The sequence below is a fragment of the Globicephala melas genome, chromosome 1, assembly GCF_963455315.2.
Source record: "Globicephala melas chromosome 1, mGloMel1.2, whole genome shotgun sequence".
NCBI lineage: Eukaryota > Metazoa > Chordata > Mammalia > Artiodactyla > Delphinidae > Globicephala > Globicephala melas.
Window position 1 is genome coordinate 65,948,696 of NC_083314.1, and position 72,089 is coordinate 66,020,784.

Consider the following 72,089-nt stretch of genomic DNA (forward strand, 5'->3'; position numbering starts at 1 on the left):
CCCGTCCCCTAATCCTAACCCGTACACAAACACTAACCTGCGCCCTCAAACGCACACTCCCCCTAAAGCATTGTCGTACCCTCACCTGTACCCTAAACCTTCCCAGTCCCCTAACCCTAACCCTAGCCAGAACCCTAACCCTAACCCTTCCCAGGAGCCTGACCCTCACCCATTCCCTAATCCTAACCCATACGCTAACACTAACACACGCCCTCACATGCACGCTCCCCCTAAATCGTTGTCGTACCCTCACCTGGATCCTAAACCGTCCCCGTCCCTTAACCCTAACCCTAGCCCGAACCCTAAACCTAACACTTCGCCGAAGCCTGACACTCACCCGTCCCCTAATCCTAACCCGTACGCTAACACTAACCCGCGCCCTCACACTCACGCTCACCCTAAAGCGTTGTCATACCCTTATCTGTTCCTAAACCGTCCCCTTCCCCTAACCCTAACCATAGCCCGAACTCTAAACCTAACCCTTCCCCGGAGCCTGACCCTCACCCGTCCCCTAATCCTAACCCGTACACAAACACTAACCTGCGCCCTCAAACGAACGCTCCCCCTAAAGCATTGACGTACCCTCACCTGTACCCTAAACCTTCCCAGTCCCCTAACCCTAACCCTAGCCAGAACCCTAACCCTAACCCTTCCCAGGAGCCTGAACCTCACCCGTTCCCTAATCCTAACCCGGACGCTAACACTAACCCGCGCCCTGACACGCACGCTCCCCCTAAAGCGTTGTCGTACCATCACCTGGACCCTAAACCGTCCCCGTCCCCTATCTCTAACCCTAGCCTTAACGCTAACCCTAACCCTTCTCCGAAGCCTGACCCTCATCCGTCCCCTAATGCTAACCCGTACGCTAACACTAACACACGCTTTCACACGCTCGCTCCCCCTAAAGCGTTGTCGTACCCTCACCTGGACCGTAAACCGTCCCCGTCCCCTAACACTAACCCTAGCCCGAACCCTAAATCTAACCCTTCCCCGGAGCCTGACCCTCACCCGTCCCCTAATCCTAACCCGGACGCTAACACTAACCCGCGCCCTCACACGCACGCTCCCCCTATAGCGTTGTCGTACCATCACCTGGACCCTAAACCGTCCCCGTCCCCTAACCCTAACCCTAGACTTAAAGCTAACCCTAACCCTTCTCCGAAGCCTGACCCTCAACCGTCCCCTTATCCTAACCCGTACCCTAACACTAACCCACGCTTACACACGTTCGCTCCCCCTAAAGCGATATCGTACCCTCACCTGGACCCTAAACCGTCCCCGTCCCCTAACACTAACCCTAGCCCGAACCCTAAACCTAACCCTTCCCCGAAGCCTGACCCTCATCCGTCCCCTAATCCTAACCCGTACGCTAACACTAACCCGCGCCCTCACACGCATGCTCACCCTAAGCGTTGTCGTACCCTCACCTGGACCCCAAACCGTCCCTGTCCCCTAACCCTAACCCTAGCCCGAAACCTAACCCTAACCATTCTCCGAAGCCTGACTCTCAACCGTCCCCTAATCCTAACACGGACGCTAACACTAACTCACGCCCTCACACGCACGCTCCCCCTAAAGCGTTGTCGTACTCTCACCTGGACCCTAAACCGTCCCCGTCCCCTAAACCAAACCCTAGCCCTAACCCTAACCCTAACACTTCTCCGAAGCCTGACTCTCAACCGTCCCCTAATCCTAACACGGACGCTAACACTAACTCACGCCCTCACACGCACGCTCCCCCTAAAGCGTTGTCGTACCCTCACCTGGACCCTAAACCGTCCCCGTACCCTAACCCTCACCCTAGCCCGAACCCTAACCCTAAACTTCCTTGAAGCCTGACCCTCACCCGTCACCTAATCCTAAACCGTACGCAAACACTAACACGCGCCCTCACACGACCGCTCCCCCTAAAGCGTTTTCGTACCCTGACCTGGACCCTAAACCTTCCCAGTCCCCTAACACTAACCATAGCCCGAACCCTAACCCTAACACCTCCCCGAAGCCTGACACTCACCCGTCCCCTAATCCTAACACGTACGCTAACACTAACACGTGTCCTCACACGCACGCTCCTCCTAAAGTGTTGTCGTACCCTCACATGGACCCTAAACCATCCCCGTCCTCTAACCCTAACCCTAACCCGAACCCGAACACTAACACTTCGCCGAAGCCTGACTCTCATACGTCCCTTAATCCTAAAACGTACGCTAACACTAACCCGCGCCGTCACACTCACGCTCCCCCTAAAGCGTTGTCGTACCCTCACCCGGACCCTAAACCGTCCCCGTCCCCTAACCCTAACCCTAGCCCGAACCCTAACCGTAAACCTTCCCCGAAGCCTGACACTCACCCTTCCCCTAATCCTAACCCGTACGCTAACACTAACCCGCACCCTCAGACGCATGCTGAACCTAAGAGGTTGTCGTAACCTCACCTGGACCCTAAACCGTCCCCGTCCCCTAACCCTAACCCTAGCCCGAAACTTAACCCTAACCCTACCCGAAGCCTGACCCTCATATGTCCCCTAATCCTAACCCGTATGCTAACACTAACCCGCGCTCTCAGACGCATGATCAACCTAAAGCATTGTCGTACCCTCACCTGGATCCTAAACCGTCCCCGTCCCCTAACCCTAAACCTAACCCGAACCCTAAACCTAACCCTTCCCCGGAGCCTGACCCTCATCCGTCCCCTAATCCTAACCCGTACGCTAACACTAACCCGCGTCCTCTCACGCATGCTCACCCTAGGCGTTGTCGTACCCTCACCTGGACCCAAAGCCCTCCCTGTCCCCTAACCCTAACCCTAGCCCGAACCGTAACCCTATCACTTCCCCGAAGCCTGACCCTCACCCGTCCCCTAATCCTAACCTGTACGCTAACAGTAACCCACGCTCTAAGACGCATGCTCAACCTAAAGCGTTTTCGTAACCTCAGCTGTACCCTAAACCTTCCCAGTCCCCTAACCCTAACCCTAGCCCAAACCCTAAGCCTTACCCTTCCCCGGAGCCTGACCCTCACCCGTTCCCTAATCCTAACTCGTACGCTAACACTAACACGCGCCCTCACATGCACGCTCCCCCTAAAACGTTGTCGTACCCTCGCCTGGATCCTAAACCGTCCCCGTGCCCTAACCCTAACTCTAGCCCAAACCCTAACCCTAACACTTCGCCGAAACCTGACCCTCACATGTCCCCTAATCCTAACCCGTACGCTAACACTAACCCGCGCCCTCACACTCACGCTCCCCCTATAGCGTTGTCGTACCATCACCTGGACCCTAAACCGTCCCCGTCCCCTAACCCTAACCCTAGCCTTAAAGCTAACCCTAACCCTTCTCCGAAGCCTGACCCTCACCCGTCTCCTAATCCTAACCCGTACGCTAATACTAACCCGCGCCCTCACACGCACGCTCCCCCTAAAGCGTTGTCGTACTCTCACCTGGAACTTAAACCGACCCCGTCTCCTAACCCTAACCTTAGCCCGAACCCTAACCCTAACCCTTCCCCGAAGCCTGACCCTCACCCATCCCCTAATCCTAACACGGACGCTAACACTAAACCCCGCCCTCACACGCACGCTCCCACTAAAGCGTTGTCGTACCCTCACCTGGACCATAAACCGTCCCCGTCCCCTAACCCTAACCCTTTCCCGAACCCTAACTCTAACCCATCCCCGAATCCTGACCCTCACCCGTCCCCGAATCCTAACCCGTACGATAACACTAATACGCGCCCTCAAACGCACGCTCCCCCTAAAGCGTTGTCGTACCCTCACCTGGATCCTAAACCGTCCCCGTCCCCTAACCCTAACCCTAGCCCGAACCCTAACCCTAACGCTTCCCCGAAGCCTGACCCTCTCCCGTCCCCTAATCCTAACCCGTACGCTAACACTAACCCGCGCCCTCACACGCACGCTCCCCCTAAAGCGTTGTCGTACCCTCACCTGGACCCTAAACCGTCCCCGTCCCCTAACCCTCACCCTAGCCCGAACCCTAACCCTAACCTTCCTTGAAGCCTGACCCTCACCCGTCACCTAATCCTAACACGTACGCAAACACGAACATGCGCCCTCACACGACCGCTCCCCCTAAAGCGTTGTCGTACCCTGACCTGGACCCTAAACCATCCCAGTCCCCTAACATTAACCCTAGCCCGAACCCTAACCCTAACACCTCCCCGAAGCCTGACACTCACCCGTCCCCTAATCCTAAACCATACGCTAACACTAAGCCGTACCCTCAGACGCACGCTCCCCCTAAAGTGTTGTCGTACCCTCACATGGACCCTAAACCTTCCCCGTCCTCTAACCCTAACCCTAGCCCGAACCCTAACACTAACACTTCGCCGAAGCCTGACCCTCACCCGTCCTCTAATCCTAAACCGTACGCTAACACTAACACGCTACCTAACACGCACGCTCCCCCTAAAGCGTTGTCGTACCCTCAACTGGACCCTAAACCATCCCTGTCCCATAACCCTAATCCTAGACCGAACCGAACCCTAACCCTTCCCCGAGGCCTGACCATCACCCGTCCCCTAATCCTAACCCGTGCTAAAACACTAACCCGTGCCCTCACACGCACGCTCACCCTAAAGCGTTGTCGTACCCTGACCTGGACCCTAAACAGTCCCAGTCCCCTAAACCTAATCTTAGCCCGAACCGTAAATGTAACCCTCCCCCGTAGCCTGACTGTCACCCGAACCTTAATCCTAACCCGTACGCTAACACTAACCCGCGTCCTCACACCCACGCTCCCCCTAAAGCATTGTCGCACCCTTAACTGGACCCTAAACCATCCCGTCCCCTATCCCTAACCCTAGCCCGAACCCTAACCCTAACACTTCCCCAAGGCCTGACCCTCACCCGTCCCCTATTCCTAACCCGTACGCTAACACTAACACCCGCCCTCACACGCACGCTCCCCCTAAAGCATTGTCGTACCCTCACCTGGACCCTATACCGTCCCCGTCCCCTAACCCTAGCCCGAACCCTAACCCTAACCCTTCCCCGAAGCCTGACCCTCACCCGTCCCCTAATCCAAACCCGTACAGTAACACTAACTCGCGCCCTCAGACGCATGCTCAACCTAAAGCGTTGTCGTACCCTCACCTGCACCCTAAAGCGTCCCCGTCCCCTAACCCTAACCCTAGCATGAACCCTAACCCTAACCCTTCCACGAAGCCTGACACTCACCCGTCCCCTAATCCTAACCCATACGCTAACAATAACCTGCGCCCTCACACGCACGCTCCCCCTAAAGCGTTGTCGTAACCTGACCTGGACCCTAAACCGTCCCCGTCCCCTAACCCTAACACTAGCCCGAACCCTAACACTAACCCTTCCCCGAGGCCTCACCCTCACCCGTCCCCTAATCCTAACACGTACGCTAACACTAACTCGCGCCCTCACAATCACGCTCACCCTAAAGCGTTGTCGTACCCTCACCTGGACCCTAAACCGTCCCTTTCCCCTAACCCTAACCCTAGCCCGAACCCTAACCCTAACCCTTCCCCGAAGCCTGACCCTCACCAGTCACCTAAACCTAACCCGTACGCAAACAGTAAACCGCGCCCTCACACGCCCGCTCCCCCTAAACCGTTGTCGTACCCTGACCTGGACCCTAAACCGTCCCAGTCCCCTAACCCTAACCCTATCCCGAAACCTAAACCTAACCCTTCCACGAAGCCTGATCCTCACCCGTCCCCTAATCCTAACCCGTACGCTAACACTAACCCGCGCCCTCAGATGCATGCTCAACCTAAAGCATTGTCGTACCCTCACCTGGACCCTAAACCATCCCCGTCCCCTAACCCTAGCCCGAACCCTAACGCTAACCCTTCCCTGAAACCTCACCCTCACCCATCCCCTAATCCTAACCCGTACGCTAACACTAACCCGCGCCCTCACACGCACACTCCCCCTAAAGTGCTGTCATACCCTCACCTGCACCCTAAACCGTCCCCGTCCCGTAAACCTAACCCTAGCCCGAACCGTAACTCTAACACTTCCGCGAAGCCTGACCTTCACCCGTCCCCTAATCCTAATCCGTACGCTAACACTAACCTGCGCCCTAACTCGCAAGCTAACCCTAATGCGTTGTCGTACCCTCAACTGGACCCTAAACCGTCGCCGTCCCGTATCCCAAACCCTAGCCCGAACCCTAACTCTAACACTTCCCCGAAGCCTGACTCTCACCGTCCCCTAATCCTAAACCGTACCCTAACACTAACCCACGCCCTCACACTCACGCTCACCCTAAAATGTTGTTGCACCCTCTCCTGGACCCCAAACCGTCCCCGTCCCCTAACCCTAACCCTAGCCCGAACCCTAACCCTATCCCTTCCCCGATGCCTGACTCTCACACGTCCCCTAGTCCTAAACCGTAGGTTAACACTAACCGGCGCCCTCACACGCACGATACCCCTAAAGCGTTGTAGTACTCTCACCTGGACCCTAAACCGTCCCTGTCCCCTAACCCTAACCCTAGCCTGAAACCTAACCCTTACACTTCCCCGAAACATGGCCCTCACTCGTCCCCTAATCCTAACCCGTACGCTAACACTAACCCGCGCCCTCACACGCACGTTCCCCCTAAAGCGTTGTCGTATCCTCAGCTGGACCCTAAACCTTCCCCATCCCCTACACCTAACCCTAGCCGGAAACGTAACCCTAACCATTTGCCTAAGCCTGACCCTCACCCGTCCCCTAATCCTAACCCTTACGCTAACACTAACCCACGCCCTCACACGCACGTTCCCCCTAAAGCGTTGTCGTACCCTCACCTGGACCCTAAACCGTCCCCATCCCCTAACCCTAACCCTAGCCCGAACCCTAACCCTTACCCTTCGCCGAAGGCTGACACTCACCTGTTACCTAATCCTAACACGTACGCTAACACTAACCCGCGCCCTCACATGCACGCTCCCCCTAAAGCGTTGTTGTACCCTCACCTGGACCCTAAACCGTCCCCGTCCCCTAACCCTAACCGTAGCCCGAACCCTAAACCTAACACTTCGCTGAAGCCTGACCCTCACCCGTCCCCTAATCCCTACCCGTACGCTAACACTAACCGGCACCCTCACACGCACGCTCCCCCTAAAGCGTTGTCGTACCCTCACCTGGACCCTAAACCGACCCCGTCCCCTAACCCTAACCCTAGCCCGAACCCTAACCCTAACCCTTCCCTGAAGCCTGACACTCACCCGTCCCTTAATCCTAACCTGTACCCTAACACTAACCCGCGCACTCACACGCACGCTCACCCTAAAGCATTGTCGTACCCTGACCTGGACCCTAAACCGTCCCCGTCCCCTAACCCTAACCCTAGCCCGAACCCTAACCTTAACCCTTCGCCTAAGCCTGACCCTCACTCGTCCCCTAATCCTAAGCCGTACGCTAACACTAACCCGCGCCCTCACACTCACGCTCCCCCTAAAGCCTTGTCGTACTTTCACCTGGACCCTAAACCGTCCCCGTCCCCTAACCCTATCCCTAGCCCGAACCCTAACCCTAAGCCTTCCCCGAAGCCTGACCCACACCCGTCCCCTAATCCTAACCCGTACGCTAACACTAACCCACGCCCTCACACGCACACACCCCCTAAAGCGTTGTCGTACCCTCACCTGGACGCTAAACCGTCCCCGTCCCCTAACCCTAACCCTAGCCCGAACCCTAACCCTAACCCTTCCCCGAAGCCTGACCCTCACCCGTCCCCTAATCCTAACCCGTACGCTAACACTAACCCACGCACTCAGACGCACGCTCCCCCTAAAGGATTGTCGTACCCTCAACTGGACACTAAACCATCCCCGTCCCCTAACCCTAACGCTAGCCTGAACCCTAACACTAACCCTTCCCCGAGGCCTGACCATCACCCGTCCCCTAATCCTAACCCGTACGTTACCACTAACCCACGCCTTCACACGCCCGCTCCCCCTAAAGCGTTGTCGTACCCTGACCTAAACCCTAAACCGTCCCAGTCCCCTAACCCTAACCCTATCCCGAACCCTAACCGTAACCCTTCCCCGAAGCCTGAACCGCACCCGTCCCCTAATCCTAACTCGTACGCAAACAGTAACCTGCGCCCTCACACGCCCGCTCCCCCTAAAGCGTTGTCGTACCCTGACCTGGACCCTAAACCGTCCCAGTCCCCTAACCCTAACCCCATCCCGAACCCTACCCGTAACACTTCTCCGAAGCCTGACCCTCACCCGTCCCCTAATCCTAAACCGTACGCTAACACTAACACGCTACCTAACACGCACGCTCCCCCTAAAGTGTTGTCGTACCCTCACATGGACCCTAAACCGTCCCAGTACTCTAACCCTAACCCTAGCCCGAACCTTAACACTAACACTTCGCCGAGGCCTGACCATCACCCGTCCCCTAATCCTAACCCGTGCTCAAACACTAACCAGTGCCCACACGCACGCTCACCCTAAAGCGTTGTCGTACCCTGACCTGGACCCTAAACAGTCCCAGTCCCCTAACCCTAATCTTAGCCCAAACCGTAAATGTAACCCTCCCCCGTAGCCTGACTGTCACCCGAACCTTAATCCTGACCCGTACGCTAACACTAACCCGCGCCCTCACACCCACGCTCCCCCTAAAGCGTTGTCGCACCCTCAACTGGACCCTAAACCATCCCCGTCCCCTATCCCTAACCCTACCCCGAACCCTAAACCTAACCCTTCCCCGAAGCCTGACCCTCATCCGTCCCCTAATCCTAACCCGTACGCTAACACTAACCTGCGCCCTCACACGCACGCTCACCCTAAGCGTTGTCGTACCCTCACCTGGACCCAAAACGTCCCCGTCCCCTAACCCTAACCCTAGCCCGAACCCTAACCCTAACCCTTCCCCGAAGCCTGACCCTCACCCGTCCCCTAATCCTAACCCGTACGCTAACACTAACCCGCGCCCTCACACGCATGCTCACCCTAAGCGTTGTCGTACCCTCACCTGGATCCTAAACCGTCCCCGTGCCCTAACCCTAACTCTAGCCCGAACCCTATCCCTAACACTTTGCCGAAGCCTGACCCTCACCCGTCCCCTAATCCTAACCCGTACGCTAACACTAACCAGCGCCCTCACACTCACGCTCACCCTAAAGCGTTGTCGTACCCTTACCTGTTCCTAAACCGTCCACTTCCCCTAACCCTAACCCTAGCCCGTACCCTAACCCTAACCCTTCCCCGAAGCCTGACCCTCACCCGTCCCCTAATCCTAACCCGGACGCTAACACTAACCCGCGCCCTCACACGCACGCTCCCCCTATAGCGTTGTCGTACCATCACCTGGACCCTAAACCGTCCCTGTCCCCTAACCCTAACCGTAGCCTTAAAGCTAACCCTAACCCTTCTCCGAAGCCTGACCCTCACCCGTCCCCTTATCCTAACCCGTACCCTAACACTAAACCACGCTTTCACACGCTCTCTCCCCCTAAAGCATTGTCGTACCCTCACCTGGACGCTAAACCGTCCCCGTCCCCTAACCCTAACCCTAGCCCGAACCCTAACTCTAACCCTTCCCCGAAGCCTGACCCTCACGCGTCCCCGAATCTTAACCGGTACGCTAACACGAACCCACACCCTCACACTGACGCTCACCCTAAAGTGTTGTCGTACCCTCACCTGGACCCAAAACTGTCCCCGTCCCCTAACACTAACCCTCGCCCGAACCCTAACCCTAACCCTTCCCCGAAGCCTGACCCTCACCCATCCCCTAATCCTAAACCGTATGCTAACACTAACCCGAGCCCTCACACGCACGCTCCCCCTAAATCGTTGTCGTACCCTCACCTGGACCCTAAACCGTCCCCATCCCTTAACCCTAACCCTAGCCCGAACCCTAACCCTAACACTTCTCCGAAGCCTGACCCACACCCGTCCCCTAATCCTAACCTGTACGCTAACACTAACCCGCGCCCTCACTCGCACGCTCCCCCTAAAGCGTTGTCGTACCCTCACCTGGACCCTAAACCGTCCCCATCCCCTAACCCTAACCCTTTCCCGAACCCTAACTCTAAACCATCCCCAAAGCCTGACCCTCACCCGGCCCCTAATCCTACCCCGTACGCTAACACTAATACGCGCCCTCAAACGCACGCTCCCCCTAAAGCTTTGTCGTACCCTCACCTGGATCCTAAACCGTCCCCGTCCCCTAACCCTAACCCTAGCCCGAACCCTAACCCTAACGCTTCCCCGAAACCTGACCCTCTCCCGTCCCCTAATCCTAAACCGTACGCTAACACTAACCCATGCCCTCACACGCACGCTCCCCCTAAAGCGTTGTCGTACCATCACCTGGACCCTAAACCGTCCCCGTCCCCTAAACCTAACCCTAGCCCGAACCTTAACCCTAACCCTTCCCCGAAGCCTGACCCTCTCCCGTCCCCTAATCCTAACCCGTACGCTAACAGTAACCCGCGCCCTCACACGCACGTCCCCCTAAAGCGTTGTCGCACCCTGACCTGGATCCTAAACCATCCCAGTCCCCTAACACTAACCCTAGCCCAAACCCTAACCCTAACTCCTCCCTGAAGCCTGACACTCACCCGTCCCCTAATCCTAACCCGTACGCTAACACTAACCCGTGCCCTCACACTCACGCTCACCCTAAAGCGTTGTCGTACCCTTATCTGTTCCTAAACCGTCCCCTTCCCCTAACCCTAACCATAGCCCGAACCCTAAACCTAACACTTCCCCGGAGCCTGACCCTCACCCGTCCCCTAATCCTAACCCGTATGCTAACACTAACCCGCGCCCTCACACGCACGCTCACCCTAAGCGTTGTCGTACCCTCACCTGGACCCAAAACCGTTCCCGTCCCCTAACCCTAACCCTAGCCCGAACCCTAACCCTAACCCTTCCCCGAAGCCTGACCGTCACCTCTCCCCTAATCTTAACCTGTACGCTAACACGAACCCGCGCCCTCACACTCACGCTCACCCTAAAGAGTTGTCGTAACCTCACCTGGACCCAAAACTATCCCCGTCCCCTAACACTAACCCTAGCCCGAACCCTAAACCTAACACTTCCCTGAAGCCTGACCCTCACCCGTCCCCTAATCCTAAACCGTACGCTAACACTAACCCGCGCCCTCACTCGTACGCTCCCCCGAGAACGTTGTCGTACCCTCACCTGGACCCTAAACCGTCCCCATCTCCTAACCCTAACCCTAGACCTAACCTTAACCCTAATCCTTCCCCGAAGCCTGACCCTCACCCGTCCCCTAATGCTAACCCGTACGCTAATACTAACCCACGCCCTCACACGCATGCTCCCCATAAAGCATTGTCGTACCCTCACCTGGATCTTAAACCGTCCCCATACCCTAACCCTAACCCTAGACCGAACCCTAACCCTAACGCTTCCCCGAAGCCTGACCCTCTCCCGTCCCCTAATCCTAAACCGTACGCTAACACTAACCCGCGCCCTCACACGCACGCTCCCCCTAAAGCGTTGTCGTACCCTCACCTGGACCCTAAACCGTCCCCGTCCCCTAAACCTAACCCTAGCCCGAACCCTAACCCTAACCCTTCCCCGAAGCCTGACCCTCTCCCGTCCCCTAATCCTAACCCGTACGCTAACACTAACCCGGGCCCTCACACGCACGCTCCCCCTAAAGCGTGGTCGTACCCTCACTGGACCCTAAACCGTCCCCGTCCCCTAACCCTAACCCTAGCCCGAACCCTAACCCTAACCCTTCCCCGAAGCCTGACCCTCTCCCGTCCCCTAATCCTAACCTGTACACTAACACTAACCCGCGCCCTCACTCGTACGCTCCCCCAAGAGCGTTGTCGTACCCTCACCTGGAACCTAAACCGTCCCCATCCCCTAACCCTAAACCTACACCTAACCTTAACCCTAACCCTTCCCCGAAGCCTGACCCTCACCCGCCCCCTAATCCTAACCCGTACGCTAACACTAACCCGGGCCCTCACATGCATGCTCAACATAAAGCGTTGTCGTACCCTCACCTGGACCCTAAACCGTCCCCGTCCCCTAACCCTCACCCTAGCCCGAACCCTAACCCTAAACTTCCTTGAAGCCTGACCCTCTCCCGTCACCTAATCCTAACCCGTACGCAAACACTAACCCGCGCCCTCACACGACGGCTCCCCCTAAAGCGTTGTCGTACCCTGACCTGGACCCTAAACCATCCCAGACTCCTAACACTAACCCTAGCCCGAACCCTAACCCTAACACCTCCCCGAAGCCTGACACTCACCCGTCCCCTAATCCTAACACGTACGCTAACACTAACACGTGCCCTCACACGCACGCTCCTCCTAAAGTGTTGTCGTACCCTCACCTGGACCCTAAACCGTTCCCGTCCCCTAACACTAACCCTAGACCGAACCCTAACCCTAACCCTTCCCCGAAGGCTGACCCTCACCCGTCCCCTAATCCTAAACCGTACGCTAACACTAGCCCGCGCCCACACACGCACACTCACCCTAAAGCGTTGTCGTACCCTCACCTGGACCCTAAACCGTCCCCGTCCCCTAACCCTAAACCTAGCCCGAACCCTAACCCTAACGCTTCCCCGAAACCTGACCCTCTCCCGTCCCCTAATCCTAAACCGTACGCTAACACTAACCCGCGCCCTCACACGCACGCTCCCCCTAAAGCGTTGTCGTACCCTCACCTGGACCCTAAACCGTCCCCGTCCCCTAAACCTAATCATAGCCCGAACTCTAACCCTAAACCTTCCTTGAAGCCTGACCCTCACCCGTAACCTAATCCTAACCCGTACGCAAACACTAACCCGCACCCTCACACGACCGCTCCCCCAAAAGCGTTGTCGTACCCGGACCTGGATCCTAAACCATCCCAGTCCCCTAACACTAACCCTAGCCCGAACCCTAACCCTAACCCTTCTCAGAAGCCTGACCCTCACCCGTCCCCTAATCCTAACACGTACGCTAACACTAACACGTGCCCTCACACGCACGCTCCTCCTAAAGTGTTGTCGTACCCTCACATGGACCCTAAACCATCCCCGTCCTCTAACCCTAACCCTAGCCCGAACCCTAACACTAACACTTGGCCGAAGCCTGACCCTCATTCGTCCCGTAATCCTAACCCATATGCTAACACTAACCCACGCCCTCACACTCACGCTCACCCTAAAGTGTTGTCGTACACTCATCTAGACCCTAAACCGTCCCCGTCCCCTAACCCTAACCCCAGCCCGAACCCTAACCCTCACCCTTCCCCGAAGCCTGACACTCACCCGTCCCCTAATCCTAAACCGTACACTAACACTAACCCGCGCCCTCACACGCCCGCTACTCCTAAAGCGTTGTCGTACCCTCACCTGGACCCTAAACCGTCCTCGTCCCCTAACCCTAACCCTAGCCCGAACCCTAACCCTAACCCTTACCCGAATCCTGACCCTCACCCGTCCCCTAATCCTAAGCCGTACGCTAACACTAACCCACGCCCTCACACTCACGCTGACCCTAGAGCGTTTTCGTACCCTCACCTGGACCCTAAACCGTCCATTTCCCCTAACCCTAACCCTAGCCCGAACCCAAACCCTAAACCTTCCCCGAAGCCTGACACTCATCCGTCCCCTAATCCTAACCCGTACGCTAACACTAACCCGCACCCTCACACACAGGCTCCCCCTAAAGAGTTGACGTACCATCACCTGGACCCTAAACCGTCCCCGTCCCCTAAACCTAACCCTAGCCTTAACGCTAACCTTAACCCTTCTCCGAAGCCTGACCCTCACCCGTCCCCTAATCCTAACCCGTACGCTAACACTAACCCGCACCCTCACACGCACGCTAACTGTAAAGCGTTGTCGTACCCTCACGTGGACCCTAAACCGTCCCTGACCCCTAACCCTAACCCTAGCCCGAACCGTAACACTAATCCTTTCTCGAAGCCAGACCCTCACGCGTCCCCTAATCCTAACCCGTACGCTAACACTAATCCGCGCCCTCACACGGACGCTCACCCTAAAGCGTTGTCGTACCCTCACCTGGACCCTAAACAGTCCCCGTCCCCTAAACCTAACTCTTTTCCAAACCCTAAGCCTAATCCTTCCCCGAAGCCTGACCCTCACCCGTCCCCTAATCCTACACCGTACGCTAACTCTAAACAGCGCCCTCACATGCACGCTCCCCCTAAAGCGTTGTCGTACACTCGCCTGGACCCTAAACCGTCCCCGTCCCCTAACCCTAACCCTAGCCTGGACCCAAACCCTAACACTTCCCCGAAGCCTGACACTCACCCATCCCCTAATCCTAACCCGTACACTAACACTAACCCGTGCCCTCATGCGCACGCTCCCCCAAGAGCGTTGTCGTACCCTCACGTGGACCCTAAACCGTCCCCTAACCCTAACACTAACCCTAGCACGAACCCTAACCCTAACCCTTCCCCGAAGCCTGACCCACATCCGTTACCTAATCTTAACCCGTACGCAAACACTAACCCACGCCCTCACACGCACGCTCCCCCTAAAGCATTGTCGTACCCTCACCTGGACCCTATACCGTCCCCGTCCCCTAACCCTAGCCCAAATACTAACTCTAACCTTTCCCCGAAGCCTGACACTCAGCTCTCCCCTAATCCTAACACGTACGCCAACACTAACCCGTGCCCTCACACGCATGCTCCCCCTAAAGCGTTGTCGTACCTTCACTTGGACCCTAAACCGTCCCCATCCCCTAACCCTAACCCTAGCCCGAACCCTAACCCTAACCCTTCCCCGATGCCTGACACTCACCCATCCCCTAATCCTAACCCGTACACTAACACTAACCCGTGCCCTCATGCGCACGCTCCCCCAAGAGCGTTGTCGTACCCTCACGTGGACCCTAAACCGTCCCCTAACCCTAACACTAACCCTAGCACGAACCCTAACCCTAACCCTTCCCCGAAGCCTGACCCTCACCCGTCCCCTAATCCTAACCCGTACGCTAACACTAACACACGCCCTCACATGGACGCTCCCCCTAAAGCGTTGTCGTACCCTCAACTGGACCCTAAACCATCCCTGTCCCCTAACCCTAACCCTAGCCCGAACCCTAAACCTAACCCTTTCCCAAGGCCTGACCATCACACGTCCCCTAATCCTAACCCGTACGCTAACACTAACCTGCGCCCTCACACGCACGCTCACCCTAAAGCGTTGTCGTACCCTCACCTGGACCCTATACCGTCCCCGTCCCCTAACCCTAGCCCGAACCCTAACCCTAAATCTTCCCAGAAGCCTGACCCTCACCCGTCCCCTAATCCAAACCCGTACGGTAACACTAACCCATGCCCTCAGAGGCATGCTCAACCTAAAGCGTTGTCGTACTCTCACCTGCACCCTAAACTGTCCCCGTCCCCTAACCTTAATCCTAGCCCGAACCCTAACCCTAACCCTTCCCCTAAGCCTGACCCACACCCGTCCCGTAATCCTAACCCGTACGCTAACACTAAGCCACGCCCTCATACACACGCTCCCCCTTAAGCGTTGTCGTACCCTCACTTGGTCCCTAAACCTTCCCCGTTCCCTAAACCTAACGCTAGGCTGAAACCTAACCCTAACCCTTCCCCGAAGCCTGACCCTCACCCGTCCCCTAATCCTAACCCATACGCTAACACTAACCCACGCCCTCAGACGCACGCTCCCCCTAAAGCGTTGTCGTACCCTCACCTGGACCCTAAACCGTCCCCGTCCCCTAACCCTAACCCTAGACCTAACCCTAACCCTACCACTTCCCCGAAGCCTGAACCTCACCCGTCCCCTAATCCTAACCCGTACGCTAACACTAACCTGCGACCTCACACGCACGCGCCCCCTAAAGCGTTGTCGTACCCTGACCTGGACCCTAAACCGTCCCAGTCCCCTAACCCTAACCCTAGCCCGAAACCTAACCCTAACCCTTCCCCGAAGCCTGATCCTCACACGTCCCCTAATCCTAACCCGTACACTAACACTAACCCGCGCCCTCAGATGCATGCTCCCCCTCAAGCGTTGTCGTACCCTCACCTGAACCCTAAACCGTCCCCGTCCCCTAACCCTAACCCTAACCCTAACCCTAACCCTTCCCCGAAGCCTGACCCACACCCGTTACCTAATCTTAACCCGTACGCAAACACTAACCCGCGCACTCACATGCCCGCTCCCCCTAAAGCACTGTCGTACCCTGACCTGGACCCTAAACCGTCCCAGTCCCCTAACCCTAACCCTATCCCGAACCCTAACCGTAACACTTCCCCGAAGCCTGAACCTCACCCGTCCCCTAATCCTAACCAGTACGCTAACACTAACCCTCGCCCTCACACTCACGCTCACCCTAAAGTGTTGTCGTACCCTCATCTAGACCCTAAACCGTCCCCGTCCCCTAACCCTAACCCTAGCCCGAACCCTAACCCTAACCCCTCCCCGAAGCCTGACCCTCACCGTCCCCTAATCCTAACCCGAACGCTAACACTAACCCGCGCCTGCACACGCACATTCCCCCTAAAGACTTGTCGTACCCTCACGTGGACCCTAAACCGTCCCCGTCCCCTAACCCTAACCCTAGCCCAAACCCTAAACCTAACCCTTCCCCGAAGCCTGACCCTCACCCGTCCCCTAATCCTAACACGTACGCTAACATTGACCCGCGCCCTCACACGCACGCTCCCCGTAAAGCGTTGTCGTACCCTCACCTGGACCCTAAACCGTCCCCGTCCCCTAACCCTAACCCTAGCCCGAACCCTAACCCTAACCCTTCCCCGAAGCCTGACCCTCACCCGTACCCTAATCCTAAACCATACGCTAACAATAACCCACGCCCTCACACGCACGCTCCCCCTAAAGCGTTGTCGTACCCTCACCTGGACACTAAACCATCCCTGTCCCCTAAACCTAACGCTAGGCCGAAACCTAACCCTAACCCTTCCCCGAAGCCTGACCCTCACCCGTCCCCTAATCCTAACATGTACGCTAACACTAACCGGCGCCCTCACAAGCACGCTCCCCCTAAAGCGTCGTACCCTCAACTGGACCCTAAACCGTCCCCGTCCCCTAACACTAAACCTAGCCCGAACCCTAAACCTAACCCTTCCCGGGAGCCTGACCCTCACCAGTCCCCTAATCCTAACCCGTACACAAACACTAACCTGCGCCCTCAAACGCACACTCCCCCTAAAGCATTGTCGTACCCTCACCTGTACCCTAAAGCATCCCAGTCCCCTAACCCTAACCCTAGCCAGAACCCTAACCCTAACCCTTCCCCGGAGCCTGACCCTCACCAGTCCCCTAATCCTAACCTGTACGCTAACTCTAACCTGCGCCCTCACTCGTACGCTCCCCCAAGAGCGTTGTCGTACCCTCACCTGGAACCTAAACCGTCCCCATCCCCTAACCCTAACCCTAGACCTAACCTTAACCCTAACCCTTCCCCGAAGCCTGACCCTCACCCGTCCCCTAATCCTAACCCATACGCTAATACTAACCCACGCCCTCACACGCACGCTCCCCCTAAAGCGTTGTCGTACCCTCACCTGGACCTTAAACCGACCCCGTCCCTTAACCCTCACCTTAGCCCGAACCCGAACCCTAACCCTTCCCCGAAGCCTGACCCTCACCCATCCCCTAATCCTAACATGGACGCTAACACTAAACACCGCCCTCACACGCAGGCTCCCACTAAAGGTTTGTCGTACCCTCACCTGGACCCTAAACCGTCCCCGTCCCCTAAAACTAACGCTTTCCCGAACCCTAAATCTAACCCATCCCCGAAGCCTGACCCTCACCTGTCCCCTAATCCTAACCCGTACGCTAACACTAATACGCGCCCTCAAACGCACGCTCCCCCTAAAGCGTTGTCGTACCCTCACCTGGACCCTAAACCGTCCCCGACCCCAAAACCTAACCCTAGCGCGAACCCTAACCCTAACCCTTCCCCGAAGCCTGACCCTCACCCATCACCTAATCCTAACCCGTACGCAAACACTAAATCACGGCCTCACACGCCCGCTCCCCCTAAAGCGTTGTCGTACCCTGACTTGGACCCTAAACCGTCCCAGTCCCCTAACCCTAACCCTAGCGCGAACCCTAACCCTAACCCTTCCCCGAAGCCTGACACTCTCCCGTCCCCGAATCCTAACCCGTACGCTAACACTAACCCGCGCCCTCACACGCACGCTCCCCCTAAAGCGTTGTCGTACCCTCACCTGTACCCTAAACCGTCCCCGTCCCCTAACCCTCACCCTAGCCCGAACCCTAACCCTAAACTTCCTTGAAGCCTGACCCTCACCCGTCACCTAATCCTAAACCGTACGCAAACACTAACGCGTGCCCTCACACGACCGCTCCCCCTAAAGCGTTTTCGTACCCTGACCTGGACCCTAAACCATCCCAGTCCCCTAACACTAACCATAGCTCGAACCGTAACCCTAACACCTCCCCGAAGCCTGACACTCACCCGTCCCCTAATCCTAACACGTACGCTAACACTAACACGTGCCCTCACACGCACGCTGCTCCTAAAGTGTTGTCGTACCCTCACATGGACCCTAAACCATCCCCGTCCTCTAACCCTAACCCTAGCCCGAACCCTAACACTAACACTTCGCCGAAGCCTGACCCTCATATGTCCCTTAATCCTAACACGTACGCTAACACTAACCCGCGCCCTCACACTCACGCTCCCCCTAAAGCGTTGTCGTACCCTCACCTGGACCCTAAACCTTCCCCGTCCCCTAACCCTAACCCTAGCCCGAACCCTAACCCTAACCCTTCCCCGAAGCCTGACCCTCACCCGTCCCCTAATCCTAACACGTACGCTAACACTAACCCGCGCCCTCACAATCTCGCTCACCCTAAAGCGTTGTCGTACCCTCACCTGGACCCTAAACCGTCCCTTTCCCCTAAGCCTAACCCTAGCCCGAAACCTAACCCTAACCCTTCCCCGAAGCCTGACCCTCACCCGTCCCCTAATCCTAACCCGTACGCTAACACTAACCCGCGCCCTCAGACGCATGCTCAACCTAAAGCATTGTCGTACCCTAACCTGGACCCTAAACCGTCCCCGTCCCCTAACCCTAAACGTAGCCCGAACCCTAAACCTAACCCTTCCCCGGAGCCTGACCCTCACCAGTCCCCTAATCCTAACCCGTACACAAACACTAACCTGCGCCCTCAAACGCACACTCCCCCTAAAGCATTGTCGTACCCTCATCTGTACCCTAAAGCATCCCAGTCCCCTAACCCTAACCCTAGCCAGAACCCTAACCCTAACCCTTCCCAGGAGCCTGACCCTCACACGTTACCTAATCCTAACCCGTACGCTAACACTAACACACGCCCTCACGCGCACGCTCCCCCTAAATCGTTGTCGTACCCTCACCTGGATCCTAAACCGTCCCCGTCCCTTAACCCTAACCCTAGCCCGAACCCTAACCCTAACACTTCACCGAAGCCTGACCGTCACCCGTCCCCTAATCCTAACCCGTATGCTAACACTAACCCCCCCCTCACACTCACGCTCACCCTAAAGCGTTGTCGTACCCTTATCTGTTCCTAAACCGTCCCCTTCCCCTAACCCTAACCATAGCCCGAACCCTAAACCTAACACTTCCCCGGATCCTGACCCTCACCCGTGCCCTAATCCTAACCCGTACACAAACACTAACCTGCGCCCTCAAATGAACGCTCCCCCTAAAGCATTGTCGTACCCTCACCTGTACCCTAAACCTTCCCAGTCCCCTAACACTAACCCTAGCCCTAACCCTAACCCTAACACTTCCGCAAAGCCTGACCCTCTCCCGTCCCCTAATCCTAAACCGTACACTAACACTAACCCGTGCCCTCACACGCACACTCCCCCTAAAGCGTTGTCGTACCCTCACCTGGACCCTAAACCGTCCCCGTCCCCTAACCCTAACCCTAGCCCGAACCCTAACCCTAACCCTTCCCCGAAGCCTGACCCTCACCCGTCCCCTAATCCTAACCCATACGCTAACACTAACCCGCGCCCTCAGACGCACGCTCACCCTAAAGCGTTGTCGTACACTCACCTTGACCCTAAATCGTCCCCGTCACCTAACCCTAACCCTAGCCCGAACCGTAACCCTAACACTTCCCCGAAGCCTGACCCTCACCCGTCCCCTAATCCTAACCCGTACGCTAACACTAACCCGCGCCCTCAGACGCATGCTCAACCTAAAGCGTTGTCGTACCCTCACCTTGACCCTAAACCATCCCCGTCCCCTACCCTTCACCCTACCCGAAACATAACCCTAAACTTCCTTGAAGCCTGACCCTCACCCGTCACCTAATCCTGACCAGTACGCAAACACTAACGCGCGCCCTCACACGACCGCTCCCCCTATAGTGTTGTCGTACCCTGACCTGGACCCTAAACCATCCCATTCCCCTAACACTACCATAGCCCGAACCCCAACCCTAACACCTCCCCGAAGCCTGACACTCACCCGTCCCCTAATCCTAACACGTACGCTAACACTAACACGTGCCCTCACACGCACGATCCTCCTAAAGTGTTGTCGTACCCTCACATGGACCCTAAACCATCCCCGTCCTCTAACCCTAACCCTAGCCTGAACCCTAACCCTAACCCTTCCCCGAAGCCTGACCCTCACCCGTCCCCTAATCATAACACGTACGCTAACACTAACCCGCGCCCTCACAATCTCGCTCACCCTAAAGCGTTGTCGTACCCTCACCTGGACCCTAAACCGTCCCTTTCCCCTAACCCTACCCCTAGCCCGAAACCTAACCCTAACCCTTCCCCGAAGCCTGACCCTCACACGTCCCCTAATCCTAACCCGTACGCTAACACTAACCCGCGCCCTCAGACGCATGCTCAACCTAAAGCATTGTCGTACCCTCACCTTGACCCTAAACCGTCCCCGTCCCCTAACCCTAAACCTACCCCGAACCCTAACCCTAACCCTTCCCCGAAGCCTGACCTCACCCGTCCCCTAATCCTAACCCGGACGCAAACACTAACCTGCGCCCTCAAACGCGCGCTCCCCCTAAAGCGTTGTCGTACACGCAGCTGTACCCTAAACCTTCCCAGTTCCCTAACCCTAACCCTAGCCCGAACCCTAACCCTTACGCTTCCCCGGAGCCTGACCCTCACCCGTTCCCTAATCCTAACTCGTACGCTAACACTAACACGCGCCCTCACATGAACGCTCCCCCTAAAACGTTGTCGTACCCTCATCTGAATCCTAAACCGTCCCCGTGCCCTAACCCTAACTCTAGCCCGAACCCTAACCCTAACACTTCGCCGAAGCCTGACCCTCACCCGTCCCCTAATCCTAAGCCGTACGCTAACACTAACCCGCGCCCTCACACTCACGCTCACCCTAAAGCGTTGTCGTACCCTTACCTGTTCCTAAACCGTCCCCTTCCCCTAACCCTAACCATAGCCCGAACCCTAACCCTAACCCTTCCCTGAAGCCTGACCCTCATCCGTCCCCTAATCCTAACCCAAACGCTAACACTAACCCGCGCCCTCACACACACGCTCCCCCTATAGCGTTGTCGTACCATCACCTGGACCCTAAACCGTCCCCGTCCCCTAACCCTAACCCTAGCCTTAAAGCTAACCCTAACCCTTCTCCGAAGCCTGACCCTCACCCGTTCCCTAATCCTAACTCGTACGCTAACACTAACACGCGTCCTCACATGCACGCTCCCCCTAAAAATTTGTCGTAGCCTCACCTGGATCCTAAACTGTCCCCGTGCCCTAACCCTAACTCTAGCCCGAACCCTAACCCTAACACTTCGCCGAAGCCTGACCCTCAGCCGTCCCCTAATCCTAACCTGTACGCTAACACTAACCTGCGCACTCACACGCACGCTCACCCTAAGTGTTGTCGTACCCTCACCTGGACCCAAAACCGTCCCCGTCCCCTAACCCTAACCCTAACCCGAACCCTAACCCTAACCCTTCCCCGAAGCCTGACCCTCACCCGTCCCCTAATCTTGACCGGTACACTAAAACGAACCCGCGCCCTCACACTCACGCTCACCCTAAAGAGTTGTCGTACACTCACCTGGACCCAAAACTGTCCCCGTCCCCTAACACTAACCCTAGCCCGAACCCTAACCCTAAAACTTCCCCGAAGCCTGACCCTCACCCGTCCCCTAATCCTAAACCGTACGCTAACACTAACCCACGCCCTCACACGTACGCTCACCCTAAAGCGTTGTCGTACCCTCACCTGGACCCTAAACCGTCCCCGTCCCCTAAACCTAACCCTAGCCCGAACCCTAACCCTTCCCCGAAGCCTGACCCTCACCCGTCACCTAATCCTAACCCGTACGCAAACACTAACCCACGCCCTCACACGCCCGCTCCCCCTAAAGCGTTGTCGTACCCTGAGCTGGACCCTAAACCGTCCCAGTCCCGTAACACTAACCCTAGCCCGAACCCTAACCCTAACCCTTCCCTGAAGCCTGACCCTCTCCCGTCCCCTAATCCTAACCCGTACGCTAACACTAACACGCGCCCTCACACGCACGCTCCCCCTAAATCATTGTTGTACCCTCACCTGGACCCTAAACCGTCCCCGTCCCCTAACCCTAACCCTAGCCCGAACCCTAACCCTAACCCTTCCCCGAAGCCTGACCCTCACCCATCCCCTCATCCTAACACGGACGCTAACACTAAACACCGCCCTCACACTCACGCTCACCCTAAAGCGTTGTCGTACCCTTATCTGTTCCTAAACCGTCCCCTTCCCCTAACACTAACCATAGCCCGAACCCTAAACCTAACCCTTCCCCGGAGACTGACCCTCACCCGACCCCTAATCCTAACCCATACACAAACACTAAACTGCGCCCTCAAACGAACGCTCCTCCTAAAGCATTGTCGTACACTCACCTGTACCCTAAACCTTCCCAGTCCCCTAACCCTAACCCTAGCCAGAACCCTAAACCTAACCCTTCCCAGCAGCCTGACCCTCACCCTTTCACTAATCGTAACCCGGACGCTAACACTAACCCGCACCCTGACACGCACGCTCCCCCTAAAGCGTTGTCGTACCATCACCTGGACCCTAAACCGTCCCCGTCCCCTAACCCTAACCCTAGCCTTAACGCTAACCCTAACCCTTCTCTGAAGCCTGACCCTCACCCGTCCCCTTATCCTAACCCGTACCCTAACACTAACCCACGCTTTCACACGCTCGCTCCCCCTAAAGCGTTGTCGTACCCTCACCTGGACCCAAAACCGTCCCCGTCCCCTAACCCTAACCCTAGCCCGAACCCTAACCCTAAACCTTCCCCGAAGCCTGACCCTCACCCGTCCCCTAATCTTAACCGGTACGCTAACACGAACCCACGCCCTCACACTCACGCTCACCCTAAAGAGTTGTCGTACCCTCACCTGGACCCAAAACTGTCCCCGACCCCTAACACTAACCCTACCCCGAACCCTAAACCTAAACCTTCCCCGAAGCCTGACCCTCACCCGTCCCCTAATCTTAACCTGTACGCTAACACTAACCCGCGCCCTCATTCGTACGCTCCCCCAAGAGCGTTGTCGTACCCTCACCTGGACCCTAAACCGTCTCCATTTCCTAACCCTAACCCTGGACCTAACCTTTACCCTAACCCTTCCCCGAAGCCTGACCCTCACCCGTCCCCTAATCCTAACCCGTACGCTAATACTCACCCGCGCCCTCACACGCACGCTCCCCCTAAAGCGTTGTCGTACCCTCACCTGGACCTTAAACCGACCCCGTCCCCTAACCCTAACCTTAGCCCGAACCCTAACCCTAACCCTTCCCCGAAGCCTGACCCTCACCCATCCCCTAATCCTAACACAGACGCTAACACTAAACCCCGCCCTCACACGCACGCTCCCACTAAAGCGTTGTCGTACCCTCACCTGGACCCTAAACCGTCCCCGTCCCCTAACCCTAACCCTTTCCCGAACCCTAACTCTAACCCATCCCCGAAGCCTGACCCTCACCCGTCCCCTAATCCTAACCCGTACGCTAACACTAATACGCGCCCTCAAATGCACGCTCCTCCTAAAGCGTTGTCGTACCCTCACCTGGACCCTAAACCGTCCCCGTCCCCTAACCCTAACCCTAGCCCGAACCCTAACCCTAACGCTTCCCCGAAGCCTGACCCTCCTCCGTCCCCTAATCCTAAACCGTACGCTAACACTAACCCGCGCCCTCACACGCATGCTCCCCCTAAAGCGTTGTCGTACCCTCACCTGGACTCTAAACCGTCCCCGTCCCCTAAACCTAACCCTAGCCCGAATCCTAACCCTAACCCTTCCCCGAAGCCTTACCCTCACCCGTCCCCTAATCCTAACCCGTACGCTAACACTAACCCGCGCCCTCAGACGCATGCTCAACCTAAAGCATTGTCGTACCCTCACCTGGACCCTAAACCGTCCCCGTCCCCTAACCCTAAACCTAGACCAAACCCTAAACCTAACCCTTCCCCGGAGCCTGACCCTCACCCGTCCCCTAATCCTAACCCGTACACAAACACTAACCTGCGCCCTCAAACGCACACTCCCCCTAAAGCATTGTCGTACCCTCACCTGTACCCTAAACTTTCCCAGTCCCCTAACCCTAACCCTAGCCAGAACCCTAACCCTAAACCTTCCCAGGAGCCTGACCCTCACCCGTTCCTTAATCCTAACCCGTACGCTAACACTAACACACGCCCTCACACGCACGCTCCCCCTAAATTGTTGTCGTACCCTCACCTGGATCCTAAACCGTTCCCGTCCCTTAAACCTAACCCTAGCCCGAACCCTAACCCTAACACTTCGCCGAAGCCTGACTCTCACCCGTCCCCTAATCCTAACCCGTACGCTAACACTAACCCGTGCCCTCACACTCACGCTCACCCTAAAGCGTTTTCGTACCCTTATCTGTTCCTAAACCGTCCCCTTCCCCTAACACTAACCATAGCCAGAACCCTAAACCTAAACCTTCCCCGGAGACTGACCCTCACCCGACCCCTAATCCTAACCCATACACAAACACTAAACTGTGCCCTCAAATGAACGCTCCCCCTAAAGCATTGTCGTACACTCACCTGTACCCTAAACCTTCCCAGTCCCCTAACCCGAACCCTAGCCAGAACCCTAACCCTAACCCTTCCCAGCAGCCTGAACCTCACCCGTTCACTAATCCTAACGCTGACGCTAACACTAACCCGCACCCTGACACGCACGCTCCCCCTAAAGCGTTGTCGTACCATCACCTGGACCCTAAACCGTCCCCGTCCCCTAAACCTAACCCTAGCCTTAACGCTAAACCTAACCCTTCTCCGAAGCCTGACCCTCACCCGTCCCCTTATCCTAACCCGTACCCTATCACTAACCCACGCTTTCACACGCTCGCTCCCCCTAAAGCGTTGTCGTACCCTCACCTGGACCCTAAACCGTCCCCGTCCCCTAACACTAACCCTAGCCCGAACCCTAAACCTAACCCTTCCCCGAAGCCTGACCCTCACCCGTCCCCTAATCTTAACCGGTACGCTAACACGAACCCGCGCCCTCACATTCACGCTCACCCTAAAGAGTTGTCATACCCTCACCTGGACCCAAAACTGTCCCCGTCCCCTAACACTAACCCTAGCCCGAACCCTAAACCTAACCCTTCCCCGAAGCCTGACCCTCACCCGTCCCCTAATCCTAAACCGTACGCTAACACTAACCCGCGCCCTCACACGCACGCTCACCCTAAAGCGTTGTCGTACCCTCACCTGGACCCTAAACCGTCTCCGTCCCCTAACCCTAACCATAGCCCGAACCCTAACCCTAACATTTCTCCGAAGCCTGACTCTCAACCGTCCCCTAATCCTAACATGGACGCTAACACTAACTCACGCCCTCACACGCACGCTCCCCCTAAAGCGTTGTCGTACCCTCACCTGGACCCTAAACCGTACCCATCCCCTAACCCTAACCCTAGCCCGAACCCTAACCCTAACACTTCCCCGAAGCCTGAGCCTCACCCGTCCCCTAATCCTAACCTGTACGCTAACACTAACCCGCGCCCTCACTCGTACGCTCCCCCAAGAGCGTTGTCGTACCCACACCTTGACCCTAAACCGTCCCCATCCCCTAACCCTAACCCTAGACCTAACCTGAACCCTAACCCTTCCCCGAAGCCTGACCCTCACCCGTCCCCTAATCCTAACCCGTACGCTAATACTAACCCGCGCCCTCACACGCACGCTCCCCCTAAAGCGTTGTCGTACCCTGACCTGGACCCTAAACTGTCCCCGTCCCCTAACCCTAACCCTAGCCCGAACCCTAACCCTAACCCTTCCCCGAAGCCTGACCCTCACCCATCCCCTAATCCTAACACGGACGCTAACACTAAACCCCGCCCTCACACGCACGCTCCCATTAAAGCGTTGTCGTACACTCACCTGGACTCTAAACCGTCCCCGTCCCCTAACCCTAACCCTTTCCCGAACCCTAACTCTAACCCATCCCTGAAGCCTGACCCTCACCCGTTCCCTAATCCTAACCCGTACGCTAACACTAATACGCGCCCTCAAACGCACACTCCCCCTAAAGCGTTGTCGTACCCTCACCTGGATCCTAAACCGTCCCCGTCCCCTAACCCTAACCCTAGCCCGAACCCTAACCCTAACGCTTCCCCGAAGCCTGACCCTCTCCCGTCCCCTAATCCTAAACCGTACGCTAACACTAACCCACGCCCTCACACGCACGCTCCCCCTAAAGTGTTGTCGTACCCTCACCTGGACCCTAAACCGTCCCCATCCCCTAAACCTAACCCTAGCCCGAACCCTATCCCTAACACTTCCCCGAAGCCTGACCCTCACCCGTCACCTAATCCTAACCCGTACGCAAACACTAACCCACGCTCTCACACGCCCGCTCCCCCTAAAGCGTTGTCATACCCTGACCTGGACCCTAAACCGTCCCAGGCCCCTAACCCTGAACCTAGCCCGAACCCTAACCCTAACCCTTCCCCGAAGCCTGACCCTCTCCCGTCCCATAATCCTAACTCGTACGCTAACACTAACCCACGCCCTCACACGCACGCTCCCCCTAAAGTGTTGTCGTACCCTCACCTGGATCCTAAACCGTCCCCGTGCCCTAACCCTAACTCTAGCCCGAACCCTAAACCTAACACTTCGCCGAAGCCTGACCCTCACCCGTCCCCTAATCCTAACCCGTACGCTAACACTAATACGTGCCCTCAAACGCACGCTCCCCCTAAAGCGTTGTCGTACCCTCACCTGGATCCTAAACCCTCCCCGTCCCCTAACCCTAACCCTAGCCCGAACCCTAACCCTAACACTTCCCCGAAGCCTGGCCCTCTCCTGTCCCCTAATCCTAAACCGTACGCTAACACTAACCCGCGCCTCACACGCACGCTCCCCATAAAGCGTTGTCGTACCCTCACCTGGACCCTAAACTGTCCCCTTCCCCTAAACCTAATCCTAGCCCGAACCCTAACCCTAACACTTCTCCGAAGCCTGACCCTCAACCGTGCCCTAATCGTAACACGGACGCTAACACTAACTCACGCCCTCACACGCACGCTCCCCCTAAAGCGTTGTCGTACCCTCACATGGACCCTAAACCATCCCCGTCCTCTAACCCTAACCCTAGCCCGAACCCTAACACTAACACTTCGCCGAAGCCTGATTCGCATCCGTCCCTTAATCCTAACCCGTACGCTAACACTAACACGCACCCTCACACTAACGATCCCCCTAAAGCGTTGTCGTACCCTCACCTGGACCCTAAACCGTGCCCGTCCCCTAACCCTAACCCTAGCCCGAACCCTAACCCTAACCCTTCCCCGAAGCCAGACCCTCACCCGTCCCCTAATCCTAACACTTACGCTAACACTAACCCGCGCCCTCAAAATCTCGCTCACCCTAAAGCGTTGTCGTACCCTCACCTGGACCCTAAACCTCCCCAGTCCCCTAACACTAACCCTAGACAGAAACCTAACCCTAACCCTTCCCCGAAGCCTGACCCTCACCCGTCCCGTAATCCTAACCCGTACGCTAACACTAACCCGCGCCCTCAGACGCATGCTCAACCTAAAGCATTGTCGTACCCTCACCTGCACCCTAAACCGTCCCCGTCTCCTAACCCTAACCCTAGCCTTAAAGCTAACCCTAACCCTTCTCCGAAGCCTGACCCTCACCCGTTCCCTAATCCTAACTCGTACGCTAACACTAACACGCGTCCTCACATGCACGCTCCCCCTAAAACTTTGTCGTAGCCTCACCTGGATCCTAAACCGTCCCCGTGCCCTAACCCTAACTCTAGCCCGAACCCTAACCCTAAAACTTCGCCGAAGCCTGACCCTCAGACGTCCCCTAATCCTAACCTGTACGCTAACACTAACCCGCGCACTCACACGCACGCTCACCCTAAGCGTTGTCGTACACTCACCTGGACCCAAAACCGTCCCCGTCCCCTAAGCCTAACCCTAACCCGAACCCTAACCCTAACCCTTCCCCGAAGCCTGACGCTCACCCGTCCCCTAATCTTGACCGGTACGCTAAAACGAACCCGCGCCCTCACACTCACGCTCACCCTAAAGAGTTGTCGTACCGTCACCTGAACCCAAAACTGTCCCCGTCCCCTAACACTAACCCTAGCCCGAACCCTAACCCTAACACTTCCCCGAAGCCTGACACTCACCCGTCCCCTAATCCTAAACCGTACGCTAACACTAACCCACGCCCTCACACGTACGCTCACCCTAAAGCGTTGTCGTACCCTCACCTGGACCCTAAACCGTCCCCGTCCCCTAAACCTAACCCTAGCCCGAACCCTAACCCTAACCCTTCCCCGAAGCCTAACCCTCACCCGTCACCTAATCCTAACCCGTACGCAAACACTAACCCACGCCCTCACACGCCCGCTCCCCCTAAAGCGTTGTCGTACCCTGACCTGGACCCTAAACCGTCCCAGTCCCCTAACCCTAACCCTAGCCCGAACCCTAACCCTAACCCTTCCCCGAAGCCTGACCCTCTCCCGTCCCCTAATCCTAACCCGTACGCTAACACTAACACGCGCCCTCACACGCACGCTCCCCCTAAATCATTGTCGTACCCTCACCTGGACCCTAAACCGTCCCCGTCCCCTAACCCTAACCATAGCCCGAACCCTAACCCTAACCCTTCCCCGAAGCCTGACCCTCACCCATCCCCTCATCCTAACACGGACGCTAACACTAAACACCGCCCTCACACGCACGCTCCCACTAAAGCGTTGTCGTACCCTCACCTGGACCCTAAACCGTCCCCGTCCCCTAACCCTAACCCTTTCCCGAACCCTAACTCTAACCCATCCCCGAAGCCTGACCCTCACCCGTCCCCTAATCCTAACCTGTACGCTAACACTAACCCGCGCCCTCACTCGTACGCTCCCCCAAGAGCGTTGTCGTACCCTCACCTGGACCCTAAACCGTCCCCATCCCCTAACCCTAACCCTGGACCTAATCTTAACCCTAACACTTCCCCGAAGCCTGACCCTCACGCGTCCCCTAATCCTAACCCGTACGCTAATACTAACCCGCGCCCTCACACGCACGCTCCTCCTAAAGTGTTGTCGTACCCTCACATGGACCCTAAACCATCCCCGTCCTCTAACCCTAACCCTAGCCCGAACCCTATCACTAACACTTCGCCGAAGCCTGACCCTCATCCGTCCCTTAATCCTAACCCGTACGCTAACACTAACCCGCGCCCTCACACTCAGGCTCCCCCTAAAGCGTTGTCGTACCCTCACCTGGACCCTAAACCGTCCCCGTCCCCTAACCCTAACCCTAGCCCGAACCCTAACCCTAACCCTTCCCCGAAGCCAGACCCTCACCCGTCCCCTAATCCTAACACTTACGCTAACACTAACCCGCGCCCTCAAAATCTCGCTCACCCTAAAGCGTTGTCGTACCCTCACCTGGACCCTAAACCTCCCCAGTCCCCTAACACTAACCCTAGACAGAAACCTAACCCTAACCCTTCCCCGAAGCCTGACCCTCACCCGTCCCGTAATCCTAACCCGTACGCTAACACTAACCCGCGCCCTCAGACGCATGCTCAACCTAAAGCATTGTCGTACCCTCACCTGCACCCTAAACCGTCCCCGTCTCCTAACCCTAACCCTAGCCTTAAAGCTAACCCTAACCCTTCTCCGAAGCCTGACCCTCACCCGTTCCCTAATCCTAACTCGTACGCTAACACTAACACGCGTCCTCACATGCACGCTCCCCCTAAAACTTTGTCGTAGCCTCACCTGGATCCTAAACCGTCCCCGTGCCCTAACCCTAACTCTAGCCCGAACCCTAACCCTAACACTTCGCCGAAGCCTGACCCTCAGACGTCCCCTAATCCTAACCTGTACGCTAACACTAACCCGCGCACTCACACGCACGCTCACCCTAAGCGTTGTCGTACACTCACCTGGACCCAAAACCGTCCCCGTCCCCTAAGCCTAACCCTAAGCCGAACCCTAACCCTAACCCTTCCCCGAAGCCTGACGCTCACCCGTCCCCTAATCTTGACCGGTACGCTAAAACGAACCCGCGCCCTCACACTCACGCTCACCCTAAAGAGTTGTCGTACCGTCACCTGAACCCAAAACTGTCCCCGTCCCCTAACACTAACCCTAGCCCGAACCCTAACCCTAACACTTCCCCGAAGCCTGACACTCACCCGTCCCCTAATCCTAAACCGTACGCTAACACTAACCCACGCCCTCACACGTACGCTCACCCTAAAGCGTTGTCGTACCCTCACCTGGACCCTAAACCGTCCCCGTCCCCTAAACCTAACCCTAGCCCGAACCCTAACCCTAACCCTTCCCCGAAGCCTAACCCTCACCCGTCACCTAATCCTAACCCGTACGCAAACACTAACCCACGCCCTCACACGCCCGCTCCCCCTAAAGCGTTGTCGTACCCTGACCTGGACCCTAAACCGTCCCAGTCCCCTAACCCTAACCCTAGCCCGAACCCTAACCCTAACCCTTCCCCGAAGCCTGACCCTCTCCCGTCCCCTAATCCTAACCCGTACGCTAACACTAACACGCGCCCTCACACGCACGCTCCCCCTAAATCATTGTCGTACCCTCACCTGGACCCTAAACCGTCCCCGTCCCCTAACCCTAACCATAGCCCGAACCCTAACCCTAACCCTTCCCCGAAGCCTGACCCTCACCCATCCCCTCATCCTAACACGGACGCTAACACTAAACACCGCCCTCACACGCACGCTCCCACTAAAGCGTTGTCGTACCCTCACCTGGACCCTAAACCGTCCCCGTCCCCTAACCCTAACCCTTTCCCGAACCCTAACTCTAACCCATCCCCGAAGCCTGACCCTCACCCGTCCCCTAAACCTAACCTGTACGCTAACACTAACCCGCGCCCTCACTCGTACGCTCCCCCAAGAGCGTTGTCGTACCCTCACCTGGACCCTAAACCGTCCCCATCCCCTAACCCTAACCCTGGACCTAATCTTAACCCTAACACTTCCCCGAAGCCTGACCCTCACGCGTCCCCTAATCCTAACCCGTACGCTAATACTAACCCGCGCCCTCACACGCACGCTCCCCCTAAAGCGTTGTCGTACCCTCACCTGGACCTTAAACCGACCCCGTCCTCTAACCCTAAACTTAGCCCAAACCCTAACCCTAACCCTTCCCGAAGCCTGACCTTCACCCATCCCCTAATCCTAACACAGAGGCTAACACTAAACCCCGCCCTCACAAGCACGCTCCCACTAAAGCGTTGTCGTACCCTCACCTGGACCCTAAACCGTCCCCGTCCCCTAACCCTAACCCTTTCCCGAACCCTAACTCTAACTCATCCCCGAAGCCTGACCCTCACCCGTCCCCTAATCCTAACCCGTACGCTAACACTAACCCGCGCCCTCACACGCACGCTCCCCCTAAAGCGTTGTCGTACCCTCACCTGGACTCTAAACCGTCCCCGTCCCCTAAACCTAACCCTAGCTCGAACCCTAACCCTAACCCTTCCCCGAAGCCTGACCCTCACCCGTCACCTAATCCTAACACGTACGCTAACACTAACACGTGCCCTCACACGCACGCTCCTCCTAAAGTGTTGTCGTACCCTCACATGGACCCTAAACCATCCCCGTCCTCTAACCCTAACCCTAGCCCGAACCCTATCACTAACACTTCGCCGAAGCCTGACCCTCATCCGTCCCTTAATCCTAACCCGTACGCTAACACTAACCCGCGCCCTCACACTCAGGCTCCCCCTAAAGCGTTGTCGTACCCTCACCTGGACCCTAAACCGTCCCCGTCCCCTAACCCTAACCCTAGCCCGAACCCTAACCCTAACCCTTCCCCGAAGCCAGACCCTCACCCGTCCCCTAATCCTAACACTTACGCTAACACTAACCCGCGCCCTCAAAATCTCGCTCACCCTAAAGCGTTGTCGTACCCTCACCTGGACCCTAAACCTCCCCAGTCCCCTAACACTAACCCTAGACAGAAACCTAACCCTAACCCTTCCCCGAAGCCTGACCCTCACCCGTCCCGTAATCCTAACCCGTACGCTAACACTAACCCGCCCCCTCAGACGCATGCTCAACCTAAAGCATTGTCGTACCCTCACCTGCACCCTAAACCGTCCCCGTCTCCTAACCCTAACCCTAGCCTTAAAGCTAACCCTAACCCTTCTCCGAAGCCTGACCCTCACCCGTTCCCTAATCCTAACTCGTACGCTAACACTAACACGCGTCCTCACATGCACGCTCCCCCTAAAACTTTGTCGTAGCCTCACCTGGATCCTAAACCGTCCCCGTGCCCTAACCCTAACTCTAGCCCGAACCCTAACCCTAACACTTCGCCGAAGCCTGACCCTCAGACGTCCCCTAATCCTAACCTGTACGCTAACACTAACCCGCGCACTCACACGCACGCTCACCCTAAGCGTTGTCGTACACTCACCTGGACCCAAAACCGTCCCCGTCCCCTAAGCCTAACCCTAACCCGAACCCTAACCCTAACCCTTCCCCGAAGCCTGACGCTCACCCGTCCCCTAATCTTGACCGGTACGCTAAAACGAACCCGCGCCCTCACACTCACGCTCACCCTAAAGAGTTGTCGTACCGTCACCTGAACCCAAAACTGTCCCCGTCCCCTAACACTAACCCTAGCCCGAACCCTAACCCTAACACTTCCCCGAAGCCTGACACTCACCCGTCCCCTAATCCTAAACCGTACGCTAACACTAACCCACGCCCTCACACGTACGCTCACCCTAAAGCGTTGTCGTACCCTCACCTGGACCCTAAACCGTCCCCGTCCCCTAAACCTAACCCTAGCCCGAACCCTAACCCTAACCCTTCCCCGAAGCCTAACCCTCACCCGTCACCTAATCCTAACCCGTACGCAAACACTAACCCACGCCCTCACACGCCCGCTCCCCCTAAAGCGTTGTCGTACCCTGACCTGGACCCTAAACTGTCCCAGTCCCCTAACCCTAACCCTAGCCCGAACCCTAACCCTAACCCTTCCCCGAAGCCTGACCCTCTCCCGTCCCCTAATCCTAACCCGTACGCTAACACTAACACGCGCCCTCACACGCACGCTCCCCCTAAATCATTGTCGTACCCTCACCTGGACCCTAAACCGTCCCCGTCCCCTAACCCTAACCATAGCCCGAACCCTAACCCTAACCCTTCCCCGAAGCCTGACCCTCACCCATCCCCTCATCCTAACACGGACGCTAACACTAAACACCGCCCTCACACGCACGCTCCCACTAAAGCGTTGTCGTACCCTCACCTGGACCCTAAACCGTCCCCGTCCCCTAACCCTAACCCTTTCCCGAACCCTAACTCTAACCCATCCCCGAAGCCTGACCCTCACCCGTCCCCTAAACCTAACCTGTACGCTAACACTAACCCGCGCCCTCACTCGTACGCTCCCCCAAGAGCGTTGTCGTACCCTCACCTGGACCCTAAACCGTCCCCATCCCCTAACCCTAACCCTGGACCTAATCTTAACCCTAACACTTCCCCGAAGCCTGACCCTCACGCGTCCCCTAATCCTAACCCGTACGCTAATACTAACCCGCGCCCTCACACGCACGCTCCCCCTAAAGCGTTGTCGTACCCTCACCTGGACCTTAAACCGACCCCGTCCCCTAACCCTAACCTTAGCCCAAACCCTAACCCTAACCCTTCCCGAAGCCTGACCCTCACCCATCCCCTAATCCTAACACAGAGGCTAACACTAAACCCCGCCCTCACAAGCACGCTCCCACTAAAGCGTTGTCGTACCCTCACCTGGACCCTAAACCGTCCCCGTCCCCTAACCCTAACCCTTTCCCGAACCCTAACTCTAACTCATCCCCGAAGCCTGACCCTCACCCGTCCCCTAATCCTAACCCGTACGCTAACACTAACCCGCGCCCTCACACGCACGCTCCCCCTAAAGCGTTGTCGTACCCTCACCTGGACTCTAAACCGTCCCCGTCCCCTAAACCTAACCCTAGCTCGAACCCTAACCCTAACCCTTCCCCGAAGCCTGACCCTCACCCGTCACCTAATCCTAACACGTACGCTAACACTAACACGTGCCCTCACACGCACGCTCCTCCTAAAGTGTTGTCGTACCCTCACATGGACCCTAAACCATCCCCGTCCTCTAACCCTAACCCTAGCCCGAACCCTATCACTAACACTTCGCCGAAGCCTGACCCTCATCCGTCCCTTAATCCTAACCCGTACGCTAACACTAACCCGCGCCCTCACACTCAGGCTCCCCCTAAAGCGTTGTCGTACCCTCACCTGGACCCTAAACCGTCCCCGTCCCCTAACCCTAACCCTAGCCCGAACCCTAACCCTAACCCTTCCCCGAAGCCTGACCCTCACCCGTCCCCTAATCCTAACACGTACGCTAACACTAACCCGCGCCCTCACAATCTCGCTCACCCTAAAGCGTTGTCGTACCCTCACCTGGACCCTAAACCGTCCCTTTCCCCTAACCCTAACCCTAGCCCGAAACCTAACCCTAACCCTTCCCCGAAGCCTGACCCTCACCCGTCCCCTAATCCTAACCCGTACGCTAACACTAACCCGCGCCCTCAGACGCATGCTCAACCTAAAGCATTGTCGTACCCTCACCTGGACCCTAAACCGTCCCCGTCCCCTAACCCTAAACCTAGACCGAACCCTAAACCTAACCCTTCCCCGGAGCCTGACCCTCACCTGTCCCCTAATCCTAACCCGTACACAAACACTAACCTGCGCCCTCAAACGCACACTCCCCCTAAAGCATTGTCGTACCCTCACCTGTACCCTAAACTTTCCCAGTCCCCTAACCCTAACCCTAGCCAGAACCCTAACCCTAAACCTTCCCAGGAGCCTGACCCTCACCCGTTCCTTAATCCTAACCCGTATGCTAACACTTACACACGCCCCACACGCACGCTCCCCCTAAATCGTTGTCGTACCCTCACCTGGATCCTAAACCGTTCCCGTCCCTTAACCCTAACCCTAGCCCGAACCCTAACCCTAACACTTCGCCGAAGCCTGACTCTCACCCGTCCCCTAATCCTAACCCGTACGCTAACACTAACACACGCCCTCACACTCACGCTCACCCTAAAGCGTTGTCGTACCCTTATCTGTTCCTAAACCGTCCCCTTCCCCTAACACTAACCATAGCCCGAACCCTAAACCTAACCCTTCCCCGGAGACTGACCCTCACCCGACCCCTAATCCTATCCCGTACACAAACACTAAACTGCGCCCTCAAACGAACGCTCCCCCTAAAGCATTGTCGTACACTCACCTGTACCCTAAACCTTCCCAGTCCCCTAACCCTAACCCTAGCCAGAACCCTAAACCTAACCCTTCCCAGCAGCCTGACCCTCACCCGTTCACTAATCCTAACCCGGACGCTAACACTAACCCGCACCCTGACACGCACGCTCCCCCTAAAGCGTTGTCGTACCATCACCTGGACCCTAAACCGTCCCCGTCCTCTAACCCTAACCCTAGCCTTAACGCTAACCCTAACCCTTATCTGAAGCCTGACCCTCACCCGTCCCCTTATCCTAACCCGTACCCTAACACTAACTCACGCTTTCACACGCTCGGTCCCCCTAAAGCGTTGTCGTACCCTCACCTGGACCGTAAACCGTCCCCGTCCCCTAACACTAACCCTAGCCCGAACACTAAACCTAACCCTTCCCCGAAGCTGACCCTCATCCGTCCCCTAATCCTAAACCGTACGCTAACACTAACCCGCGCGCTCACACACACGCTCACCCTAAGCGTTGTCGTACCCTCACCTGGACCCAAAACCGTCCCCGTCCCCTAACCCTAACCCTAGCCCGAACCCTAACCCTAACCCTTCCCCGAAGCCTGACCTCACCCGTCCCCTAATCCTAACCCGGACGCAAACACTAACCTGCGCCCTCAAACGCGCGCTCCCCCTAAAGCGTTGTCGTAACCGCAGCTGTACCCTAAACCTTCCCAGTCCCCTAAACCTAACCCTAGCCCGAACCCTAACCCTTACACTTCCCCGGAGCCTGACCCTCACCCGTTCCCTAATCCTAACTCGTACGCTAACACTAACACGCGCCCTCACATGAACGCTCCCCCTAAAACGTTGTCGTACCCTCATCTGAATCCTAAACCGTCCCCGTGCCCTAACCCTAACTCTAGCCCGAACCCTAACCCTAACACTTCGCCGAAGCCTGACCCTCACCCGTCCCCTAATCCTAACCCGTACACTAACACTAACCCGCGCCCTCACACTCACGCTCACCCTAAAGCGTTGTCGTACCCTTACCTGTTCCTAAACCGTCCCCGTCCCCTAAACCTAACCCTAGCCCGAACACTAACCCTAAACCTTCCCCGAAGCCTGACCCTCACCCGTCCCCTAATCTTAACCGGTACGCTAACACGAACCCGCGCCCTCACACTCACGCTCACCCTAAAGAGTTGTCGTACCCTCACCTGGACCCAAAACTGTCCCCGACCCCTAACACTAACCCTACCCCGAACCCTAAACCTAACCCTTCACCGAAGCCTGACCCTCACCCGTCCCCTAATCCTAACCTGTACGCTAACACTAACCCGCGCCCTCACTCGTACGCTCCCCCAAGAGCGTTGTCGTACCCTCACCTGGACCCTAAACCGTCCCCATTTCCTAACCCTAACCCTGGACCTAACCTTAACCCAAACCCTTCCCCGAAGCCTGACCCTCACCCGTCCCCTAATCCTAAACCGTACGCTAACACTAACCCGCGCCCTCACACGCACGCTCCCCCTAAAGCGTTGTCGTACCCTCACCTGGACTCTAAACCGTCCCCGTCCCCTAAACCTAACCCTAGCTCGAACCCTAACCCTAACCCTTCCCCGAAGCCTGACCCTCACCCGTCACCTAATCCTAACACGTACGCTAACACTAACACGTGCCCTCACACGCACGGTCCTCCTAAAGTGTTGTCGTACTCTCACATGGACCCTAAACCATCCCCGTCCTCTAACCCTAACCATAGCCCGAACCCTATCACTAACACTTCGCCGAAGCCTGACCCTCATCCGTCCCTTAATCCTAACCCGTACGCTAACAGTAACCCACGCCCTCACACTCAGGCTCCCCCTAAAGCGTTGTCGTACCCTCACCTGGACCCTAAACCGTCCCCGTCCCCTAACCCTAACCCTAGCCCGAACCCTAACCCAACCCTTCCCCGAAGCCTGACCCTCACCCGTCCCCTAATCCTAACACGTATGCTAACACTAACCCGCGCCCTCACAATCTCGCTCACCCTAAAGCGTTGTCGTACCCTCACCTGGACCCTAAACCGTCCCTTTCCCCTAAACCTAACCCTAGCCCGAAACCTAACCCTAACCCTTCCCCGAAGCCTGACCCTCACCCGTCCCCTAATCTTAACCCGTACGCTAACACTAACCCGCGCCCTCAGACGCATGCTCAACCTAAAGCATTGTCGTACCCTCACCTGGACCCTAAGCCGTCCCCTTCCCCTAACCCTAAACCTAGACCGAACCCTAAACCTAACCCTTCCCCGGAGCCAGACCCTCACCCGTCCCCTAATCCTAACCCGTACACAAACACTAACCTGCGCCATCAAACGCACACTCCCCCTAAAGCATTGTCGTACCCTCACCTGTACCCTAAACCTTCCGAGTCCCCTAAACCGAACCCTAGCCAGAACCCTAACCCTAACCCTTCCCAGCAGCCTGACCCTCACCCGTTCACTAATCCTAACGCTGACGCTAACACTAACCCGCACCCTGACACGCACGCTCCCCCTAAAGCGTTGTCGTACCATCACCTGGACCCTAAACCGTCCCTGTCCCCTAACCCTAACCCTAGCCTTAACGCTAACCCTAACTCTTCTCCGAAGCCTGACCCTCACCCGTCCCCTTATCCTAACCCGTACCCTAACACTAACCCACGCTTTCACACGCTCGCTCCCCCTAAAGCGTTGTCGTACCCTCACCTGGACCCTAAACCATCCCCGTCCCCTAACACTAACCCTAGCCCGAACCCTAAACCTAACCCTTCCCCGAAGCCTGACCCTCACCCGTCCCCTAATCTTAACCGGTACGCTAACACGAACCCGCGCCCTCACACTCACGCTCACCCTAAAGAGTTGTCGTACCCTCAACTGGACCCAAAACTGTCCCCGTCCCCTAACACTAACCCTAGCCCGAACCCTAAACGTAACCCTTCCCCGAAGCCTGACCCTCACCCGTCCCCTAATCCTAAACCGTACGCTAACACTAACCCGCGCCCTCACACGCACGCTCACCCTAAAGCGTTGTCGTACCCTCACCTGGACCCTAAACCGTACCCATCCCCTAACCCTAACCCTAGCCCGAACCCTAACCCTAACACTTCCCCGAAGCCTGAGCCTCACCCGTCCCCTAATCCTAACCTGTACGCTAACACTAACCCACGCCCTCACTCGTACGCTCCCCCAAGAGCGTTGTCGTACCCACACCTTGACCCTAAACCGTCCCCATCCCCTAACCCTAAACCTAGACCTAACCTGAACCCTAACCCTTCCCCGAAGCCTGACCCTCATCCGTCCCCTAATCCTAACCCGTACGCTAACACTAATACGCGCCCTCAAACGCACACTCCCCCTAAAGCGTTGTCGTACCCTCACCTGGATCCTAAACCGTCCCCGTCCCCTAACCCTAACCCTAGCCCGAACCCTAACCCTAACGCTTCCCCGAAGCCTGACCCTCTCCCGTCCCCTAATCCTAAACCGTACGCTAACACTAACCCATGCCCTCACACGCACGCTCCCCCTAAAGTGTTGTCGTACCCTCACCTGGACCCTAAACCGTCCCCGTCCCCTAAACCTAACCCTAGCCCGAACCCTATCCCTAACACTTCCCTGAAGCCTGACCCTCACCCGTCACCTAATCCTAACCCGTACGCAAACACTAACCCGCGCCCTCACACGCACGCTCCCCCTAAAGCGTTGTCGTACTCTCACCGGGAACTTAAACCGACCCCGTCCCCTAACCCTAACCTTAGCCCGAAACCTAACCGTAACCCTTCCCCTAAGCCTGACCCTCACCCATCCCCTAATCCTAACACGGACGCTAACACTAAACCACGCCCTCTCACGCACGCTCCCACTAAAGCGTTGTCGTACCCTCACCTGGACCCTAAACCGTCCCCGTCCCCTAACCCTAACCCTTTCCCGAACCCTAACTCTAACCCATCCCCGAATCCTGACCCTCACCCATCCCCTAATCCTAACACGGACGCTAACACTAAAGCCCGCCCTCACACGCACGCTCCCACTAAAGCGTTGTCGAACCCTCAACTGGATCCTAAACCGTCCCCGTCCCCTAACCCTAACCCTAGCCAGAACCCTAAACCTAACACTTCCCAGCAGCCTGACCCTCACCCGTTCACTAATCCTAACCCGGACGCTAACACTAACCCGCACCCTGACACGCACGCTCCCCCTAAAGCGTTGTCGTACCATCACCTGGACCCTAAACCGTCCCCGTCCCCTAACCCTAAACCTAGCCTTAACGCTAACCCTAACCCTTCTCTGAAGCCCGACCCTCACCCGTCCACTTATCCTAACCCGTACCCTAACACTAACCCACGCTTTCACACGCTAGCTCCCCCTAAAGCGTTGTCGTACCCTCACCTGGACCCAAAACCGTCCCCGTCCCCTAACCCTAACCCTAGCCCGAACCCTAACCCTAAACCTTCCCCGAAGCCTGACCCTCACCCGTCCCCTAATCTTAACCGGTACGCTAATACGAACCCGCGCCCTCACACTCACGCTCACCCTAAAGAGTTGTCGTACCCTCACCTGGACCCAAAACTGTCCCCGACCCCTAACACTAACCCTACCCCGAACCCTAAACCTAAACCTTCTCCGAAGCCTGACCCTCACCCGTCCCCTAATCCTAACCTGTACGCTAACACTAACCCGCGCCCTCACTCGTACGCTCCCCCAAGAGCGTTGTCGTACCCTCACCTGGACCCTAAACCGTCCCCATCTCCTAACCCTAACCCTGGACCTAACCTTAACCCTAACCGTTCCCCGAAGCCTGACCCTCACGCGTCCCCTAATCCTAACCCGTACGCTAATACTAACCTGCGCCCTCACACGCACGCTCCCCCTAAATCGTTGTCGTACCCTCACCTGGACCTTAAACCGACCCCGTCCCCTAACCCTAACCTTAGCCCGAACCCTAACCCTAACCCTTCCCCGAAGCCTGACCCTCACCCATCCCCTAATCCTAACACAGACCCTAACAATAAACCCCGCCCTCACACGCACGCTCCCACTAAAGCGTTGTCGTACCCTCACCTGGACCCTAAACCGTCCCCGTCCCCTAACCCTAACCCTTTCCCGAAACCTAACTCTAACCCATCCCTGAAGCCTGACCCTCACCCGTCCCCTAATCCTAACCCGTACGCTAACACTAATACGCGCCCTCAAACGCACGCTCCTCCTAAAGCGTTGTCGTACCCTCACCTGGATCCTAAACCGTCCCCGTCCCCTAACCCTAACCCTAGCCAAACCCTAACCCTAACGCTTCCCCGAAGCCTGACCCTCCTCCATCCCCTAATCCTAAACCGTACGCTAACACTAACCCGGGCCCTCACACGCACGCTCCCCCTAAAGCGTTGTCGTACGCTCACCTGGACTCTAAACCGTCCCCGTCCCCTAAACCTAACAGTAGCCCGAACCCTAACCCTAACCCTTCCCCGAAGCCTGACCCTCACCCGTCACCTAATCCTTACCCGTACGCAAACACTAAAACGCGCCCTCACACGACCGCTCCCCCTAAAGCGTTGTCGTACCCTCACCTGGACCCTAAACCGTCCCCGTCCCCTAACCCTAACCCTAGCCCGAACCCTAAACCTAACCCTTCCCCGAAGTCTAACCCTCACCCGTCCCCTAATCCTAACACGTATGCTAACACTAACCCGTGCCCTCAGACGCATGCTGAACCTAAAGCACTGTCGTACCCTCACCTGGACCCTAAACCTTCCCAGTCCCCTAACCCTAACCCTAGCCAGAACCCTAACCCTAACCCTTCCCAGGAGCCTGACCCTCACCCGTTCCTTAATCCTAACCCGGACGCTAACACTAACCCGCGCCTTCACACGCACGCTCCCCCTAAAGCGTTGTCGTACCATCACCTGGACCCTAAACCGTCCCCGTCCCCTAACCCTTACCCTAGCCTTAACGCTAACCCTAACCCTTCTCCGAAGCCTGACCCTCACCCGTCCCCTAATGCTAACCCGTACGCTAACACTAACCCACGCTTTCACACGCTCGCTCCCCTTAAAGCGTTGTCGTACCCTCACCTGGACCGTAAACCATCCCCGTCCCCTAACACTAACCCTAGCCCGAACCCTAAACCTAACCCTTCCCCAAAGCCTGACCCTCATCCGTCCCCTAATCCTTACCCGTACGCTAACAATAACCCGCGCCCTCACTCGCACGCTCACCCTAAGCGTTGTCGTACCCTCACCTGGACCAAAAACCGTCCCCGTCCCCTAACCCTAACCCTAGCCCGAACCCTAAACCTAACCATTCCGTGAAGCCTGACCCTCACCCGTCCCCTAATCCTAACCCGTACGCTAACACTAACCCGCGCCGTCAGACGAACGCTCAACCTAAAGCATTGTCGTACCCTCACCTGGACCCTAAACCGTCCCCGTCCCCTAACCCTAAACCTAGCTCGAACCCTAAATCTAACCGTTCCCCGGAGCCTGACCCTCACCCGTCCCCTAATCCTAACCCGTACGCAAACACTAACCCGTGCCCTCAAAGGCACGCTCCCCCTAAAGTGTTGTCGTACCCTCAGCTGTACCCTAAACCTTCCCAGTTCCCTAACCCTAACCCTAGCCCGAACCCTAACCCTTACCCTTCCCCGGAGCCTGACCCTCACCCGTTCCCTAATCCTAACTCGTACGCTAACACTAACCCACACCCTCACACGCATGCTCCCCCTATAGCGTTGTCGTACCATCACCTGGACCCTAAACCGTCCCCGTCCCCTAACCCTAACCCTAGCCTTAAAGCTAACCCTAACCCTTCTCCGAAGCCTGACCCTAACCTGTCCCATTATCCTAACCCGTACGCTAACACTAACCCGCGCCCTCACACGCACGCTCACCCTAAGTGTTGTCGTACCCTCACCTGGACCCAAAACCGTCCCCGTCCCCTAACCCTAACCCTAGCCCGAACCCTAACCCTAACACTTCCCCAAAGCCTGACCCTCACCCGTCCCCTAATCTTAACCGGTACGCTAACACGAACCCGCGTGCTCACACTCACGCTCACCCTAAAGAGTTGTCGTACCCTCACCTGGACCCAAAACTGTCCCCGTCCCCTAACACTAACCGTAGCCCGAACCCTAACCGTAACCCTTCCCCGAAGCCTGACACTCACCCGTCCACTAATCCTAAACCGTATGCTAACACTAACCCACGCCCTCACACGCACGCTCACCCTAAAGCGTTGTCGTACCCTCACTTGGACCCTAAACAGTCCCCATCCCCTAACCCTAACCCTAGCCCGAACCCTAACCCTAACCCTTCCCCGAAGCCTGACCCTCACCCGTCCCGTAATCCTAAACTGTACGCTAACACTAACCCGCGCCCTCACTTGTACGCTCCCCAAAGAGCGTTGTCGTACCCTCACCTGGACCCGAAACCGTCCCCATCCCCTAAACCTAACCCTAAACCTAACCTTAACCCTAACCCTTCCCCGAAGCCTGACCCTCACCAGTCCCCTATTCCAAACCGGTACGCTAATACTAACCCGCGCCCTCACACGCACGTTCCACCTAAAGCATTGTCGTACCCTCACCTGGACCTTAAACCGACCCCGTCCCCTAACCCTAACCTTAGCCCGAACCCTAACCCTAACCCTTCCCGGAAGCCTGACCCGCACACATCCCCTTATCCTAAAACGGACGCTAACACTAAACCCCGCCCTCACACGCACGCTCCCACTAATGCGTTGTCGTACCCGCACCTGGACCCTAAACCGTCCCCGTCCCCTAACCCTAACCCTTTCCCGAACCCTAACTCTAACCCATCCCCGAAGCCTGACCCTCACCCGTCCCCTAATCCTAACCCGTACGCTAACACTAATACGCGCCCTCAAACGCACGCTCCCCCTAAAGCGTTGTCGTACCCTCACCTGGATCCTAAACCGTCCCCGTCCCCTAACCCTAACCCTAGCCCGAACCCTAACCCTAATGCTTCCCCGAAGCCTGACCCTCTCCTGTCCCCTAATCCTAAACCGTACGCTAACACTATCCCGCGCCCTCACACGCACGCTCCCCCTAAAGCGTTGTCGTACCCTCACCTGGACCCTAAACCGTCCCCGTCCCCTAAACCTAACCCTAGCCCGAACCCTAACCCTAACCCTTCCCCGAAGCCTGACCCTCACCCGTCACCTAATCCTAATCCGTACGCAAACACTAACCCACGCCCTCACACGCCCGCTCCTCCTAAAGCGTTGTCGTACCCTGACCTGGACCCTAAACCGTCCCAGTCCCCTAACCCTAACCCTAGCCCGAACCCTAACCCTAACACTTCCCCGAAGCCTGACCCTCTCCCGTCCCCTAATGCTAACCCGTACGCTAACACAAACACGTGCCCTCACACGCACGCTCCTCCTAAAGTGTTGTCGTACCCTCACATGGACCCTAAACCATCCCCATCCTCTAACCCTAACCCTAGCCCGAACCGAACACTAACACTTCGCCGAAGCCTGACCCTCATCCGTCCCTTAATCCTAACCCGTACGCTAACACTAACCCGCGCCCTCACACTCACGCTCCCCCTAAAGCGTTGTCGTACCCTCACCTGGACCCAAACCGTCCCCGTCCCCTAACCCTAACCCTAGCCCGAACCCTAACCCTAACCCTTCCCCGAAGCCTGACCCTCACCCGTCCCCTAATCCTAACACGTAGGCTAACACTAATCCGCGCCCTCACAATCTCGCTCACCCTAAAGCGTTGTCGTACCCTCACCTGGACCCTAAACCGTCCCTTTCCCCTAACCCTAACCCTAGCCCGAAACCTAACCCTAACCCTTTCCCGAAGCCTGACCCTCACCCGTCCCCTAATCCTAACCCGTACACAAACACTAACCTGCGCCCTCAAACGCACACTCCCCCTAAAGCATTGTCGTTCCCTCACCTGTACCCTAAACCTTCCCAGTCCCCTAACCCTAACCCTAGCCAGAATGCTAACCCTAACCCTTCCCAGGAGCCTGACCCTCACCCTTTCCCTAATCCTAACCCATACGCTACCACTAACAAACGCCCTCAAACGCACGCTCCCCCTAAATCGTTATCGTACCCGCAACCTGGATCCTAAACCGTCCCCGTCCCTTAACCCTAACCCTAGCCCAAACCCTAACCCTAACACTTCGCCGAAGCCTGACCCTCACCCGTCCCCTAATGCTAACCCGTACGCTAACACTAACCCGCGCCCTCACACTCACGCTCACCCTAAAGCGTTGTCGTACCCTTATCTGTTCCTAAACCGTCCCCTTCCCCTAACCCTAACCCTAGCCCGAACCCTAAACCTAACCCTTCCCCGGATCCTGACCCTCACCCGTCCCCTAATCCTAACCCGTACACAAACACTAACATGCGCCCTCAAACGAACGCTCCCCCTAAAGCATTGTCGTACCCTCACCTGTACCCTAAACCTTCCCAGTCCCCTAACCCTAACCCTAGCCAGAACCCTAACCCTAACCCTTCCCAGGAGCCTGACCCTCACCCGTTCCCTAATCCTAACCCGGACACTAACACTAACCCGCGCCTTCACACGCACGCTCCCCCTAAAGCGTTGTCGTACCATCACCTGGACCCTAAACCGTCCCCGTCCCCTAACCCTTACCCTAGCCTTAACGCTAACCCTAACCCTTCTCCGAAGCCTGACCCTCACCCGTCCCCTGATGCTAACCCGTACGCTAACACTAACCCACGCTTTCACACGCTCGCTCCCCCTAAAGCGTTGTCGTACCCTCACCTGGACCGTAAACCGTCCCCGTCCCCTAACACTAACCCTAGCCCGAACCCTAAACCTAACCCTTCCCCGAAGCCTGACCCTCATCTGTCCCCTAATCCTAACCCGGACGCTAACACTAACCCGCGCCCTCACACTCACGCTCACCCTAAAGCGTTGTCGTACCCTTACCTGTTCCTAAACCGTCCCCTTCCCTTAACCCTAACCATAGCCCGAACCCTAACACTAACCCTTCCCTGAAGCCTGACCCTCACCCGTCCCCTAATCCTAACCCGGACGCTAACACTAACCCACGCCCTCACACGCACTCTCCCCCTATAGCGTTGTCGTACCATCACCTGGACCCTAAACCGTGCCCGTCCCCTAAACCTAACCCTAGCCTTAAACCTAACCCTAACCCTTCTCTGAAGCCTGACCCTCACCCGTCCCCTTATCCTAACCCGTACGCTAACACTAACCCACGCTTTCACACGCTCGCTCCCCCTAAAGCGTTGTCGTACCCTCACCTGGACCCTAAACCGTCCCCATGCCCTAAACCTAACCATAGCCCGAACCCTAACCCTAACCCTTCCCCGAAGCCTGACCCTCACCCGTCAACTAATCCTAACCCGTACGCAAACACTAACCCACGCCCTCCCATGCCCGCTCCCCCTAAAGCATTGTTGTACCCTGACCTGGACCCTAAACCGTCCCAGTCCCCTAACCCTAACCCTAGCCCGAACCCTAACCCTAACCCTTCCCCGAAGCCTGACCCTCTCCCGTCCCCTAATCCTAACCCGTACGCTAACACTAAAACGCGCCCTCACACGCACGCTCACCCTAAAGCGTTGTCGTACCCTCACCTGGACCCTAAACCGTCCCCGTCCCCTAACCCTAACCCTAGCCCGAACCCTAACACTAACCCTTCCCCGAAGCCTGACCCTCACCCGTCCCCTAATCCTAACACGTACGCTAACACTAACCCGCGCCCTCACAATCTCGCTCACCCTAAAGCGTTGTCGTACCCTCACCTGGACCCTAAACCGTCCCTTTCCCCTAACCCTAACCCTAGCTCGAAACCTAACCCTAACCCTTCCCCGAAGCCTGACCCTCACCCGTCCCCTAATCCTAATCCGTACGCTAACACTAACCCGCGTCCTCAGACGCACGCTCACCCTAAGCATTGTCGTACCCTCACCTGGACCCTAAACCGTCCCCGTCCCCTAACCCTAAACCTAGCCCGAACCCTAAATCTAACCCTGCCCCGGAGCCTGACCCTCACCCGTCCCCTAATCCTAACCCGTACGCAAACACTAACCTGCGCCCTCAAACGCACGCTCCCCCTAAAGCGTTGTCGTACCCTCAGCTGTACCCTAAAACTTCTCAGTCCCCTAACCCTAACCCTAGCCCAAACCCTAACCCTTACCCTTCCCCGGAGCCTGACCCTCACCCTTTCCCTAATCCTAACTCGTACGCTAACACTAACACGCGCCCTCACATGCACGATCCCCCTAAATCGTTGTCGTACCCTCGCCTGGATACTAAACCGTCCCCGTGCCCTAACCCTAACTCTAGCCCAAACCCTAACCCTAACACTTCGCCGAAGCATGACCCTCACCCGTCCCCTAATCCTAACCCGTACGCTAACACTAACACGCGCCCTCACACGCACGCTCCCCCTAAAGCGTTGTCGTACCCTCACCTGGACCGTAAACCGTCCCCGTCCCCTAAACCTAACCCTAGCCCGAACCCTAACCCTAACCCTTCCCCGAAGCCTGACCCTCTCCCGTCCCCTAATCCTAACCCGTACGCTAACACAAACACGTGCCCTCACACGCACGCTCCTCCTAAAGTGTTGTCGTACCCTCACATGGACCCTAAACCATCCCCATCCTCTAACCCTAACCCTAGCCCGAACCGAACACTAACACTTCGCCGAAGCCTGACCCTCATCCGTCCCTTAATCCTAACCCGTACGCTAACACTAACCCGCGCCCTCACACTCACGCTCCCCCTAAAGCGTTGTCGTACCCTCACCTGGACCCAAACCGTCCCCGTCCCCTAACCCTAACCCTAGCCCGAACCCTAACCCTAACCCTTCCCCGAAGCCTGACCCTCACCCGTCCCCTAATCCTAACACGTAGGCTAACACTAATCCGCGCCCTCACAATCTCGCTCACCCTAAAGCGTTATCGTACCCTCACCTGGACCCTAAACCGTCCCTTTCCCCTAACCCTAACCCTAGCCCGAAACCTAACCCTAACCCTTCCCCGAAGCCTGACCCTCACCCGTCCCCTAATCCTAACCCGTACACAAACACTAACCTGCGCCCTCAAACGCACACTCCCCCTAAAGCATTGTCGTTCCCTCACCTGTACCCTAAACCTTCCCAGTCCCCTAACCCTAACCCTAGCCAGAATGCTAACCCTAACCCTTCCCAGGAGCCTGACCCTCACCCTTTCCCTAATCCTAACCCATACGCTACCACTAACAAACGCCCTCAAACGCACGCTCCCCCTAAATCGTTATCGTACCCGCAACCTGGATCCTAAACCGTCCCCGTCCCTTAACCCTAACCCTAGCCCAAACCCTAACCCTAACACTTCGCCGAAGCCTGACCCTCACCCGTCCCCTAATGCTAACCCGTACGCTAACACTAACCCGCGCCCTCACACTCACGCTCACCCTAAAGCGTTGTCGTACCCTTATCTGTTCCTAAACCGTCCCCTTCCCCTAACCCTAACCCTAGCCCGAACCCTAAACCTAACCCTTCCCCGGATCCTGACCCTCACCCGTCCCCTAATCCTAACCCGTACACAAACACTAACATGCGCCCTCAAACGAACGCTCCCCCTAAAGCATTGTCGTACCCTCACCTGTACCCTAAACCTTCCCAGTCCCCTAACCCTAACCCTAGCCAGAACCCTAACCCTAACCCTTCCCAGGAGCCTGACCCTCACCCGTTCCCTAATCCTAACCCGGACACTAACACTAACCCGCGCCTTCACACGCACGCTCCCCCTAAAGCGTTGTCGTACCATCACCTGGACCCTAAACCGTCCCCGTCCCTTAACCCTTACCCTAGCCTTAACGCTAACCCTAACCCTTCTCCGAAGCCTGACCCTCACCCGTCCCCTGATGCTAACCCGTACGCTAACACTAACCCACGCTTTCACACGCTCGCTCCCCCTAAAGCGTTGTCGTACCCTCACCTGGACCGTAAACCGTCCCCGTCCCCTAACACTAACCCTAGGCCGAACCCTAAACCTAACCCTTCCCCAAAGCCTGACCCTCATCTGTCCCCTAATCCTAACCCGGACGCTAACACTAACCCGCGCCCTCACACTCACGCTCACCCTAAAGCGTTGTCGTACCCTTACCTGTTCCTAAACCGTCCCCTTCCCTTAACCCTAACCATAGCCCGAACCCTAACACTAACCCTTCCCTGAAGCCTGACCCTCACCCGTCCCCTAATCCTAACCCGGACGCTAACACTAACCCACGCCCTCACACGCACTCTCCCCCTATAGCGTTGTCGTACCATCACCTGGACCCTAAACCGTGCCCGTCCCCTAAACCTAACCCTAGCCTTAAACCTAACCCTAACCCTTCTCTGAAGCCTGACCCTCACCCGTCCCCTTATCCTAACCCGTACGCTAACACTAACCCACGCTTTCACACGCTCGCTCCCCCTAAAGCGTTGTCGTACCCTCACCTGGACCCTAAACCGTCCCCATGCCCTAAACCTAACCATAGCCCGAACCCTAACCCTAACCCTTCCCCGAAGCCTGACCCTCACCCGTCAACTAATCCTAACCCGTACGCAAACACTAACCCACGCCCTCCCATGCCCGCTCCCCCTAAAGCATTGTTGTACCCTGACCTGGACCCTAAACCGTCCCAGTCCCCTAACCCTAACCCTAGCCCGAACCCTAACCCTAACTCTTCCCCGAAGCCTGACCCTCTCCCGTCCCCTAATCCTAACCCGTACGCTAACACTAAAACGCGCCCTCACACGCACGCTCACCCTAAAGCGTTGTCGTACCCTCACCTGGACCCTAAACCGTCCCCGTCCCCTAACCCTAGCCCGAACCCTAACACTAACCCTTCCCCGAAGCCTGACCCTCACCCGTCCCCTAATCCTAACACGTACGCTAACACTAACCCGCGCCCTCACAATCTCGCTCACCCTAAAGCGTTGTCGTACCCTCACCTGGACCCTAAACCGTCCCTTTCCCCTAACCCTAACCCTAGCTCGAAACCTAACCCTAACCCTTCCCCGAAGCCTGACCCTCACCCGTCCCCTAATCCTAATCCGTACGCTAACACTAACCCGCGTCCTCAGACGCACGCTCACCCTAAGCATTGTCGTACCCTCACCTGGACCCTAAACCGTCCCCGTCCCCTAACCCTAAACCTAGCCCGAACCCTAAATCTAACCCTGCCCCGGAGCCTGACCCTCACCCGTCCACTAATCCTAACCCGTACGCAAACACTAACCTGCGCCCTCAAACGCACGCTCCCCCTAAAGCGTTGTCGTACCCTCAGCTGTACCCTAAAACTTCTCAGTCCCCTAACTCTAACCCTAGCCCAAACCCTAACCCTTACCCTTCCCCGGAGCCTGACCCTCACCCTTTCCCTAATCCTAACTCGTACGCTAACACTAACACGCGCCCTCACATGCACGATCCCCCTAAATCGTTGTCGTACCCTCGCCTGGATACTAAACCGTCCCCGTGCCCTAACCCTAACTCTAGCCCAAACCCTAACCCTAACACTTCGCCGAAGCATGACCCTCACCCGTCCCCTAATCCTAACCCGTACGCTAACACTAACACGCGCCCTCACACTCACGCTCCCCCTATAGCGTTGTCGTACCATCACCTGGACCCTAAACCGTCCCCGTCCCCTAACCCTAACCCTAGCCTTAAAGCTAACCCAAACCCTTCTCCGAAGCCTGACCCTCACCCGTCCCCTTATCCTAACCGTACCCTAACACTAACCCACGCTTTCACACCCTCGCTCCCCCTAAAGCGTTGTCGTACCCTCACCTGGACCCTAAACTGTCCCAGTCCCCTAAACCTAACCTTAGCCCGAACCGTAAACCTAACCATTCCCCGAAGCCTGACACTCACCCGTCCCCGAATCCTAACCTGCGCCCTCATTTGCACGCTCCCCCTAAAGTGTTGTCGTACCCTCACCTGGACCCTAAACCGTCCCTGTTCCCTAACACTAACCCTAGCATGAACCCTAACCCTTACACTTCCCCGAAACAAGGCCCTCACCCGTCCCCTAATCCTAACCCGTACGCAAACACTAACCCGCGCTCTCACACGCACCCTCCCACTAAAGCGTTGTCGTACCCTGACCTGGACCCTAAACCGTCCCAGTCCCGTAAACCTAACCTTAGCCCGAACCGTAACCCTAACCCTTCCCCGAAACCTGACTCTCACCCGTACGTTAAACCTAACCCGTACGCTAACACTAACCCGCGCCCTCACACGCACTTTCCCCCTAAAGCGTTGTCGTACCCTCAGCTGGACCCTAAACCGTCCCCGTCCCCTACACCTAACCCTAGCCTTAACCCTAACCCTAACCTTCCCCGAAGCCTACCCTCACCCTTTCCCTAATCCTAACCCGTAGGCTAACACTAACCCGCGCCCTCTCACGCACGCTCCCCCTAACGATTTGTCGTACCCTCACCTGGACCCTGTACCATACCCGTCCCCTAACACTAACCCGAACCCTAACCCTAACCCTTCCTCGAAGCCTGACCCTCACCCGTCCCCTAATCCTAACCCGTACGGTAACACTAACCCACGCCCTTAGACGCATGCTCAACCTAAAGCGTTGTCGTACACTCACCTGGACCCTAAACTGTCCCCGTCCCCTAACCCTAACCCTAGCCCGAACCCTAAAGCTAACCCTTCCCCGAAGCCTGACCCTCACCCATCCCCTAACCCTAACCCGTATGCTAACACTAACCCACGCCCTCACACGCACGCTCCCCCTAAAGCGTTGTTGTACCCTCAACTGGACCCTAAACCGTCCCCGTCCCCTAACCCTAACCATATCCCGAACCCTAACCCTAACCCTTCCCCGAGGCCTGACCATCACATCCCCTAAACCTAACCCGTACGCTAACACTACCCCGTGCCCTCACACGCACGCTCCCCCAAAAGGGTTGTCGTACCCTCACCTGGACCCTAAACAGTCCTCGTCACCTAACCCTAACCCTAGACCGAACCCTAAACCTAACACTTCGCCGAAGCATGACCCTCACCCGTCCCGTAATCCTAACCCGTACGCGAACAGTAACCCGCGGCCTCACACTCACGCACACCCTAAAGCGTTGTCGTACCCTCACCTGGACCCTAAACCGTCCCCGTCCCCTAACCCTAACCTTGGCTCGAACCCTATCCCTAACCCTTCCCTGAAGCCTGACACTCACCCGTCCCCTAATCTTAACCCGTACGCTAAAACTAACCCACGCCCTCACACGCACGCTCACGCTAAAGCGTTGTCGTACCCTCACCAGAACGATAAACAGTCCCCATCCCCTAACCCTAACCCTAGCCAGAACCCTAACCTTAACCGTTCGCCGAAGCCTGACCCTCACCCGTCCCCTAATCCTAACCTGTACGCTAACACTAACCCGTGCCCTCACATGCACGCTCACCCTAAAGTGTTGTCGTACCCTCACCTGGACCCTAAACAGTCCCCGTCCCCTAACCCTAACCCTAGACCGAACCCTAACCCTAACCCTTCGCCGAAGGCTGACCCTCACCCGTCTTCTAATGCTGACCCGTACGCTAACACTAACCCGCGGCCTCACACGCACACTCACCCTAAAGCGTTGTCGTACACTCACCTGGACCCTAAACCGTCCCCATCCCCTAACCCTAACCCTAGCCCGAACCCTAAACCTAACCCTTCCCCAAAGCCTGACCTCACACGTCCCCTAATCCTAACCCGTACGCTAACACTAACCCAAGCCCTCACATGCACGCTCCCCCTAAAGCGTTGTCCTACCTTCACCTGGACCCTAAACCGTCCCTGTCCCCTAACCCTAACCCTAGCCTGAACCCTAACCCTAACCCTTTCCCGAAGCCTAACACTCACCCATCCCCTAATCCTAACCTGGACGCTAACACTATCCCGCACCCTCACACGCACGCTCCCCGTAAAGCGTTGTCGTACCCTCACCTGGATCCTAAACCGTCCCCGTCCCCTAACCCTAACCCTAGCCCGATCCCCAACCCTCACCCTTCCCCGAAGCCTGACCCTCACCCGTCCCCTAATCCTAACCCGTACACTGACACCAACCCGCGCCCTCACACGCACGTTCACCCTAAAGCGTTGTCTTACCCTCACCTGGACCCTAAACAGTCCACATCCCCTAACCCTAACCATAGCCCGAACCCTAAACCTAACCGTTCGCCGAAGCCTGACCATCACCCATCCCCTAATGCTAACCCGTACGCTAACACTAACCCGTGCCCTCACACGCACGCTCACCCTCAAGCGTTGTCGTTCCCTCACCTGGACCCTAAACCTTCCCCGTCCTCTAACCCTAACCCTAGCCCGAACACTAACGCTAAACCTTCCCCGAATCCTGACCCTCACCCGTCCCCTAATCCTAACCCGTACGCTAACACTAACCCGCGCCCTCACACGCATGCTCCCCCTAAAGCCTTGTCGTACCCTCACCTCGACGCTAAACAGTCCCTGTCACCTAACCCTAACCCTAGACCGAACCCTAAACCTAACACGTCGCCGAAGCCTGACCCTCACCCATCCCCTAATCCTAACCCGTACACTGACACCAACCCGCGCCCTCACACGCATGTTCACCCTAAAGCGTTGTCTTACCCTCACCTGGACCCTAAACAGTCCCCATCCCCTAACCCTAACCGTACCCCGAACCCTAACCCTAACCGTTCGCTGAAGCCTGACCAACACCCGTCCCCTAATCCTAACCCGTACGCTAACACTAACCCACGCCCTCACACGCACGCTCACCCTAAAGCGTTGTCGTACACTCACCTTGACCCTAAATCGTCCCTGTCCCCTAACCCTAACCCTAGCCCGAACCCTAACCCTAACCCTTCCCCGAAGCCTGACCCTCACCCGTCCCCTAATCCTAACCCGTACGCTGACACTAACCCGCGCCCTCACACGTACGCTCCCCCTAGAGCGTTGTCGTACCCTCACCTGGACCCTAAACCGTCCCCGTCCCCTAACCCTAACCCTAGCCCGAACCCTAACCCTAACCCTTCCCCGAAGCCTGACCCTCAGCCGTCCCCTAATCCTAACCCGTAAGCTGACACTAACCCGCGCCCTCACACGTACGCTCCCCCTAGAGCGTTGTCGTACCCTCACCTGGACCCTAAACCGTCCCCGTCCCCTAACCCTAACCCTATCCCGAACCCTAACCCTAACCCTTCCCCGAAGCCTGACCCTCACCCGTCCCCTAATCCTAACCCGTACGCTGACACTAACCCGCGCCCTCACACGTACGCTCCCCCTAGAGCGTTGTCGTACCCTCACCTGGACCCTAAACCGTCCCCGTCCCCTAACCCTAACCCTAGCCCGAACCCTAACCCTAAACCTTCCCCGAAGCCTGACCCTCAGCCGTCCCCTAATCCTAACCCGTACGCTGACACTAACCCGCGCCCTCACACGTACGCTCCCCGTAGAGCGTTGTCGTACCCTCACCTGGACCCTAAACCGTCCCCGTCCCCTAACCCTAACCCTAGCCCGAACCCTAACCCTAACCCTTCCCCGAAGCCTGATCCTCAGCCGTCCCCTAATCCTAACCCGTACGCTGACACTAACCCGCGCCCTCACACGTACGCTCCCCCTAGAGAGTTGTCGTACCCTCACCTGGACCCTAAACCATCCCCGTCCCCTAACTCTAACCCTAGCCCGAACCCTAACCCTAACCCTTCCCCGAAGCCTGACCCTCAGCCGTCCCATAATCCTAACCCGTACGCTGACACTAACCCGCGCCCTCACACGTACGCTCCCCCTAGAGCGTTGTCGTACCCTCACCTGGACCCTAAACCGTCCCCGTCCCCTAACCCTAACCCTAGCCCGAACCCTAACCCTAACCCTTCCCCGAAGCCTGACCCTCACCCGTCCCCTAATCCTAACCCGTACGCTGACACTAACCCGCGCCCTCACACGTACGCTCCCCCTAGAGCGTTGTCGTACCCTCACCTGGACGCTAAACCGTCCCCGTCCCCTAACCCTAACCCTAGCCCGAACCCTAACCCTAACCCTTCCCCGAAGCCTGACCTTCACCCGTCCCCTAATCCTAACCCGTACGCTGACACTAACCCGCGCCCTCACACGTACGCTCCCCCTAGCGCGTTGTCGTACCCTCACCTGGACCCTAAACCGTCCCCGTCCCCTAACCCTAACCCTAGCCCGAACCCTAACCCTAACCCTTCCCCGAAGCCTGACCTTCAGCCGTCCCCTAATCCTAACCCGTACGCTGACACTAACCCGTGCCCTCACAAGTACGCTCCCCCTAGAGCGTTGTCGTACCCTCACTTGGACCCTGAACCGTCCCCGTCCCCTAACCCTAACCCTAGCCCGAACCCTAACCCTAACCCTTCCCCGAAGCCTGACCCTCAGCCGTCCCCTAATCCTAACCCGTACGCTGACACTAACCCGCGCCCTCACACGTACGCTCCCCCTAGAGCGTTGTCGTACCCTCACCTGGACCCTAAACCGTCCCCGTCCCCTAACCCTAAGCCTAGCCCGAACCCTAACCCTAACCCTTCCCCAAAGCCTGACCCTCAGCCGTCCCCTAATCCTAACCCGTACGCTGACACTAACCCGCGCCCTCACACGTACGCTCCCCCTAGCGTGTTGTCGTACCCTCACCTGGACCCTAAACCGTCCCCGTTCCCTAACCCTAACCCTAGCCCGAACCCTAACCCTAACCCTTCCCCGAAGCCTGACCCTCACCCGTCCCCTAATCCTAACCCGTACGCTGACACTAACCCGCGCCCTCACACGTACGATCCCCCTAGAGCGTTGTCGTACCCTCACCTGGACCCTAAACCGTCCCCGTCCCGTAACCCTAACCCTAGCCCGAACCCTAACCCTAACCCTTCCCCGAAGCCTGACCCTCACCCGTCCCCTAATCCTAACCCGTACGCTGACACTAACCCGCGCCCTCACACGTACGCTCCCCCTAGAGCGTTGTCGTACCCTCACCTGGACGCTAAACCGTCCCCGTCCCCTATCCCTAACCCTAGCCTGAACCCTAACCCTAACCCTTCCCCGAAGCCTGACCCTCACCCGTCCCCTAATCCTAACCCGTACGCTGAAACTAACCCGCGCCCTCACACGTACGCTCCCCCTAGAGCGTTGTCGTACACTCACCTGGACCCTAAACCGTCCCCGTCCCCTAACCCTAACCCTAGCCCGAACCCTAACCCTAAACCTTCCCCAAAGCCTGACCCTCACCCGTCCCCTAATCCTAACCCGTACGCTGACACTAACCCGCGCCCTCACACGTACGCTCCCCCTAGAGCGTTGTCGTACCCTCACCTGGACCCTAAACCGTCCCCGTCCCCTAACCCTAACCCTAGCCCGAACCCTAACCCTAACCCTTCCCCGAAGCCTGACCCTCAGCCGTCCCCTAATCCTAACCCGTCCGCTGACACTAACCCGTGCCCTCACACGTACGCTCCCCCTAGCGTGTTGTCGTACCCTCACCTGGACCCTAAACCGTCCCCGTCCCCTAACCCTAACCCTAGCCCGAACCCTAACCCTAAACCTTCCCCAAAGCCTGACCCTCACCCGTCCCCTAATCCTAACCCGTACGCTGACACTAACCCGCGTCCTCACACGTACGCTCCCCCTAGAGCGTTGTCGTACCCTCACCTGGACCCTAAACCGTCCCCGTCCCCTAACCCTAACCCTAGCCCGAACCCTAACCCTAACCCTTCCCCGAAGCCTGACCCTCAGCCGTCCCCTAATCCTAACCCGTACGCTGACACTGACCCGTGCCCTCACACGTACGCTCCCCCTAGCGTGTTGTCGTACCCTCACCTGGACCCTAAACCGTCCCCGTCCCCTAACCTTAACCCTAGCCCGAACCCTAACCCTAACCCTTCCCCGAAGCCTGACCCTCACCCGTCCCCTAATCCTAACCCGTACGCTGACACTAACCCGCGCCCTCACACGTACGCTCCCCCTAGAGCGTTGTCGTACCCTCACCTGGACCCTAAACCGTCCCCGTCCCCTAACCCTAACCCTAGCCCGAACCCTAACCCTAACCCTTCCCCGAAGCCTGACCCTCACCCGTCCCCTAATCCTAACCCGTACGCTGACACTAACCCGCGCCCTCACACGTACGCTCCCCGTAGAGCGTTGTCGTACCCTCACCTGGACCCTAAACCGTCCCCGTCCCGTAACCCTATCCCTAGCCCGAACCCTAACCCTAACCCTTCCCCGAAGCCTGACCCTCACCCGTCCCCTAATCCTAACCCGTACGCTGACACTAACCCGCGCCCTCACACGTACGCTCCCCCTAGAGCGTTGTCGTACCCTCACCTGGACCCTAAACCGTCCCCGTCCCCTAACCCTAAACCTAGCCCGAACCCTAACCCTAACCCTTCCCCGAAGCCTGACCCTCACCCGTCCCCTAATCCTAACCCGTACGCTGACACTAACCCGCGCCCTCACACGTACGCTCCCCGTAGAGCGTTGTCGTACCCTCACCTGGACCCTAAACCGTCCCCGTCCCCTAACCCTAACCCTAGCCCGAACCCTAACCCTAACCCTTCCCCGAAGCCTGACCCTCAGCCGTCCCCTAATCCTAACCCGTACGCTGACACTAACCCGCGCCCTCACACGTACGCTCCCCCTAGAGCGTTGTCGTACCCTCACCTGGACCCTAAACCGTCCCCGTCCCCTAACCCTAACCCTAGCCCGAACCCTAACCCTAACCCTTCCCCGAAGCCTGACCCTCAGCCGTCCCCTAATCCTAACCCGTACGCTGACACTAACCCGCGCCCTCACACGTACGCTCCTCCTAGAGCGTTGTCGTACCCTCACCTGGACCCTAAACCGTCCCCGTCCCCTAACCCTAACCCTAGCCTGAACCCTAACCCTAACCCTTCCCCGAAGCCTGACCCTCAGCCGTCCCCTAATCCTAACCCGTACGCTGACACTAACCCGCGCCCTCACACGTACGCTCCCCCTAGAGCGTTGTCGTACCCTCACCTGGACCTTAAACCGTCCCCGTCCCCTAACCCTAACCCTAGACCGAACCCTAAACCTAACCCTTCCCCGAAGCCTGAACCTCAGCCGTCCCCTAATCCTAACCCGTACGCTGACACTAACCCGCGCCCTCACACGTACGCTCCCCCTAGAGCGTTGTCGTACCCTCACCTGGACCCTAAACCGTCCCCGTCCCCTAACCCTAACCCTAGCCCGAACCCTAACCATAACCCTTCCCCGAAGCCTGACCCTCAGCCGTCCCCTAATCCTAACCCCTACGCTGACACTAACCCGCGCCCTCACACGTACGCTCCCCCTAGAGCGTTGTCGTACCCTCACCTGGACCATAAACAGTCCCCGTCCCCTAACCCTAACCCTAGCCCGAACCCTAACCCTAACCCTTCCCCGAAGCCTGACCCTCACCCGTCCCCTAATCCTAACCCGTACGCTGACACTAACCCGCGCCCTCACACGTACGATCCCCCTAGAGCGTTGTCGTACCCTCACCTGGACCCTAAACCGTCCCCGTCCCGTAACCCTAACCCTAGCCCGAACCCTAACCCTAACCCTTCCCCGAAGCCTGACCCTCACCCGTCCCCTAATCCTAACCCGTACGCTGACACTAACCCTCGCCCTCACACGTACGCTCCCCCTAGAGCGTTGTCGTACCCTCACCTGGACGCTAAACCGTCCCCGTCCCCTAACCCTAACCCTAGCCTGAACCCTAACCCTAACCCTTCCCCGAAGCCTGACCCTCACCCGTCCCCTAATCCTAACCCGTACGCTGAAACTAACCCGCGCCCTCACACGTACGCTCCCCCTAGAGCGTTGTCGTACACTCACCTGGACCCTAAACCGTCCCCGTCCCCTAACCCTAACCCTAGCCCGAACCCTAACCCTAAACCTTCCCCAAAGCCTGACCCTCACCCGTCCCCTAATCCTAACCCGTACGCTGACACTAACCCGCGCCCTCACACGTACGCTCCCCCTAGAGCGTTGTCGTACCCTCACCTGGACCCTAAACCGTCCCCGTCCCCTAACACTAACCCTAGCCCGAACCCTAACCCTAACCCTTCCCCGAAGCCTGACCCTCAGCCGTCCCCTAATCCTAACCCGTCCGCTGACACTAACCCGTGCCCTCACACGTACGCTCCCCCTAGCGTGTTGTCGTACCCTCACCTGGACCCTAAACCGTCCCCGTCCCCTAACCCTAACCCTAGCCCGAACCCTAACCCTAAACCTTCCCCAAAGCCTGACCCTCACCCGTCCCCTAATCCTAACCCGTACGCTGACACTAACCCGCGTCCTCACACGTACGCTCCCCCTAGAGCGTTGTCGTACCCTCACCTGGACCCTAAACCGTCCCCGTCCCCTAACCCTAACCCTAGCCCGAACCCTAACCCTAACCCTTCCCCGAAGCCTGACCCTCAGCCGTCCCCTAATCCTAACCCGTACGCTGACACTGACCCGTGCCCTCACACGTACGCTCCCCCTAGCGTGTTGTCGTACCCTCACCTGGACCCTAAACCGTCCCCGTCCCCTAACCTTAACCCTAGCCCGAACCCTAACCCTAACCCTTCCCCGAAGCCTGACCCTCACCCGTCCCCTAATCCTAACCCGTACGCTGACACTAACCCGCGCCCTCACACGTACGCTCCCCCTAGAGCGTTGTCGTACCCTAACCTGGACGCTAAACCGTCCCCGTCCCCTAACCCTAACCCTAGCCCGAACCCTAACCCTAACCCTTCCCCGAAGCCTGACCCTCACCCGTCCCCTAATCCTAACCCGTACGCTGACACTAACCCGCGCCCTCACACGTACGCTCCCCCTAGAGCGTTGTCGTACCCTCACCTGGACCCTAAACCGTCCCCGTCCCCTAACCCTAACCCTAGCCCGAACCCTAACCGTAACCCTTCCCCGAAGCCTGACCCTCACCCGTCCCCTAATCCTAACCCGTACGCTGACACTAACCCGCGCCCTCACACGTACGCTCCACCTAGAGCGTTGTCGTACCCTCACCTGGACCCTAAACCGTCCCCGTCCCCTAACCCTAACCCTAGCCCGAACCCTAACCCTAACCCTTCCCCGAAGCCTGACCCTCACCCGTCCCCTAATCCTAACCCGTACGCTGACACTAACCCGCGCCCTCACACGTACGCTCCCCGTAGAGCGTTGTCGTACCCTCACCTGGACCCTAAACCGTCCCCGTCCCGTAACCCTATCCCTAGCCCGAACCCTAACCCTAACCCTTCCCCGAAGCCTGACCCTCACCCGTCCCCTAATCCTAACCCGTACGCTGACACTAACCCGCGCCCTCACACGTACGCTCCCCCTAGAGCGTTGTCGTACCCTCACCTGGACCCTAAACCGTCCCCGTCCCCTAACCCTAACCCTAGCCCGAACCCTAACCCTAACCCTTCCCCGAAGCCTGACCCTCACCCGTCCCCTAATCCTAACCCGTACGCTGACACTAACCCGCGCCCTCACACGTACGCTCCCCGTAGAGCGTTGTCGTACCCTCACCTGGACCCTAAACCGTCCCCGTCCCCTAACCCTAACCCTAGCCCGAACCCTAACCCTAACCCTTCCCCGAAGCCTGACCCTCAGCCGTCCCCTAATCCTAACCCGTACGCTGACACTAACCCGCGCCCTCACACGTACGCTCCCCCTAGAGCGTTGTCGTACCCTCACCTGGACCCTAAACCGTCCCCGTCCCCTAACCCTAACCCTAGCCCGAACCCTAACCCTAACCCTTCCCCGAAGCCTGACCCTCAGCCGTCCCCTAATCCTAACCCGTACGCTGACACTAACCCGCGCCCACACGTACGCTCCTCCTAGAGCGTTGTCGTACCCTCACCTGGACCCTAAACCGTCCCCGTCCCCTAACCCTAACCCTAGCCTGAACCCTAACCCTAACCCTTCCCCGAAGCCTGACCCTCAGCCGTCCCCTAATCCTAACCCGTACGCTGACACTAACCCGCGCCCTCACACGTACGCTCCCCCTAGAGCGTTGTCGTACCCTCACCTGGACCTTAAACCGTCCCCGTCCCCTAACCCTAACCCTAGACCGAACCCTAAACCTAACCCTTCCCCGAAGCCTGACCCTCAGCCGTCCCCTAATCCTAACCCGTACGCTGACACTAACCCGCGCCCTCACACGTACGCTCCCCCTAGAGCGTTGTCGTACCCTCACCTGGACCCTAAACCGTCCCCGTCCCCTAACCCTAACCCTAGCCCGAACCCTAACCATAACCCTTCCCCGAAGCCTGACCCTCAGCCGTCCCCTAATCCTAACCCGTACGCTGACACTAACCCGCGCCCTCACACGTACGCTCCCCCTAGAGCGTTGTCGTACCCTCACCTGGACCATAAACCGTCCCCGTCCCCTAACCCTAACCCTAGCCCGAACCCTAACCCTAACCCTTCCCCGAAGCCTGACCCTCACCCGTCCCCTAATCCTAACCCGTACGCTGACACTAACCCGCGCCCTCACACGTACGATCCCCCTAGAGCGTTGTCGTACCCTCACCTGGACCCTAAACCGTCCCCGTCCCGTAACCCTAACCCTAGCCCGAACCCTAACCCTAACCCTTCCCCGAAGCCTGACCCTCACCCGTCCCCTAATCCTAACCCGTACGCTGACACTAACCCGCGCCCTCACACGTACGCTCCCCCTAGAGCGTTGTCGTACCCTCACCTGGACGCTAAACCGTCCCCGTCCCCTAACCCTAACCCTAGCCTGAACCCTAACCCTAACCCTTCCCCGAAGCCTGACCCTCACCCGTCCCCTAATCCGAACCCGTACGCTGAAACTAACCCGCGCCCTCACACGTACGCTCCCCCTAGAGCGTTGTCGTACACTCACCTGGACCCTAAACCGTCCCCGTCCCCTAACCCTAACCCTAGCCCGAACCCTAACCCTAAACCTTCCCCAAAGCCTGACCCTCACCCGTCCCCTAATCCTAACCCGTACGCTGACACTAACCCGCGCCCTCACACGTACGCTCCCCCTAGAGCGTTGTCGTACCCTCACCTGGACCCTAAACCGTCCCCGTCCCCTAACCCTAACCCTAGCCCGAACCCTAACCCTTCCCCGAAGCCTGACCCTCAGCCGTCCCCTAATCCTAACCCGTACGCTGACACTAACCCGCGCCCTCACACGTACGCTCCCCCTAGAGCGTTGTCGTACCCTCACCTGGACGCAAAACCGTCCCCATCCCCTAACCCTAACCCTAGCCCGAACCCTAACCCTAACCCTTCCCCAAAGCCTGACCCTCACCCGTCCCCTAATCCTAACCCGTACGCTGACACTAACCCGCGCCCTCACACGTACGCTCCCCCTAGAGCGTTGTCGTACCCTCACCTGGACCCTAAACCGTCCCCATCCCCTAACCCTAACCCTAGCCCGAACCCTAACCCTAACCCTTCCCCGAAGCCTGACCCTCACCCGTCCCCTAATCCTAACCCGTACGCTGAAACTAACCCGTGCCCTCACACGTACGCTCCCCCTAGAGCGTTGTCGTACACTCACCTGGACCCTAAACCGTCCCCGTCCCCTAACCCTAACCCTAGCCCGAACCCTAACCCTAACCCTTCTTCAAAGCCTGACCCTCACCCGTCCCCTAATCCTAACCCGTACGCTGACACTAACCCGCGCCCTCACACGTACGCTCCCCGTAGAGCGTTGTCGTACCCTCACCTGGACCCTAAACCGTCCCCGTCCCGTAACCCTAACCCTAGCCCGAACCCTAACCCTAACCCTTCCCCGAAGCCTGACCCTCACCCGTCCCCTAATCCTAACCCGTACGCTGACACTAACCCGCGCCCTCACACGTACGCTCCCCCTAGAGCGTTGTCGTACCCTCACCTGGACCCTAAACCGTCCCCGTCCCCTAACCCTAACCCTAGCCCGAACCCTAACCCTAACCCTTCCCCGAAGCCTGACCTTCACCCGTCCCCTAATCCTAACCCGTACGCTGACACTAACCCGCGCCCTCACACGTACGCTCCCCCTAGAGCGTTGTCGTACCCTCACCTGGACCATAAACCGTCCCCGTCCCCTAACCCTAACCCTAGCCCGAACCCTAACCCTAACCCTTCCCCGAAGCCTGACCCTCACCCGTCCCCTAATCCTAACCCGTACGCTGACACTAACCCGCGCCCTCACACGTACGATCCCCCTAGAGCGTTGTCGTACCCTCACCTGGACCCTAAACCGTCCCCGTCCCGTAACCCTAACCCTAGCCCGAACCCTAACCCTAACCCTTCCCCGAAGCCTGACCCTCACCCGTCCCCTAATCCTAACCCGTACGCTGACACTAACCCGCGCCCTCACACGTACGCTCCCCCTAGAGCGTTGTCGTACCCTCACCTGGACGCTAAACCGTCCCCGTCCCCTAACCCTAACCCTAGCCTGAACCCTAACCCTAACCCTTCCCCGAAGCCTGACCCTCACCCGTCCCCTAATCCTAACCCGTACGCTGAAACTAACCCGCGCCCTCACACGTACGCTCCCCCTAGAGCGTTGTCGTACACTCACCTGGACCCTAAACCGTCCCCGTCCCCTAACCCTAACCCTAGCCCGAACCCTAACCCTAAACCTTCCCCAAAGCCTGACCCTCACCCGTCCCCTAATCCTAACCCGTACGCTGACACTAACCCGCGCCCTCACACGTACGCTCCCCCTAGAGCGTTGTCGTACCCTCACCTGGACCCTAAACCGTCCCCGTCCCCTAACCCTAACCCTAGCCCGAACCCTAACCCTTCCCCGAAGCCTGACCCTCAGCCGTCCCCTAATCCTAACCCGTACGCTGACACTAACCCGCGCCCTCACACGTACGCTCCCCCTAGAGCGTTGTCGTACCCTCACCTGGACGCAAAACCGTCCCCATCCCCTAACCCTAACCCTAGCCCGAACCCTAACCCTAACCCTTCCCCAAAGCCTGACCCTCACCCGTCCCCTAATCCTAACCCGTACGCTGACACTAACCCGCGCCCTCACACGTACGCTCCCCCTAGAGCGTTGTCGTACCCTCACCTGGACCCTAAACCGTCCCCATCCCCTAACCCTAACCCTAGCCCGAACCCTAACCCTAACCCTTCCCCGAAGCCTGACCCTCACCCGTCCCCTAATCCTAACCCGTACGCTGAAACTAACCCGTGCCCTCACACGTACGCTCCCCCTAGAGCGTTGTCGTACACTCACCTGGACCCTAAACCATCCCCGTCCCCTAACCCTAACCCTAGCCCGAACCCTAACCCTAACCCTTCTTCAAAGCCTGATCCTCACCCGTCCCCTAATCCTAACCCGTACGCTGACACTAACCCGCGCCCTCACACGTACGCTCCCCGTAGAGCGTTGTCGTACCCTCACCTGGACCCTAAACCGTCCCCGTCCCGTAACCCTAACCCTAGCCCGAACCCTAACCCTAACCCTTCCCCGAAGCCTGACCCTCACCCGTCCCCTAATCCTAACCCGTACGCTGACACTAACCCGCGCCCTCACACGTACGCTCCCCCTAGAGCGTTGTCGTACCCTCACCTGGACCCTAAACCGTCCCCGTCCCCTAACCCTAACCCTAGCCCGAACCCTAACCCTAACCCTTCCCCGAAGCCTGACCTTCACCCGTCCCCTAATCCTAACCCGTACGCTGACACTAACCCGCGCCCTCACACGTACGCTCCCCGTAGAGCGTTGTCGTACCCTCACCTGGACCCTAAACCGTCCCCGTCCCCTAACCCTAACCCTAGCCCGAACCCTAACCCTAACCCTTCCCCGAAGCCTGACCCTCAGCCGTCCCCTAATCCTAACCCGTACGCTGACACTAACCCGCGCCCTCACACGTACGCTCCCCCTAGAGCGTTGTCGTACCCTCACCTGGACCCTAAACCGTCCCCGTCCCCTAACCCTAACCCTAGCCCGAACCCTAACCCTAACCCTTCCCCGAAGCCTGACCCTCAGCCGTCCCCTAATCCTAACCCGTACGCTGACACTAACCCGCGCCCTCACACGTACGCTCCTCCTAGAGCGTTGTCGTACCCTCACCTGGACCCTAAACCGTCCCCGTCCCCTAACCCTAACCCTAGCCCGAACCCTAACCCTAACCCTTCCCCGAAGCCTGACCCTCAGCCGTCCCCTAATCCTAACCCGTACGCTGACACTAACCCGCGCCCTCACACGTACGCTCCCCCTAGAGCGTTGTCGTACCCTCACCTGGACCTTAAACCGTCCCCGTCCCCTAACCCTAACCCTAGCCCGAACCCTAAACCTAACCCTTCCCCGAAGCCTGACCCTCAGCCGTCCCCTAATCCTAACCCGAACGCTGACACTAACCCGCGCCCTCACACGTACGCTCCCCCTAGAGCGTTGTCGTACCCTCACCTGGACCCTAAACCGTCCCCGTCCCCTAACCCTAACCCTAGCCCGAACCCTAACCATAACCCTTCCCCGAAGCCTGACCCTCAGCCGTCCCCTAATCCTAACCCGTACGCTGACACTAACCCGCGCCCTCACACGTACGCTCCCCCTAGAGCGTTGTCGTACCCTCACCTGGACCATAAACCGTCCCCGTCCCCTAACCCTAACCCTAGCCCGAACCCTAACCCTAACCCTTCCCCGAAGCCTGACCCTCACCCGTCCCCTAATCCTAACCCGTACGCTGACACTAACCCGCGCCCTCACACGTACGATCCCCCTAGAGCGTTGTCGTACCCTCACCTGGACCCTAAACCGTCCCCGTCCCGTAACCCTAACCCTAGCCCGAACCCTAACCCTAACCCTTCCCCGAAGCCTGACCCTCACCCGTCCCCTAATCCTAACCCGTACGCTGACACTAACCCGCGCCCTCACACGTACGCTCCCCCTAGAGCGTTGTCGTACACTCACCTGGACGCTAAACCGTCCCCGTCCCCTAACCCTAACCCTAGCCTGAACCCTAACCCTAACCCTTCCCCGAAGCCTGACCCTCACCCGTCCCCTAATCCTAACCCGTACGCTGAAACTAACCCGCGCCCTCACACGTACGCTCCCCCTAGAGCGTTGTCGTACACTCACCTGGACCCTAAACCGTCCCCGTCCCCTAACCCTAACCCTAGCCCGAACCCTAACCCTAAACCTTCCCCAAAGCCTGACCCTCACCCGTCCCCTAATCCTAACCCGTACGCTGACACTAACCCGCGCCCTCACACGTACGCTCCCCCTAGAGCGTTGTCGTACCCTCACCTGGACCCTAAACCGTCCCCGTCCCCTAACCCTAACCCTAGCCCGAACCCTAACCCTTCCCCGAAGCCTGACCCTCAGCCGTCTCCTAATCCTAACCCGTACGCTGACACTAACCCGCGCCCTCACACGTACGCTCCCCCTAGAGCGTTGTCGTACCCTCACCTGGACGCTAAACCCTCCCCATCCCCTAACCCTAACCCTAGCCCGAACCCTAACCCTAACACTTCCCCAAAGCCTGACCCTCACCCGTCCCCTAATCCTAACCCGTACGCTGACACTAACCCGCGCCCTCACACGTACGCTCCCCCTAGAGCGTTGTCGTACCCTCACCTGGACCCTAAACCGTCCCCGTCCCCTAACCCTAACCCTAGCCCGAACCCTAACCCTAACCCTTCCCCGAAGCCTGACCCTCACCCGTCCCCTAATCCTAACCCGTACGCTGAAACTAACCCGCGCCCTCACACGTACGCTCCCCCTAGAGCGTTGTCGTACACTCACCTGGACCCTAAACCGTCCCCGTCCCCTAACCCTAACCCTAGCCCGAACCCTAACCCTAACCCTTCTTCAAAGCCTGACCCTCACCCGTCCCCTAATCCTAACCCGTACGCTGACACTAACCCGCGCCCTCACACGTACGCTCCCCCTAGAGCGTTGTCGTACCCTCACCTGGACCCTAAACCGTCCCCGTCTCCTAACCCTAACCCTAGCCCGAACCCTAACCCTTCCCAAAAGCCTGACCCTCAGCCGTCCCCTAATCCTAACCCGTACGCTGACACTAACCCGTGCCCTCACACGTACGCTCCCCCTAGAGCGTTGTCGTACCCTCACCTGGACGCTAAACCGTCCCCGTCCCCTAACCCTAACCCTAGCCCGAACCCTAACCCTAACCCTTCCCCAAAGCCTGACCCTCACCCGTCCCCTAATCCTAACCTGTACGCTGACACTAACCCGCGCCCTCACACGTACGCTCCCCCTAGAGCGTTGTCGTACCCTCACCTGGACCCTAAACCGTCCCCGTCCCCTAACCCTAACCCTAGCCCGAACCCTAACCCTAACCCTTCCCCGAAGCCTGACCCTCAGCCGTCCCCTAATCCTAACCCGTACGCTGACACTAACCCACGCCCTCACACGTACGCTCCCCCTAGAGCGTTGTCGTACCCTCACCTGGACCCTAAACCGTCCCCGTCCCCTAACCCTAACCCTAGCCCGAACCCTAACCCTAACCCTTCCCCGAAGCCTGACCCTCAGCCGTCCCCTAATCCTAACCCGTACGCTGACACTAACCCACGCCCTCACACGTACGCTCCCCCTAGAGCGTTGTCGTACCCTCACCTGGACCCTAAACCGTTCCCGTCCCCTAACCCTAACCCTAGCCCGAACCCTAACCATAACCCTTCCCCGAAGCCTGACCCTCAGCCGTCCCCTAATCCTAACCCGTACGCTGACACTAACCCGCGCCCTCACACTTACGCTCCCCCTAGAGCGTTGTCGTACCCTCAGCTGGACCCTAAACCATCCCCGTCCCCTAACCCTAACCCTAGCCCGAACCCTAACCCTAACCCTTCCCCGAAGCCTGACCCTCAGCTGTCCCCTAATCCTAACCCGTACGCTGACACTAACCCGCGCCCTCACAGGAACGTTCCCCCTAGAGCGTTGTCGTACCCTCAACTGGACCCTAAACCGTCCCCGTCCACTAACCCTAACCCTAGCCCGAACCCTAACCCTAACCCTTCCCCGAAGCCTGACCCTCACCCGTCCTCTAATCCTAACCCGTACGCTGACACTAACCCGCGCCCTCACACGTACGCTCCCCCTAGAGCGTTGTCGTACCCTCACCTGGACCCTAAACCGTCCCCGTCCCCTAACCCTAACCCTAGCCCGAACCCTAACCCTAACCCTTCCCCGAAGCCTGACCCTCAGCCGTCCCCTAATCCTAACCCGTACGCTGACACTAACCCGCGCCCTCACACGTACGCTCCCCCTAGAGCGTTGTCGTACCCTCACCTGGACGCTAAACCGTCCCCGTCCCCTAACCCTAACCCTAGCCCGAACCCTAACCCTAACCCTTCCCCGAAGCCTGACCCTCACCCGTCCCCTAATCCTAACCCGTACGCTGACACTAACCCGCGCTCTCACACGTACGCTCCCCCTAGAGTGTTGTCGTACCCTCACCTGGACCCTAAACCGTCCCCGTCCCCTAACCCTAACCCTAGCCCGAACCCTAACCCTAACCCTTCCCCAAAGCCTGACCCTCACCCGTCCCCTAATCCTAACCCGTACGCTGACACTAACCCGTGCCCTCACACGTACGCTCCCCCTAGAGCGCTGTCGTACCCTCACCTGGACCCTAAACCGTCCCCGTCCCCTAACCCTAACCCTAGCCCGAACCCTAACCCTAAACCTTCCCCGAAGCCTGACCCTCAGCCGTCCCCTAATCCTAACCCGTACGCTGACACTCACCCGCGCCCTCACACGTACGCTCCCACTAGAGCGTTGTCGTACCCTCACCTGGACCCTAAACCGTCCCCGTCCCCTAACCCTAACCCTAGCCCGAACCCTAACCCTAACCCTTCCCCGAAGCCTGACCCTCACCCGTCCCCTAATCCTAACCCGTACGCTGACACTAACCCGCGCCCTCACACGTACGCTCCCCCTAGAGCGTTGTCGTACCCTCACCTGGACCCTAAACCGTCCCCGTCCCCTAACCCTAACCCTAGCCCGAACCCTAACCCTAACCCTTCCCCGAAGCCTGACCCTCAGCCGTCCCCTAATCCTAACCCGTACGCTGACACTAACCCGCGCCCTCACACGTACGCTCCCCCTAGAGAGTTGTCGTACCCTCACCTGGACCCTAAACCATCCCCGTCCCCTAACTCTAACCCTAGCCCGAACCCTAACCCTAACCCTTCCCCGAAGCCTGACCCTCAGCCGTCCCCTAATCCTAACCCGTACGCTGACACTAACCCGCGCCCTCACATGTACGCTCCCCCTAGAGCGTTGTCGTACCCTCACCTGTACCCTAAACCGTCCCCGTCCCCTAACCCTAACCCTAGCCCGAACCCTAACCCTAACCCTTCCCCGAAGCCTGACCCTCACCCGTCCCCTAATCCTAACCCGTACGCTGACACTAACCCGCGCCCTCACACGTACGCTCCCCCTAGAGCGTTGTCGTACCCTCACCTGGACGCTAAACCGTCCCCGTCCCCTAACCCTAACCCTAGCCCGAACCCTAACCCTAACCCTTCCCCGAAGCCTGACCTTCACCCGTCCCCTAATCCTAACCCGTACGCTGACACTAACCCGCGCCCTCACACGTACGCTCCCCCTAGCGCGTTGTCGTACCCTCACCTGGACCCTAAACCGTCCCCGTCCCCTAACCCTAACCCTAGCCCGAACCCTAACCCTAACCCTTCCCCGAAGCCTGACCTTCAGCCGTCCCCTAATCCTAACCCGTACGCTGACACTAACGCACGCCCTCACACGTACGCTCCCCCTAGAGCGTTGTCGTACACTCACCTGGACCCTGAACCGTCCCCGTCCCCTAACCCTAACCCTAGCCCGAACACTAACCCTAACCCTTCCCCGAAGCCTGACCCTCACCCGTCCCCTAATCCTAACCCGTACGCTGACACTAACCCGTGCCCTCACAAGTACGCTCCCCCTAGAGCGTTGTCGTACCCTCACCTGGACCCTGAACCGTCCCCGTCCCCTAACCCTAACCCTAGCCCGAACCCTAACCCTAACCCTTCCCCGAAGCCTGACCCTCAGCCGTCCCCTAATCCTAACCCGTACGCTGACACTAACCCGCGCCCTCACACGTACGCTCCCCCTAGAGCGTTGTCGTACCCTCACCTGGACCCTAAACCGTCCCCGTCCCCTAACCCTAACCCTAGCCCGAACCCTAACCCTAACCCTTCCCCGAAGCCTGACCCTCAGCCGTCCCCTAATCCTAACCCGTACGCTGACACTAACCCGTGCCCTCACACGTACGCTCCCCCTAGCGTGTTGTCGTACCCTCACCTGGACCCTAAACCGTCCCCGTCCCCTAACCCTAACCCTAGCCCGAACCCTAACCCTAACCCTTCCCCGAAGCCTGACCCTCACCCGTCCCCTAATCCTAACCCGTACGCTGACACTAACCCGCGCCCTCACACGTACGCTCCCCCTAGAGCGTTGTCGTACCCTCACCTGGACGCTAAACCGTCCCCGTCCCCTAACCCTAACCCTAGCCCGAACCCTAACCCTAACCCTTCCCCGAAGCCTGACCCTCACCCGTCCCCTAATCCTAACCCGTACGCTGACACTAACCCGCGCCCTCACACGTACGCTCCCCCTAGAGCGTTGTCGTACCCTCACCTGGACCCTAAACCGTCCCCGTCCCCTAACCCTAACCCTAGCCCGAACCCTAACCATAACCCTTCCCCGAAGCCTGACCCTCACCCGTCCCCTAATCCTAACCCGTACGCTGACACTAACCCGCGCCCTCACACGTACGCTCCCCCTAGAGCGTTGTCGTACCCTCACCTGGACCCTAAACCGTCCCCGTCCCGTAACCCTAACCCTAGCCCGAACCCTAACCCTAACCCTTCCCCGAAGCCTGACCCTCACCCGTCCCCTAATCCTAACCCGTACGCTGACACTAACCCGCGCCCTCACACGTACGCTCCCCCTAGAGCGTTGTCGTACCCTCACCTGGACCCTAAACCGTCCCCGTCCCGTAACCCTAACCCTAGCCCGAACCCTAACCCTAACCCTTCCCCGAAGCCTGACCCTCACCCGTCCCCTAATCCTAACCCGTACGCTGACACTAACCCGCGCCCTCACACGTACGCTCCCCCTAGAGCGTTGTCGTACCCTCACCTGGACCCTAAACCGTCCCCGTCCCGTAACCCTAACCCTAGCCCGAACCCTAACCCTAACCCTTCCCCGAAGCCTGACCCTCACCCGTCCCCTAATCCTAACCCGTACGCTGACACTAACCCGCGCCCTCACACGTACGCTCCCCCTAGAGCGTTGTCGTACCCTCACCTGGACCCTAAACCGTCCCCGTCCCCTAACCCTAACCCTAGCCCGAACCCTAACCCTAACCCTTCCCCGAAGCCTGACCCTCAGCCGTCCCCTAATCCTAACCCGTACGCTGACACTAACCCGCGCCCTCACACGTACGCTCCCCCTAGAGCGTTGTCGTACCCTCACCTGGACCCTAAACCGTCCCCGTCCCCTAACCCTAACCCTAGCCCGAACCCTAACCCTAACCGTTCCCCGAAGCCTGACCCTCAGCCGTCCCCTAATCCTAACCCGTACGCTGACACTAACCCGCGCCCTCACACGTACGCTCCTCCTAGAGCGTTGTCGTACCCTCACCTGGACCCTAAACCGTCCCCTAACCCTAACCCTAACCCTAGCCCGAACCCTAACCCTAACCCTTCCCCGAAGCCTGACCCTCAGCCGTCCCCTAATCCTAACCCGTACGCTGACACTAACCCGCGCCCTCACACGTACGCTCCCCCTAGAGCGTTGTCGTACCCTCACCTGGACCCTAAACCGTCCCCGTCTCCTAACCCTAACCCTAGCCCGAACCCTAACCATAACCCTTCCCCGAAGCCTGACCCTCACCCGTCCCCTAATCCTAACCCGTACGCTGACACTAACCCGCGCCCTCACACGTACGCTCCCCCTAGAGCGTTGTCGTACCCTCACCTGGACCCTAAACCGTCCCCGTCCCCTAACCCTAACCCTAGCCCGAACCCTAACCCTAACCCTTCCCCGAAGCCTGACCCTCACCCGTCCCCTAATCCTAACCCGTACGCTGACACTAACCCGCGCCCTCACACGTACGCTCCCCCTAGAGCGTTGTCGTACCCTCACCTGGACCCTAAACCGTCCCCGTCCCGTAACCCTAACCCTAGCCCGAACCCTAACCCTAACCCTTCCCCGAAGCCTGACCCTCACCCGTCCCCTAATCCTAACCCGTACGCTGACACTAACCCGCGCCCTCACACGTACGCTCCCCCTAGAGCGTTGTCGTACCCTCACCTGGACCCTAAACCGTCCCCGTCCCCTAACCCTAACCCTAGCCCGAACCCTAACCCTAACACTTCCCCGAAGCCTGACCCTCACCCGTC